Here is a 72,089-nt window from a genome sequence, read left to right as displayed (position 1 = left end):
TTGAATAAAACAGTTCTTCAAAAACCTATAAAAAGCACTTCCAATATATATTTCTTCAATCCCAAACTCCAATAACAGTTCAACACAATAAATTTCTCAACTCAAATCAACATCAATTTTTTAGTGTTTCCAAAAGCTGAGATAAAAGAAATATATCACAATATTTTTACAAGCTAAAATAATTTATAATTTTAGTTTACAACTGCTCAAGACCAAGTACAATATATACATACAGTGTACATACAATACAACAAAAACTACAAAATATGGTATACTTAATATACCCAGCAAAATCTCAAAATATAGCACAAGCAGCCTACTCTGCTGCTCTATTCGTCTGTCTACTTGCGACAGTAATGAAAAAGCTATCGCTGAGCCAATGTCTCAGTGGTGCACAACATTAAGAAAAATATAATTTAAAACCATAAACCATAAATCATATAAACTATGTATACTTAAAATCATAGTTGAATTCAAAAGACAGTGAATGTCATAAAGAATTAAACTCCATTTCACAATATCACAATAAATATCAATAAATCGCACACACAGCTTAATCATGATTCCATAGTTTAATTCCTCTCAAAAGCCAATGGCTAATGAGGAATAATATAGCTAGCTAGCAAATAAATGAGTACTCAACCTATTCGTCCTCAACTCACACACACCTCAACACTTCAGTCAGAGAGGGAATTCAAAGTCAATTCGTCCCACTAGACAAGCTAGCGAGGAATTCAATCAAATATATATGATAGTTGTGGTTTCAAACTATTTACAATATTTTTCAAGCAATAAGTATCCATAAAATATCTATTCAAATAATTTTTCACAATTTAAAATAATAACATACAAATAGTCATAATTTATTTCAATTGAAAATTCAAAAGAAATAACTGTTGTGCACAAACCTCTGAAGTGTAACCTCTTGGCCCTAACTCAGTGTTTCCTTCCTCTTCCCTGAGTCTTTGCAAACTGAAACACACAATTTGAAGTGTTTTAGAACTCTTTTAAATTATTTACAACAATAAAGTTCAATAATTAATTTTATTTAATACTATTTCTTTCCTTAGTCAACTTATAATGTTGACCCTTAATGCACTCTAGGTGAATTAATTTTAATGTTACCAATATGTCACATTTTATAGTCCTTTAGTGTTGGCATAAGTTACCAATTCTATTTTTAAGTGTATTGCATTTTATTGCAATTTATCAGATTTCGGTATGCTATTTTGACCTAGCCGGATGACCTAGTTTCCTCGGTTTTCGATTTATAGTCCAACTTACAAACTTGTAGGTCCATGTCTTAGTGAACTTTTGCCACAAATTTTAGGTTATTTGGAGTTTACTAGACCAAGTTATGGTCATTTTACTATTGCTAGTCAAATTGCACTAAAATGGCAAACTTAGGTCATTTTTAGGTCATTTCTGGTTCTAGCAGTTTTTATACCCAAACTTGTGCAAGTATTTTGACTTGCTTATGGTCATTTTTGGGTTTTGGTGTCTTCATAAGAGTTGTAGCTCTATGTATAATCTATCCATGGTAAACATTTTAGGTCATTTGGACCTGTTTTGAGTGAGTTATGGCTAAAACACTAACTGCTGTCCAAATGGTCAATTTTCAGGTTTGCAAAGTCATAATCCGGATTTGGTCAATTCTTACATCACTTTCTAGATAGAATTTAGGTAGGCTTTCTTCATGAAAGTTGGCACATTTTGTGCCTAGTTTCACCTCCAATTGGCCTCATACCAATTGGAGTCACACACTTAGGGTTATAGGCTCATTTGTACACTGCCCTCTACATGCCTCTTAAACACCAAATCAAACACATATTTACCAATTACATCTTCCCTTCTCCATACCATTCTGCATTTGGCACTAACCATAACCATTCAATTCTTTACATTATAGGTCAACTTGGACAGAATATAACAATTTCACAATGCACCAATTGCACTCATAATTCACAAAGTTCAAACCCAACCATATATACACATAAATACTTCTAATTATTACACATACTTCCATCATCAAATTATATGCCTTATCACTACTATTCCACATACACATGCTGCCATTTTTAGTACAATACTTCAACAACATTTGACGAACTTAAGCATTATCCATTTCCATTATGAGGCTGCCCAAGTAACACATTCACATCAAACTTTTATTTTCACTTTTCAAGCTCACCATTCAAACTTTATACATGGGAATCAACTTCAATACATATAAACACTTAATTTAACATCTCAAACTACCATTTACATGCAAAAAAAAGCTATACATGATGAACTCCCATGGCTGCCGAAATGGAGTAGCACCCTAACTCATCAAAACTCAAAACTTCTTCCATAAATCCATTCACCACAACACCCACACAAGCTTTAAAGAAGAAAGGATGAAGAAATGAACATGTATCTCAAGTGGAGCTTATCGAAACTCCTTCAAATCTCTCCCTTCTTGCTCCCAAACTACTACCCAAGAGGTGTACTCTAACTTTAGTTGTCACACCTTACCCCTCTGTAAGGCATAACATGATCCCGTAGAATACCTAATGAACTACCGAACTCCACCTACCGATAACTCATTAGGTACCCTACAAGGGATTCTAAATAATTTTCTTACTTTTGACAAGTGGTGAGCATTTTCTAATAGGTATTTAAAACATTTGATTAAAAGTAAATCTAGTTAATATTTTTGGTCCATTTTAGTTTTTTGCAAATTTTATAAAAATTTGGACAGAGTTCTGTATGTATTTTGAGAAACCAGTTCTTCAAATACCTCTAAAAAGCACTTCTAAAATTTTTTTTTTCAACAACTACTTCAATTTCACAATCAAACTCAATCCATTTCAACAACTTCACAATCATTTCAATCAATTTCTTATGTTCAAAATTCAATAATCCTCAAAATACTAGCAATTCATTTCATTCAAATTAAATAAAATAGTTCCACTCATATTTCATTAGAGACAAAATAATTTATATTCATCATACTAGAAATTTACATTAAGAAAATCCAAACTAAAATTTATTACAACTTTATACAAACTTTGTACAAGCTGCTCAAGACTGATTTTACATGTCCATACAATTACGTGCAATACATATATCAAAATAAATATTTACAGTCAGGGTATAAATTATACCCGATAACTTCTAGTAGGTAGCTCCCTTATCCTCAGTAGCTCAATCTGCTGCTTCTCTAGTCCTATATCTGCGACAGCATACAAAGCTATCGCTGAGTGGTGAACTCAGTGGTGCACAAACTAATAATTTAAAACTTAATACAAATTATGCTTAACAATTCATAACAAATAGAATTTTAAAATTTCTAAATTCTTCAAAAACCATGACCTTCAGAAATCAACATTTTCATTCATGCAAATTATTCATTTGAATAACATTTTGATCAAATAGTACTATTTAGTTACATTTCTTTTAAATTCCGAAACAATACAAAAAATTTTTGAACCACTGACAAATTATTTATTTCAATCACAATTTATCAAATCATGCATAATTTAAAAGGCGTTGCCAACAATACACACAGTCGAACCCATGACCCAAAATTCAAATAGATGCCGTGTTGTACACCACGACATTTCACATTCTCCCAATAACCGAGGCTAAAAGGGACAAACAAAGACTAGCTAGTATATATATGAGTACTCATTCACATCATTCCCCAACTGGCAAGCCAGAGAGGAAGAAACTCGCCCCATCAAGTGGAGGAGTTATCTCACTAGACAAGCTAATGAGAATTCACAACATATTTTGTCATGTCAACTGTGGTTTCAAATCATATTCAAAACAATTTCTATTTACAAAGTGTTTACAAATTATTAACATATTTAATCATCATAAATTCATGCTCAAGGTTGGCAACACATCAAACTTAAAATTTACAATCCTCAAAACAATGCAATAAATCCTTAAATGCATAAAAAAATTTATATTCAAATTATACAATTTCATTCAATAAGTTAAAATTCTCAACACAACAAAAATCATATAATAAATTTATTTCAAATCAATTTGGAATTGAAAAATAACAAAAGAGTTAGTTGTGCACAAACCTCAAGCGAGTCGCCTCTTGGCCTTGACTGATTTCCTCGGGTTCTTTCCCGGTATTTTTTTCAACTGAAACACATAATTTTACAGTGTTTCAGTACTAGAACTTAAAATAAATACAACATAAATTTAACTTCACTATTACCTAGCTCTAACGCGCTTAACTCGACGTTCTTGAAATTTTATGTTTCGGGTTACTATTCACTACACTATTCAAGTCAAATTGTTGACTTTCTAAGGCTTAATAGGTATGGGAACTCCAACTTCACCCACATGCCACATTTTGGTCACTAAATTTGTTAGTTTTGGTCATTTTCTCAAAACTTAGGTCTTTTAGGCAAAATTACCAATTTTCAGTTTTGGAGTCTTAAGTTGCACTGTTTCATTGGTCCTTTTACTGTTAGAATTTGGCAAAACTTTCTTCATAGAAAATGTTCTCTATTATCTTAAGTTTATTCTACTTTTTGAATCACTCCAATTGGAGTTTTGTAGCTCAAGTTATAGTCAAAATACAGTTACTGTTCATGCTACAGAATTTATTTCTGGAAGATTTATTGATCCAACTTCGTTCAGCAATTTGGTCAAGTTAAGTCCATAATTCAGTCTAATTTTATTCATATGAAATGTTCTACTATGTCTTAGGTTTCCATCGGTTCAAAAATCACCTAAATCGGAGTTTTCTAGAGAGAGTTATAGCCATTGAAACTTTACTGTTCATGTGGTAAATCTGCAGTTTTACAGATTTAGTGAGTCAATTTTGCTCACTAATTTGATTGGGTTAATGGCATAATTTGGGTTGGTGTTCTTCATGAAAGTTTTAGGTCTATATCTCACCACTGGTAAAATTTCAGGTCATTTAGATCTTCCTAGCTCAAGTTATGACCCAAACACGATTACTGTTCATGTGTACTATTCATACTGCAGATTTTCAAGTTTGGTCAGTTTGTTCACTAGGTTTTGGTTACTTTTTGGGCATGCTTCCTGAATGAAAATTGTGTCATTTAGTGCCTATTGTCAGTCCCAATTGGTCCCATACCAATTGGACTTGTAAAATTTCATTTTTGGCCCCTCAAAGTTGACTTTTGGTCATGCTTCATACCCAATCCGAATTTGGCTTTGATTTAAACACTTCTAACACACTTAATTAGGTCACAAATGACCATTTCTTCCCTTAAACTATGTCAAAGACATCATTTAGCACTTCTTCACTTTTTTTGTCTCTAAACCCTAATGTTCAAAACCCTAATTAATGTCATTTGTTGCATTTAGCTAATTAAACACTTATAACCATGCTCCCTTAACTCAATTAAGCTTCCTAATATGTTTAGCTCAAATAAATTTATACTTTGTCCAACCAAACCCTAGCTGTCCAAAATTCTATATAGTCCCTCTATAAATTTTCTTTCCATTTTAAGTTTATTTACAAGCTTAATAAGTTAGAAATGTAAGAATCAAATTCAAATTATCAAATTTGATTACTAACCTTTTATGTAGAATTTCTTTTTCTTCAAAACTTCTTCCTTTCTTTTTCTTTTTGTTTTCAAGCTCCTTCCCAAGTGACTAGAACAAGTTTTTGTGAAGCAAGTATGAGAGAAGATGAGGTTTAGTGAGGGTTTCAAAGCTTGAAGACAACATTAATGGAGGAATTTCCATGGAGATGAGAGGGAGAGGGAAAGTGACGTTTTGAAGAAGACCTTTATCTCTTTTTTTTTTATGTTTTGAAGAAGACCTTTATCTCTTTTTTTTTTCTTTCTTTTTGTTTTGTTTTTATCCTTATGGAAGACCCAAAAATCCCAATTAGATAAATATATTAAGTATTGTTTTTATGGCATCATGCATGAGGTCATGCATGATGTCATCACCTTTTGACTTTTCCATTTTCTTTTTTTTATTTATTTATTTTTCTATTAGTTCTTTAATTTAATTCTCAATTTCGAAATTTTCTTTTCTCTGATTTTATTTGACAGTTAGGTCAGGAGTCAGCTCTCAGGGTAAATTGACCAAATTGCCCCTCGCCGGTTCATCCCGATTTGCAAATAATTCAATATTTCTTCCAGCTCCCTGACCTAATTATTTGACTGACTTAACAGTCCTTTTTCGTGATTTTCTCTTTTCCACTGTGTTTATAAGGGTCCTAAGGACCGCAGCGTCACATTTTACGGTTTGAAATTTGAGTTTAAATCGACTTCGCAGTCGTTCTCGAGACGGTCACCCATCGTTGTGACTTTCGGCTCGTTTAACTTCCTATGTTCAGTTTTTCTTGTTTATGCTTAACTAATTGGACATTACTAATTATTTGTGTTTATGGTTTATCTAGTTGTCTTAAGTATGGTTCTAATCCCCTTAATTGTCCTGACCGATACCGGTCACCGGAACAGTGAAATATACCAGGCTATACAAATATGGGTGTTACATTAGTGAAGACAACTTGAGGATTGGGTGGCTTGATCATGGTGAATTGGCCCTTGCATGGTGGGCGCCCATGGATGAGAGCTTGTGAGAGTTTGGTTCAGCAATGAAGAAGAAAGGATGAGGGAGAAGGTTGTTTAGTGGAGGTGGCTGTCCAAAGCTTGGATATGTGTCAATTATCATATGTTAGTGGAGCACTAAGTTATTAAAAAATCTAATTTAATGTTAAACTTTCATTTATTCAACATTATACCCATAATTTTCCTTATTTATACAACACATAATATTTCACTTTTTTCATAGCATTTTCAAACTTTATTACTATTTATTTTTAATGGACATTTAGGTCAAAAGGCAACTCGGGGTGTCAAATGATCATAATGCCCCTATTCGGGTTGTATTCTTGATTTTTCAGTAACACCGATTTTTATCGATTTATCGATTTCTCGTTTTTCTTTATACTAATTAATTAATTTTTCTTTGACATTTCTAATATCACTTATACTTCAACAAGTCTTTAATTTTGTCTCGAAACTAAATTCTGCGGGTTCCCTATAGTCCAGGGGTCGGCTATTGCCTGCGCCGTAACTTCCCCGTGCGGTCACCCATCGCTGCGGTGCTGGCTCGTTTAACTTAGTTTCATTCCATTGCTATTATTTTTCCTTTATTTTTATTATATTTTCCTTTCTTGTATTTAATTATTTTATGTCTCCTCACTAACATCTAAGTGTAGTTCCAAGCATTCTCGCTGTCCGGACAGACACTGGTCACCGGAACAGCAGAACGCACTACCGAACATAGGGGTGTTACAATTCTCCCCCCCTTAAAATAAATTTTGTCTCGAAATTTTACTTGGCATCAGTCTTTGAACAGTTGTGGGTGCTGTCTCCTCATGTCCTTTTTACGTTTCTAAGTAGCTTCCTAGCCTGTATGATGATTCCACAGTACTTTAACCTGGTGTATCTGTTTATTCCTCAGCTGCTTCACCTCATATGCCAAAATTTCTATGGGTTCTTCCTTATATGAGAGGTCTGAATTTACCTCAATCTCTTCAACTGATATAATATGAGATGGGTCAGATCTGTACCTCCTTAACATGGACACATGGAAGACACTGTGTATCCTTTCTAGCCACCACATTTGCCAATCGATATACCAAAGGACCCACTCTTTCCAGAACCTCATATGGTCCGATGAAACGAGGACCTTGTTTCCTCTTTCTGCCAAATCTCATAATTCTCTTCCAAGGAGAAACTTTGAGGAATACCTTATCACCCACTGCATACTCAATATCTCTTCTCTTTAGATCAATATAGGACTTCTAACGGTCTGATGCAGCCTTGAGTCGATCTCTGATCAATATGATCTTTTTCTTTGTATGCTGAACAATTTCTGGCCCAATCATCTTCCTTTCACCCTCTTCATCCCAACATAGGAGAGTTCTGCACTTCCTGCCATACAAAGCTTCATATGGAGACATCCCAATGCTTGATTGGTAGCTGTTGTTATAAGCAAACTCAATCAAAGGCAAGTGTATATCCTAACTACCTTCAAACTCAATCACACAAGCCCGTAGCATATCCTCCAATATCTGAATTACCATCTCAGACTGGCCATCTGTCTGTGGGTGGAATGTTGTGCTAAAGTTCAATCTAGTTCCTAGGGCTCTCTGAAAACTACCCCAGAATCTAGAAGTGAACCTAGGATCTCTGTCTGATACAATCGATACTGGCCATGTAGTTTAACAATCTTATTTATGTATAATCTGGCCAATCTCTCCAAACTATAGTCTATCCGGACTGGCAAAAAGTGAGCAGACTTGGTCAGTCTTTCAACTATAACCCATACTACATCATGACTATTTTGTGTTCTCGAAAGTCCCATCACAAAATCCATAGTTATCCATTCCCATTTCCACTCTGGTACTGGCAATGGATGCAACAAACCTGCTTGTACTTGATGTTTTGCCTTCACTTGCTGACAAGTTTGGCATTTGGAGACAAAATCAGCTACATCCCTTTTCATACCCATCCACCAGTAATGCTCTTTCAGCCCTCTGTACATTTTAGTTCCACTAGGGTGCATAGCAAAAAGAGACTCATGTGCTTCCTTCATAATGATCTATCTCAAGTCAACATCATTAGGAATGCACATTTTGCCTTGATGTAGTAGCAAACTATCATCTCTCATAAAGAATTTAGGCTTCTTGCCCTGCTGGACTTCTTTCAGTAGCTTCTGACATTTTTTATCATTCTGAGCAGCCATTCTGATCTGATCAATCAACACTGGCTGTACATGCCATGCAATTACTGTCTGTCCCTCACCATGAATCTCCAAAATGGCATGCCATGCTTTCAAATCATTTACCATGGTTGGAGAAACTCTGAGACTTGCCATAGTCTTGCGACTTAAGGCGTCAGCCACCACATTTGCTTTCTCTGGCTGATAGTCTATAAAGCAATCATAGTCTTTAATCAGTTCTAACCATCTCCTCTGCCTCAAATTCAATTCCTTCTGGGTTCCCAAGTACTTCGAGCTCTTGTGATCTGTGTAAATGTAGCATTTCTCCCCATATAAATAGTGTCTCCAGACCTTCAGAGCAAAAACAATAGCTGCAAGCTCCAAATCATGTGTTGGGTAGTTCCTCTCATGCGATTTCAGCTGGCGTGATGCATAAGCAATGACATTCCGATCTTGCATCAGTATATAGCCTAACCCATTGTGAGAAGTGTCACACCCTACTCCTCTGTAAGATGTAACATGATCCCGTAGTACACCTAATGAATTACCGTACTTCGCCTACCGATAACCCATTAGATATACTACAAGGGATTTTAAAACAATTTCGTGCAATTTAAATCATCGATTAAAATCTGGTGTTATAAAATTTTTTTCAAAATTTCGGCAAAGTGCCGGCTGTATTTTGAGAAAACAGTTCTTCAATCCTGCAAAAGAAAAATGCTCCCAATATGTTTTCTCAAATACAACTTCAGTAACTTCAATTCAATTCACAATTCAATTCTCAATACACAATCAATTCATTTTCGAACTAATCCCATCATAAAGAAATATCTCATTCATTTCAAGACTCAAAATTTATATTACAAACTATTCAGATAATTGAAATTCCAAATTTACATTTACAATAATTTACATTTGATTACATACCAAAATATTTTACAAGAGTTTTATATACAACTGCTCAAATAATTTACATACATATTATTACATGCTTACATCAAAACCTATGTACATGGGTATACCTATGATATACCCGAGCTTATCCGAATATATCTTCAACGAAATTTACTTACTGCTCTATGCTCTTCTTACCTGCGACAGCATACAAAGCTATCGCTGAGTGGTGAACTCAGTGGTGCACAACTATAATTTAAAACATAGTACAATATACATTGACAAATTTTACAGTAAATAATTTGAGAATCTGAATACTGATCAAATTTCACAACTCAAAATATTCATTGCCAATAATGTAAATCATTTGTATAAATAACTTGGAGCACAAAATTCAATTTATCAAATCTTGACTATCCATTTAAGTAATTCCAACAAAATCAATTACACACAAACCATAATTGAAATCTCCATTCCTTACTATTCAAAAGCCATTCTCAGATCTCAAAATCATTTTGTATCTCAAAATCATCAGTATCTCAAAAGTCATTATGCATCTCAAAACCATGTTGTATCTCAAAAATCAATCTTTATCTCACTAACTATGCAAGACTAATCCGAAAGGGCCATATTCGATGTGATTCTAACTCCCTATGGTCGGGAGGTCGACCGATTCTAACTCCCTATGGTCGGGAGGTCGAATCATCGTGCACAGTACCATCACAATAATGAATCTTCCGCAAGGGCCATAACGATAAAATAAACTTAGATCTAACCTCAAATCAGAGGAAAATCTAAGCCTGTGCACGTACCATGGTAATCAAAACACAACTCACTCCATTGTCTTCTCAACAAATGAGAGAGACGGGTAATAACCTAGTCAAGCATCTATAGTGAGATATAAAACAATATCACAATCCTTTTAGTGAGCATAAATCACAATATAATTCGATTCAAATTCAATTCCAATATCCAATAATTTTTATGCTCATCACAATTCAAATCATAAATTTGCATTTTTCCATGAAAATTACAATCACAATTCAAAACATGTTCTAGCACAATTTTCCAAAACATAATTTATTCAATCCATAACAATGCTTAATACTTGTGGAAATACCATTTCACAAAACCAAATTCATACATACTATAACAATTTTCAATAATCATTGAATTAAATCCAATGCTTGTTAAACATAATTCATAAGAAAAATATGTCATTTAATCATATGAAATATTCAAACAAAATCAGTTAAAAACTAGTTGTGCACAAACACAATTTAAAACAATAATGTACAATAGTCATAATTCATTTCAATTGAAAAATTCAAAAGAAATAGCCGTTGTGCACAAACCTCTGATGACTGTCTCCCTGATCTGGACTCAGTGTTTCCTTCCCTTTTGCTGAGTCCTTGTTAACTGAGAAACACAATTTGAAGTGTTTCAGTGCTAAATTAAACTGTCTCTATCGATGGTGTTTGGTAAATAATGCACTGAACTCAGTTATTCACTTAATCACCTAATATACCGACCCTCATTGCGTTTTAGGTAAATTAGGTTTTAGTGTCGTTAATATGTCACATTCGATAGGGTTTTAGGTTTGGTACGTTTTACCAAAGTCATTTCCTTGTTTAGTGCATTTTAATGCAAATTGCTGGATTCCGGAACACTGGTTTGACCTAAACCGACGATCTAGTTCCTCGGTTTTCGGGTCTCGATCGAAACTACAAACTTGTAGATCTAGGTCTTATTGCACGCGGTGCAAAATTTCAGGTCAATCCGAGTTAAGTAGACCAAGTTATGGTCATTACACTATTGCTGGTCAAGTGGTACCATTTTAGGTCAATTTTAGGTCAAATTGGTCAATTCTGGTTCGGCCAGTTTTTGGACCCGAACTTGTGCAAGTTGTTTGACTTGCTTATGGTCATTTCTGGGCTTTGGTGTCTTCATAAGACTTGTAGGTATGGGTCTTAACTATTCTTGGTCAAAATTTCAGGTCAATTGGACCTGGTTTGAGTGAGTTATGGCCTAAACACTCACTGCTGCCCAATTGGTCATTTTTCAGGTCCTAATTGCACCTAATCCGAATTGGTCATTTTTTTAGGTCACCTTGCAAGCAGAATTTTGGTATGGTTTCTCAATGAAAGTTGGCACATTTTGTGCCTAGTTTCACCTCAAATTGGTCTCATACCAATTGAGGTTACACATTTAAGGTTATAGGCTAAAATGTACACTGCCCTTGATTACTTTGCTTAACACACATCAACTACACACATTTACTTTGCAATTTGTTTACTTCCCTACCAATCTGTTTTGGTACATTAACCACAGTATAATCTACTTTACATTGACATTATTTTGGGCAGATTACCATTACCCTCAACACACCAAATATAATTCACATTTACAATATCTCAATACCATTACATACACACCTAAACACCACTAATTCTCACATACACTTTACATAATAATTTCATACACATATCCTTCATTCCTTAATGCCACAATTCTGCCAACACTCCCATGAATATACACATTTATTCAAGTGTCCCCAAGGCTGCCGAAATTGTCCTTCAACACCACATTGCCCTACAATCCATCAATTCTCATCCAAGTGCCAAAATCACCATGTATATGTGAAACAATTCATTAGGATATTAATTTACCATGATCAACATTATTTCTCATCAATTATATGCATAATAAATCATCAAATGTGTGACCCCATGGCTGTCTAAAATTGGCTATCTTAATAACTATTTAAACTTCAAAATTTCCTTCACAAAACTAACACCCATAACATAAACATAAAGTTTAACAAGAAAATCCTCAAAAATGCAAACTTATCTTTAATTGTAACTTGCTAAACCTTCACCAAACTTCTCAAAATTGGTATCAATATCTTCCTTGTGATGTGTAGACCATTTTTTGTGAAGGAACTTAAAGGATTGGAGTTGAAATGGAGAGTTAAGAAAGCTTGCATGAAAAATGGCTATGGAGTTTCCTCTCACCTCATTCACGGCAATGTTGAATGCAAATGAGGAAGATGAATTATTCAGCTGCATTTTAAGTGTACACATGTCCCACTATGTGTTTAATTAATTCCCTTAGTGGTCCACTAAAAAATTAAATCATTTTATAAGTTAAACTTTCACTTAATCCCACATTAACCCATGATTTTAGCTATTTACTTTAGGTACCACCAAATTAATTTTTCATTTCATTTTCTAAGTGTAATATTATTTATTTTTAATGGACATTTAGGTCAAAAGAAAATTCGGGATGTCAAATGACCATAATGCCCCTGTTCGGGTTGCATTCCCGATTTTTCGGTAATACCGGGTTTTGTCTGTTTTTCGATTTCTCACTTTTCTTTGTACTAATTATTTAATTTTTCTTTGATCTTTCTAATGATATTTATTCTTCAATAAATATTTATTTGAGTCCTAAAAATATTTTCCAGGGTTCCCCGCAGTCCAGAGCTAGTCAACGGTCCACGCCGTGGCTTCCCGGTGCGGTCACCCATCGCTAGCTTTCCCGGCTCGCTTAACTTGATCACATTTCTTTGCTATTATTTTTCCTTTGTTTTTCTTGTATTTTCTTTTCTTGTATTTCATTATTTTATATCTCCTCCCTCATGTCAAAGTGTAGTTCTAGGCATCCTAGCTGTCCGGACAACACTGGTCACCGGAGCAGTAGAACGCACTACCGAACTTTGGGGTGTTACAATTCTCTCCCCCTTAAAATAAATTTCGTCTCGAAATTTTACCTGGCATTAGTCTCTGAACAGCTGTGGATGCTGTCTCCTCATATCCTCTTCATGTTCCCAAGTAGCTTTCTGACCTGAATGATGGTTCCACAGCACTTTAACCAGGTGTATCTGTTTGTTTCTCAGCTGCTTCACCTCATAAGCCAGAATTTTTATGGGTTCTTCCTCATATGAGAGGTCTGGATTTACCTCAATCTCTTCAACTGATAGTACATGAGATGGGTCTCATCTGTACCTCCTTAACATGGACACATGGAAGACATTGTGTATCCTTGCTAACTCTGGAGGTAATGCCAACCGATATGCCAAAGAACCCACTCTTTCCAGAACTTCATATGGTCTGATGAAACAAGGACTCAGTTTCCCCTTTCTGCCAAATCTCATAATCCTCTTCCAAGGAGAAACTTTGAGGACTACCTTATCACCCATTGCATACTCAATATCTCTTCTCTTCAGATCAACATAGGACTTCTGACGGTCTGACGCAGCCTTGAGTCTATCTCTAATCAATCTAATCTTTTCCTCTATCTGCTGAACAATTTCAGACCCAATCATCTTCCTTTCACCTACTTCATCCCAACATAAAGGAGTTCTGCACTTTCTGCCATACAAAGCTTCATATGGAGGCATCCCAATGCTTGATTGGTAGCTGTTGTTATAAGCAAACTCAATCAAAGGCAAGTGTGTATCCCAACTACCTTCAAATTCAATCACACAAGCCCGTAGCATATCCTCCAAAATTTGAATAACCCTTTGAGGTTGGCCATCTGTCTATGGATGGAATGCTGTGCTGAAGTTCAATCTAGTTCTTAGGGCTCTCTGAAGACTACCCCAGAATCTAGAAGTGAACCTAGGATCTCTGTCAGACACAATTGATACTGGCATTCCATGCAGTTTTACAATCTCATATACGTATAATCTGGCTAATCTTTCCAGGCTATAGTCCATCCGAACTGGCAAAATGTGAGCGGACTTGGTTAGTCTATCAACTATAATATACTGTATCATGACTATTCTATGTCCTCGGAAATCTCGTCACAAAATCCATAGTTATCTATTCCCTTACAATGTTTCATAGGGTGCCACTTGTATGCTAGCTTGACACTTATTAATGTATACAAATTCTATTAGTGGAATGTATCTGTCCCATCTCCCCACGATTCAATGACGAAGTTCTCGATATTCTCGAGGGTTTATTACATTTCTGAGTTATTATTATCATTTCATTTCATTATTTACGTAAATCCAATGAGTTTCAAAATTTACGAATCACTTGTTTATTTGTCCATCCATCTGAGGATAATAAGTCGTAGTGATATCTCTAAGCTTATAGCAATTACTGTGGTACAGGTAATTCACACTAATGTAACTGAGTCACTGACTCTAGCTACCTTACAAGTGTAGTCGTTTGATAGGCTAGTTCAAGTTTTAAATTTCGACTAAAATTTCCACATTTATTTCGATAATAGTACTCTATTCGTGCAATCAGATCAATTTATAGATTACTTACAAATATTCTTACTTATTGTACCATGAGGAAACACGTAGCTCTACACAATAATCCCGTGTCGGTACTGTAATCTGCAACTTACAATACAAACATTGAGAACATTACATAGTCACTACGTTATAACCTCATGGACTAGGTTTTCTAACATCGTATCCTTCTCGAATCCACTAATATCCCAAACTGATTCTGATTACAATTTCCTTTGACAATTACTAATAGTAACATTTTTGCCCTCATCTAGAGCAATTCTATTACTGTAACTTACTTTTAGGTCCTCTTGCCTTACATTAGTAGGCTCGCCAATTAGCTTTATAATTTACGGTATGTTAGAAAATACTTTTAGCTAAAATTCTTCCAAAATTAATGTCAATCATACTTGTTATTACAATTATTATCCTAAAAGACTAGTCACTAATACATCAAAATTCATTCCCATGTAAAGGAATAACAACAGGACATATAGTTCTGACACTAACACACAATTAAGTAGTGCTGGGATCAAATAATAACTAATTGTTTCTTTCAAAAATTAAGAACTTACCAGCAGCTACATTTGAAGTTTCTGCTCTTTCTCCTTGGCGCATAGTGGACGCTCTGACTGGTGTGCTACCATATTCGGGTTGATTCACTGTGTTATAGTGGTGAGGAGTACCAACTCTATTTCTATCTTGACTCTGACTGACGGTCTGTGAAATCCAGAGAGTAGATCGAGGTGGTTTAGTACAATCTTTAGCAAAGTGTCCAAGTTTTCCATAATTGTAGCAGGCTCCAGACGCCTTATAGCATAACCCACCATGATATCTTCTACAAGTTTCACATTGGCGGGAAGGGTAGGAACTTCTAGTTGTTCGACGACTGGACCTTGGTGGTCTCTGTCTTAATGATCCACCTCTATCGTATCCCTGAGCTCGGGGTTCCTCAAATTCTTTTCTCTTTCTCAAATTACTGTTCGAGCTCTGACCCATAGGTTTCTCCCTCTTTTCCATTTCACACTGCCCTTGTGGGGGTTGGGTCTGTACTTGGGCTTGGGCTGACAGATTATCAGCCATTTGTTGGAAGAAAGTGGCCATTTGCTGGGCCATTTGTGCAGTAATTTGTACTGGTAAAACTGGTACAGTCGGGCCTTCAACACTTTGTGGAGCTGGGGCCTCAACTTGTACTTCTGCCATCATGGACTGTTCTACGGTCTCATTTTTCTCTTCCATATCTTTCCACAAGATTCTCTATTCCTGTACAACCAACATAAGGAGATTCCTCTCCATTAGTTCATATTTATGATGTAAATGTACTATATGTATCAAACATTTGAGCAGTTGTAGTTACTGACAAAAAGATTTCAAATTCACAGTTCAAAATTCACTTTAAAACCATTGCTCTGATACCACTAAAACATGTCACACCCTACTCCTCTGTAAGATGTAACATGATCCCGTAGTACACCTAATGAATTACCATACTTCGCCTACCGATAACCCATTAGATATACTACAAGGGATTTTAAAATAATTTCGTGCAATTTAAATCATCGATTAAAATCTGGTATTATAAAATTTTTTTCAAAATTTCGGCAAAGTGCCGGCTGTATTTTGAGAAAACAGTTCTTCAATCCTGCAAAAGAAAAATGCTCCCAATATGTTTTCTCAAATACAACTTCAGTAACTTCAATTCAATTCACTTTTCAATTCTCAATACACAATCAATTCATTTTCGAACTAATCCCATCATAAAGAAATATCTCATTCATTTCAAGACTCAAAATTTATATTACAAACTATTCAGATAATTGAAATTCCAAATTTACATTTACAATAATTTACATTTGATTACATACCAAAATATTTTACAAGAGTTTTATATACAACTGCTCAAATAATTTACATACATATTATTACATGCTTACATCAAAACCTATGTACATGGGTATACCTATGATATACCTGGAGCTTATCCGAATATATCTTCAACGAAATTTACTTATCGCTCTATGCTCTTCTTACTCGCGACATACAAAGCTATCATTGAGTGGTGAACTCTGGTGCACAACTATAATTTAAAACATAGTACAATATACATTGACAAATTTTACAGTAAATAATTTGAGAATCTGAATACTGATCAAATTTCACAACTCAAAATATTCATTGCCAATAATGTAAATCATTTGTATAAATAACTTGGAGCACAAAATTCAATTTATCAAATCTTGACTATCCATTTAAGTAATTCCAACAAAATCAATTACACACAAACCATAATTGAAATCACCATTCCTTACCCTTCAAAAGCCATTCTCAGATCTCAAAATCATTTTGTATCTCAAAATCATCAGTATCTCAAAAGTCATTATGCATCTCAAAAACCATGTTGTATCTCAAAATCAATCTTTATCTCACTAACTATGCAAGACTAATCCGAAGGGCCATATTCGATGTGATTCTAACTCCCTATGGTCGGGAGGTCGACCGATTCTAACTCCCTATGGTCGGGAGGTCGAATCATCGTGCACGCACCATCACAATAATGAATCTTCCGCAAGGGCCATAACGATAAAATAAACTTAGATCTAACCTCAAATCAGAGGAAAATCTAAGCTGTGCACGTACCATGGTAATCAAAACACAACTCACTCCATTGTCTTCTCAACAAATGAGAGAGACGGGTAATAACCTAGTCAAGCATCTATAGTGAGATATAAAACAATATCACAATCCTTTTAGTGAGCATAAATCACAATATAATTCGATTCAAATTCAATTCCAATATCCAATAATTTTTATGCTCATCACAATTCAAATCATAAATTTGCATTTTTCCATGAAAATTACAATCACAATTCAAAACATGTTCTAGCACAATTTTCCAAAACATAATTTATTCAATCCATAACAATGCTTAATACTTGTGGAAATACCATTTCACAAAACCAAATTCATACATACTATAACAATTTTCAATAATCATTGAATTAAATCCAATGCTTGTTAAACATAATTCATAAGAAAAATATGTCATTTAATCATAAAAAATATTCAAACAAAATCAGTTAAAAACTAGTTGTGCACAAACACAATTTAAAACAATAATGTACAATAGTCATAATTCATTTCAATTGAAAAATTCAAAAGAAATAGCCGTTGTGCACAAACCTCTGATGACTGTCTCCCTGATCTGGACTCGTTTCCTTCCTTTTGCCGAGTCCTTGTTAATCGAGAAACACAATTTGAAGTGTTTCAAGCTAAATTAAACTGTCTCTATCGATGGTGTTTGGTAAATAATGCACTGAACTCAGTTATTCACTTAATCACCTAATATACCGACCCTCATTGCGTTTTAGGTAAATTAGGTTTTAGTGTCGTTAATATGTCACATTCGATAGGGTTTTAGGTTTGGTACGTTTTACCAAAGTCATTTCCTTGTTTAGTGCATTTTAATGCAAATTGCTGGATTCCGGAACACTGGTTTGACCTAACCGGACGATCTAGTTCCCTCGGTTTTCGGGTCTCGGTCGAAACTACAAACTTGTAGATCTAGGTCTTATTGCACGCGGTGCAAAATTTCAGGTCAATCCGAGTTAAGTAGACCAAGTTATGGTCATTACACTATTGCTGGTCAAGTGGTACCATTTTAGGTCAATTTTAGGTCAAATTGGTCAATTCTGGTTCGGCCAGTTTTTGGACCCGAACTTGTGCAAGTTGTTTGACTTGCTTATGGTCATTTCTGGGCTTTGGTGTCTTCATAAGACTTGTAGGTATGGGTCTTAACTATTCTTGGTCAAAATTTCAGGTCAATTGGACCTGGTTTGAGTGAGTTATGGCTAAACACTCACTGCTGCCCAATTGGTCATTTTTCAGGTCCTAATTGCACCTAATCCGAATTGGTCATTTTTTTAGGTCACCTTGCAAGCAGAATTTTGGTATGGTTTCTCAATGAAAGTTGGCACATTTTGTGCCTAGTTTCACCTCAAATTGGTCTCATACCAATTGAGGTTACACATTTAAGGTTATAGGCTAAAATGTACACTGCCCTTGATTACTTTGCTTAACACACATCAACTACACACATTTACTTTGCAATTTGTTTACTTCCCTACCAATCTGTTTTGGTACATTAACCACAGTATAATCTACTTTACATTGACATTATTTTGGGCAGATTACCATTACCCTCAACACACCAAATATAATTCACATTTATAATATCTCAATACCATTACATACACACCTAAACACCACTAATTCTCACATACACTTTACACAATAATTTCATACACATATCTTTCATTCCTTAATGCCACAATTCTGCCAACACTCCCATGAATATACACATTTATTCAAGTGTCCCCAAGGCTGCCGAAATTGTCCTTCAACACCACATTGCCCTACAATCCATCAATTCTCATCCAAGTGCCAAAATCACCATGTATATGTGAAACAATTCATTAGGATATTAATTTACCATGATCAACATTATTTCTCATCAATTATATGCATAATAAATCATCAAATGTGTGACCCCATGGCTGTCTAAAATTGGCTATCTTAATAACTATTTAAACTTCAAAATTTCCTTCACAAAACTAACACCCATAACATAAACATAAAGTTTAACAAGAAAATCCTCAAAAATGCAAACTTACCTTTAATTGTAACTTGCTAAACCTTCACCAAACTTCTCAAAATTGGTATCAATATCTTCCTTGTGATGTGTAGACCATTTTTTGTGAAGGAACTTAAAGGATTGGAGTTGAAATGGAGAGTTAAGAAAGCTTGCATGAAAATGGCTATGGAGTTTCCTCTCACCTCATTCACGGCAATGTTGAATGCAAATGAGGAAGATGAATTATTCAGCTGCATTTTAAGTGTACACATGTCCCACTATGTGTTTAATTAATTCCCTTAGTGGTCCACTAAAAAATTAAATCATTTTATAAGTTAAACTTTCACTTAATCCCACATTAACCCATGATTTTAGCTATTTACTTTAGGTACCACCAAATTAATTTTTCATTTCATTTTCTAAGTGTAATATTATTTATTTTTAATGGACATTTAGGTCAAAAGAAAATTCAGGATGTCAAATGACCATAATGCCCCTGTTCGGGTTGCATTCCCGATTTTTCGGTAATACCGGGTTTTGTCTGTTTTTCGATTTCTCACTTTTCTTTGTACTAATTATTTAATTTTTCTTTGATCTTTCTAATGATATTTATTCTTCAATAAATATTTATTTGAGTCCTAAAAATATTTTCCAGGGTTCCCCGCAGTCCAGGGCTAGTCAACGGTCCACGCCGTGGCTTTCCTGGTCACCCATCGCTAGGTTTCCCGGCTCGCTTAACTTGATCACATTTCTTTGCTATTATTTTTCCTTTGTTTTTCTTGTATTTTCTTTTCTTGTATTTCATTATTTTATGTCTCCTCCCTCATGTCAGTGTAGTTCTAGGCATCCTAGCTGTCCGGACAACACTGGTCACCGGAGCAGTAGAACGCACTACCGAACTTTGGGGTGTTACAAGAAGCATCACTAAAAACTGTGTATTCTTTACCCGGAGTAGGTAATGTAAGGATTGAAGCTTCTCTTCAACTCATCAAACACCTCTTCAACTCATCAAAACTCTGATGGCATTTATCAGTCCACTGAAATTTTACATCTTTCCGAAGCAGCTTAGTCAGTGGAGAAGCTAACATAGAAAACCCTTTCACAAATTGACGATAATATCCAGCTAAACCCAGAAAAGTGCGAATTTCTGTGATATTCCTAGGTGGGTTCTAATTAAGGATAGCTTCTACCTTGCTAGAATATACCTTGATCCCTTTAGTTGACACAACATGTACCAAGAAAGAGATTTCTTTCAACCAAAATTCACATTTTGACAATTTGGCATATAGCTGTTTCTCCCTCAAAGTCTACAGTACAATCTGCAGATGTCTGTCATGCTCCTCTGCATTTCTCGAATATATCAAAATATCGTCAATAAACACTACCACAAATTGGTCAAGATATGGTCTGAAGATAGTGTTCATCAGATCCATAAAAGCAGCTGGAACATTGGTTAACCCGAATGGCATTACCAGAAACTCATAATGGCCATATCGATTTCTAAAAGCAGTTTTTAGAATACTCTGCTCTTGCACTTTCAACTAATAATAACTAGATCACAAATCAATTTTGGAGAATACAGCTACACCCTTCAACTGATCAAATAGATCATCAATGCGAGGCAATGGATATCTGTTTTTTATTGTCACCTTATTCAACTGCCGGTAGTCAATACATAAGCGGAGAGTGCTATCTTTCTTCTTAATAAACAATACTGGCACTCCCCAAGTTGACACATTAGGGCGGATGAAGCCCTTTTCAAGTAGTTCTTGCAACTGTAACTTCAACTCCTTTAATTCTGCTGGTGCCATTCTGTATGGTGTTATAGAGATTGGATCCACACCAGGCATAACATTAATCTCAAACTGCACCTCTCTTTCTGGAGGTAATCCTGGCAATTCATCAGGAAACACATTTGGAAAGTCATATACTATAGGGATGTCCCTCAGTGCTAGACTCCCCACTTGGGTGTCTACCACATGTGCCAAGTATGCTTTACACCCCTTTTTGATTATTTTCTTGGCTAGTACAGCCAAAATGATGTTTGATAGTAATAGTTGCCTCTCCCCATGTATTACCACATCACTGTACTGAGGGAGACCAAAAGTGACTATCTTTAGTCTATAGTCAATCATGGCATGATGCCTGGCTAACCAATCCATGCCCAAGATGATATCATAATCTCTTAAGGGCATTTCAATGAGATCAGATAGAAAAGTATGTCCTCGGATCACCAAAGGACAATCCCTATACATTATATTGACCCTGACCTCCTGTCCTAGTGGACTTGTTACTAGCACCTCAAAATCCATTTTTACACATGGAACAACAATGCAATCAATGATACTAGTACTCACATAGGAATGGGTAGAACCCGGATCAAATAATACAAACACATCTTGATTAATAGTTAAGAAGGTACTAGCCAAAATGTCAGATGTCTCAGCCTCTTCTCTCTATCTCATTGCGTAGACTCTGATTAGAGCACTGCCTTGCTCTGATTGATTCACTGTGCCTTGGCTGCCTGCTAGACTACCTCTACCCCTGCCTCTACCTCTGCTAGGTGATTGTGAACCTCTGGTGACAGGATTCTGAACTAACCCTTCTGCAGTGGTGGGAGGTGGCCCATGTCTACGGGCACTGGTGCAGTCCTTGGGAAAGTGTCCTGTGCCTCCATAGTTATAACAGCCTCCTGTGGCCTTATAGCATACCCCACCATGATTTCTTCCACAAGCTTCACATTGGTGGGGAGGATAGGAACTTCTGGTAGTTTGCTGACCAGATGGAGGAGGTCTCTGTTCTGAAAATCTTCCCCTACCGAACTTTTTACCACCCCTGCTATGTCCCCCAAAGTTCTTTCTCTTCCTAGTAGGATCATTGGAACTCTGATCTACTGACTTCCCCTCCTTCTCTTTTTCTGTCTTCTCTGATTTCTTTTTCTCTGGGGCCGCTTCTGACTCAATTCTTTCTAATTCCAGTGCTTGAGAAATGAGCTCAGAGAAGTTAGTATGTTTGAATCCGACCACCTGTAATATGATACTAGGCTTCAAACCGGTTTCAAACCTCTTACATCTTTCCCTACTGGTAGAAAGGAGACTTCCAACATAGTGGCTCAGGAGGAAAAATTCTCTTTCATATTCTGCCACTGACCTACTTCCCTATTTCAGACTTAAGAACTCCTGTAGCTTCTGGTCCACATAGGCATCTGGGACATATTTTTGTCTGAACTCCCGCAGAAAGTCATCCCAGGCTAGTACTGGAAGTTCCACCAAACTATGAGGAATGGTTTTCTACCAGTCATATGCATCTCCCTGTAGTAGTGACACTGAATACTCAAATCTTAGTTCTTCTGTCCAGTGCAGTTTTTTGAACACCCTATCCATTCTCTCTAACCATTGTTCTGCCTCTAGAGGATCTACTGTCCCCTTGAACTCAGTAGCCCCATATTTAATCAGCTTGTCATACTGCCTAGCTAAAGACTGTGGTTGTACCACTGGTGTCTGTAGTGGGACTTGAGTAGGCATATTTCCAGCCATCTGTTGGAATATTGCAGCCATCTGCTGTGCAAACTGAGCAGGGAACTGCGGTACTAAGGGGGCTGGTGTGGCTGATCCACTCATATTGTGAAGGCCTGGGGCTTCCCCTTATACGTCAACCTCTATTGATTGATCGATTGAATGATCCCCTTCTTCCATAGTCAATTTGAGGATCTTAGACCTCATGAACAAATAACATAAGGAGATTTCCTCTCATTAGTGCATATTTATAATGTAATGTACTATATGTATCAAACAACGACATTGAGTAGTTGTACTATGAAGAAAAAAAAATTTTAAATTGCAGGTCAAAACAGAATTTAAAAACTAGCTATGATAACACTAAAACATGTCACACCCTATCCCTCTGTAAGGCATAACATGATCCTGTAGTATACCTAATGAATTACCAAACTTCGCCTACTGATAACCCATTAAATACACTACAAGGGATTTAAAACCTTTTCTTATTTCTTTTTACAGTGGTGAGCACTTTTGACAGGTGTAAAAATTTTTTTCTTTTACTGAAGTAAAACCAAATAACAAATCTGAGTATCAATAATTTTTACAAAAATTTTGGCAGAGTACCATCTATATTTTGAATAAAACAATTCTTCAAAAACCTGTAACATGTACTTCCAATATATATTTCTTCAATCCCAAACTCCAATAATAGTTCAACACAATAAATTTCTCAACTCAATTCAACATCAATTTTTCAGTGTTTCCAAAAGCTGAGATAAAAGAAATATGTCACAATATTTTTACAAGCCAAAATAATTTACAATTTTAGTTTACAACTGCTCAAGACCAAGTACAATATATACATACAGTATACATACAATACAACAAAAACCACAAAATATGGTATAATCAATATACCCGGCAAAATCTCAAAATGTAGCACAAGCAGCCTACTCTGCTGCTTTGTCTGTCTGTTTACCTGCGACAGCAATGAAAAAGCTATAGCTGAGCCAATGTCTCAGTGGTGCACAACATTAAGAAAATACAATTTAAAACCATAAACCATAAATCATATAAACTATGGATACTTAAAATCATAGTTGAATTCAAAAGACAGTGAATGTCATAAAGAATTAAACTCTATTTCACAATATCACAACAAATATCAATAAATCACACATACAGTTTAATCATGATTCCATAGTCCAATTCATCCCAAAAGCCGATGGCTAATGAGGAATAACATAGCTAGCTAGCAAATAAATGAGTACTCAACCTATTCGTCCTCAACTGACACACACCTCAACACTTCAGTTAGAGAGGGAATTCAAAGTCAATTCATCCCACTTGACAAGCTAGCAAGGAATTCAATCAAATATACATGATAGTTGTGGTTTCAAACTATTTACAATATTTTTCAAGCAATAAGTATCCATCAAATTTCCATTCAAATAATTTTCACAATTTAAAACAATAACATACAAATAGTCATAATTTATTTCAATTGAAAATTCAAAAGAAATAACGGTTGTGCACAAACCTTTGAAGTGTAACCTCTTGGCCCTGACTCAGTGTTTCCTTCCCCTTCCCTGAGTCTTTGCAAACTAAAACACACAATTTGAAGTGTTTCAGAACTCTTTTAAATTATTTACAATAATAAAGTTCAATAATTAATTTTATTTAATACTATTGCTTTCCTTAGTCAACTTATAATGTTGACTCTTAATGCACTCTAGGTGAATTAATTTTAATGTTACCGATATGTCACATTTTATAGTCCTTTAGTGTTGGTATAAGTTACCAATTCCATTTTAAGTGTATTGCATTTTATTGCAATTTATCAGATTTCGGTATGCTATTTTGACCTAGCTAGATGACTTAGTTTCCTCGGTTTTCGATTTCTGGTCCGACTTACAAACTTGTAGGTCTATGTCTTAGTGAACTTTTGCCACAAATTTTAGGTCATTTAGAGTTTACTAGACCAAGTTATGGTCATTTTACTATTGTTGGTCAGATTGCACTAAAATGGCAAACTTAGGTCATTTTTAGGTCATTTCTGGTTCTGGCAGTTTTTATACCTGAACTTGTGCAAGCATTTTGACTTGCTTATGGTCATTTTTGGGTTTTAGTGTCCTCATAAGAGTTATAGCTCTATGTCTAATCTATCCATGGTAAACATTTTAGGTCATTTGGACTTGTTTTGAGTGAGTTATGGCCAAAATACTAACTGCTGTCCAAATGGTCAATTTTCAGGTTTGCAAAGTCATAATCTGGATTTTATCAATTCTCATATCACTTTCTGGATAGAATTTAGGTAGGTTTTCTTCATAAAAGTTGGCACATTTTGTGCCTAGTTTCACCTCCAATTGGCCTCATACCAATTGGAGTCACACACTTAGGGTTATAGGCTCATTTGCACACTACCCTCTACATGCCTCTTAAACACCAAATCAAGCACATATTTACCAATTACATCTTCCCTTCTCCATACCATTCTGCATTTGGCACTAACCATAACCATTTAATTCTTTACATTATAGGTCAACTTGGACAGAATATAACAATTTCACAATGCACCAATTGCACTCATAATTCACAAAGTTCAAACCCAACCATATATACACATAAATACTTCTAATTATTACACATACTTCCATCATCAAATTACATGCCTTATCACTACTATTCCACATACACATGTTGCCATTTTTTGTACAATACTTCAACAACATTTTATGAACTTAAACATTACCCATTTCCATTATGAGGCTGCCTAAGTAACACATTCACATCAAACTTTTATTTTCACTTTTCAAGCTCACCATTCAAACTTTATACATGGGAATCAACTTCAATACATATAAACACTTAATTTAACATCTCAAACTACCATTTACATGCAAAAACAAGCTATACATGATGAACTCCCATGGCTGCTAAAATGGAGTAGCACCCTAACTCATCAAAACTCAAAACTTCTTCCATAAATCCATTCACCACAACACCCACACAAGCTTTAATGGAGAAAGGATGAAGAAATGAACATGTACCTCAAGTGAAGCTTGTCAAAACTCCTTCAAATCTCTCCCTTCTTGCTCCCAAACTGCTGCCCAAGAGGTGTACGCTAACTTTAGTGAAGACAACTTAAGGATTGGGTGGCTTGATCATGGTGAATTGGCCCTTGCATGGTGGACGGCCATGGATAAGAGCTTGGGAGAGTTTGGTTCGGCAATGAAGAAGAAAGGATGAGGAAGAAGGTTGTTTAATGGAGGTGGCTGTCCAAGGCTTGGATATGTGTCAATTATCATATGTTAGTGGAGCACTAAGTGATTAAAAAATCTAATTTAATGTTAAACTTTCATTTATTCAACATTATACCCATAATTTTTCTTATTTATACAACACATAATATTTCATTTTTTTTTCATGGAATTTTAAAACTTTATTACTATTTATTTTTAATGGACATTTAGGTCAAAAGGCAACTCGAGGTGTCAAATGACCACAATGCCCCTATTCGGGTTGTATTCCTGATTTTTCGATAACACCAATTTTTATCGGTTTCTCTATTTCTCCTTTTTCTTTGTACTAATTAATTAATTTTTTTTGACATTTCTAATGTCACTAATACTTCAATAAGTCTTTAATTATATCTCGAAACTAAATTTCGAGGGTTTTCTGCAATCCTGGGGTCGGCTATTGCCTGCACCGTAACTTTCCCGTGAGGTCACCCATTGCTGCGGTGCTGGCTCATTTAACTTTTCATTTCATTACTATTATTTTTTCTTTATTTTTCTTGTATTTTTCTTTCTTGTGTTTTATTATTTTATGTCTCCTCACTAACATTTAAGTGTAGTTCCAAGCATTCTAGCTGTCCAGACAGACACTGGTCACCGGAACAATAGAACGCACTACCGAACATAGGGGTGTTACATTGCCATTTTGTGATATTATGGCCTATGGACATTTTGCTATGATTGATACACTTGGCATTATGCCTGATGTCTGATATGGCTTGTTAGCCATTTTGTTGCACACCTGGCAGACACTTTGTGATCGATGGTGTGTCGGTCTGAGGTACTTGGTACCTAGTGCCAGTTTCCTATTTATCCACTCTAGTCAATAAGTATAGGTTACTTGGGCAACTCAAACAAATCTTAATAATTTATAACCAAATAATGAATATAAAAAGTATTAAAATTAATAATATTACGATTAATTACCAAAAATCTAGTTTGCATGAAATAACAACATAATTTTTGTATATTTATTTATTTTAGTTTATTTTTATTTTATATTGGCACCACTAAGCTGTATTTCACTTTTTGCCATGCGTAGGTACTGGTGAGACAAATAGAGAGCCCAGCAAACCTTAGACTATGTAAGTGTCTCGATCTGCATCGTGTTCCAGTGTCACCACATCTGCTGTGTATTTTGGGTAGGACATTAGGCTATATCATGTATGTTGTATTTTGTATTTTGTATTTTATGTTAGATATTTATTTTGTCATGTAAATTATGGAAATATGTAATTATTTGTCATTATGTACATTAATGAAATGTAGTATTTCATTTATGAACGAGTACCAAATTTATTTGTCTATGTATGAATGAAAATCGAGAAATTACGATAAATGATATGAAATATTAGGATATGAGAAAAATTTATGCTTTGAGATGATATTGTTGAAAATTTTAACAGGTGGAAAAATCGTCAAAATGCTAATAAATTAGGGGAAACTTCGTCAGTTTCTCCAGTTAATAAATTAACCGCAAATAAAGAAAATAAAAATGTGAGTAATAAGAAATGCAATAAAATAAGTTAAGGTGTTCCGGCACTGAGTGTGACATGCTTTGCTCGGTTACACAGTAGACGGGTAAGGGGGTGTCACACAGAATGTCTGGAACCACACTTAAATTAGAGTGAAGAGTTATAATTAAATTAAATAAGATCAATTAAGGTTAAAGAAAAATAAAATAAGTGGAGTACAAATTGATTAAATGAGCACAAAGTCTCGGCGATGAGTAACCCTACTGGGAAGCGACTGTGGATTCAGTTGCTACTCCAAACTCATGCAGGACATTGTAAGACCCTTAATTAAAATATAAATGAGATATTATTATGAATTACTAAGTCAAGAAAATGAAAAAAAAAAAAGCAAAAATAAGCAGATTAAAAGTTAAGGTGAAAAATTAAATTAAGGACTTATCGGGTATTATGGAAAAGATGAACATAAACCCAATAAGAGAACAATTTGGTCAATTAAATTTAAGAGCTCAAAATTGACCAAAAGTGAGATAAATTAAGATAATGAAGTTGGATTAGCTAAATTAATCAAGATTAGTGAAAGTAAACATAATTAACCAAAAAGTCAAATTATAATGATTAAAGATTTCAAATTAATTATAACTTTGCCATTCCCCTTAATTATAAAAATGCCATTATATCTTAAATTAATATAAATACCCATCTATCTATCTATATATATATATATATATATATATATATATAGATAAAGAGATCAGCCCATCATCTTCTCCAAGTTGCCATCTAAACACACACACTCTCTCATTTTCTTTTTCACTTCCACCATTGTTACCCAAATCCAAGCTTGAAAACCCTCATTATTTTTCATATTTTCCTTAGGAAATCAAGAGTAAACCCTAAATTAAGCTCTAAGTTGAAGAAAGCACACAATAATTTCAAAGATTTTGGAAGATTGGTGAAGACGAGCTGTGACACCCCTTACCCGTGTACAGTATACCCGAGTAAGTAATGCCACCTGGTGTACCGGCACACTCTAATATTCCTCAATTAATTTAGACAATGCTTTTGCATATAATTTATGAAATACAATTTATTTAAACCATTCATCAAAAGTATCATTCATTTAAGGTTCCGAAAATTTTAAAGAAAATCCTACAGTGATCTGCTAAAAATGGAGAAACCGTTCTTCTAACTGTTAAAAAAACACTTCCAATAGACAAATTCATTCATTCTCAACTTCAATATCATCACAAAACTCAATATCAAGGTTTCAACAATTTTTCAGTTTCAGGTTTCAACAACCTTTTCATTTCTCAACATCCATTTCTCATATACAAGCAATAAATACATGCTCAAATCTTGCATTCATAGTCATAACTTTCATTATTTACATAAACATCAAAATATATTACATGAGTTCAAATACATATGAGAAAATACAAATCTGCTACAAAATATCAAAATGATAAAATGACACCTAGTGCCCTACCGATGCACTGCAGGTAGTGAGGTGACACATAATCGAGCAGAATCGCCGATGGACTCACCCGATGCGTGGTCTACCGGGCTCACGATCGGGATCTCCGACCTACGCGTGGCAAAAGCAACGCGCTAAGCAATAATGCTTAGTGGTGCAATAATATAATAGAAGAAAATAGCAAGAAAATAAATGTGTATGCAAAGTGTATGCTTTCTTTGTTTGATTTTGGTATATTCATTAATTCATTAACTTTGTTCACTTTTATTCATTTGGTTGCCCCAAGTAACCTACACTAGACGACTGGACTAGATAACGGGTAAACTGGCACTGGGTACCTAGTACCTCGGGCCGTCACACCATCGGTCACATATGCATCTCCCGGTGTGCAACAAGCCTAACAAGTCAGAATAATATCAGGCACAAGGCCAAGTCTCAATGCAAAGTCAGAATGGCTAAAAGCCATGAAATCACAGAATGGCATTTTTGCCATGTGCAGTACTGCTAACGGAACCCTATTGGCATGCCAAACTATCCAAACCAATCTTGTTAGGTATACTAGGGCATTTGAAACTCTTAAATTCGTCAATTTGTGAATTTCAATTTTTTTTTTGGTGTTACTATTCATCATTGGTCAACAAAAATGTTGACTTTTAGAATAAAAATGCGTACATCAACTTTGGCACTCCCAACATACCACATTTGGTGTTTAAAACTTTTTGGCATTAAGTGTTTTTGCCATTCCAAAGTGTAACTCAACACAAACAGATTTTTCAATTTTGGTGAGTCAACTTCACTGTTCCATTGGACACTGTTACTGTTGGAATTTGAGGAAATGTAAAACATGAAAGTTGTTCCTTATTTTGTCTAGTTGAATTTCCTTTTTTGAATCACTCCATTTGGAGTTTTGTAGCTCCAGATATGGCTCAAAAACCCAGGCTGTCCGGATGTGCAGTCTGCAGAATTTTACCATATCTACAGTGCATGAATAGTGACTTGAGTCACTTGGTTGAATGGGTTCTACCCATAATTTGGGGTAGGTTCCTTCATGAAAGTTGTTTGTATATGTCTTAACGTGTTGCTGTAAAAATTTCAGACCAATTGACCAAATCTACAGTGACTTATGGCCAAATGAACAGTTACTGTTCATTTGGTCAAATTCTGCAGAGGCAGTTTCAGGGTTCCGGATTGTGGCTGAGTTTTGACCCTTTTGCTTTGGTCTTTTGGGCATGGTTTCTTCAGCAAAAATGTGCCATTATAAGCCTAGTTTCATTTCCAATTGGCCAAACATCAATTGGACAAGCACAGCCCACGTTATGGCAGTGCAAAGGGACTGAAATTTCAGTCCCTATGCTGCTGTCCATAGGGCAGATTTCACCTCACTTTGCCATAGCATTTTTCAGTCCCATTTATGGTCAACATATCTAAAATGGTCACTAATTGACCATTAAAATGTGCCCTAACAATTTCCTAAACCAAGTTTACATTTTGCTCACAAAACCCTAATTCAAGTTCATGTTTTACACAACTTACCTTTGTTAACTTTTAATCCATTATTCTTGTGTTTATCAACTTCTAATATAATTCTAGATCACTTCAAGCTCATAAAAACACTCCCTCCTATTCCATAGCTAGGGCAGCCAAAATTCAAGAGCTCATACACTTAGGTTTTTGTTCATTTAAATCACAATTCTCACTAAGTTTCAAGTCCTAAACCATGAAAATAATGAGTTTTTAAGTTATAGTTGCACTAACCTTGTGTGGCAGATTTTTCCAACCTCTAAACCTCAATTTCCTTCCTCTTGTTGGCTGCCAAGAGTTTGTTTAAGATGTGGGATTAATTTTTAATGAAGGGACTTATGGGTTTTAGTGAGTGGATGAAGAGAAAATCAAGTTCAAAGCTTGATAAAAATGGTGGAGGGAGAGGGAAACGGCTGAAATGGGGAAGGCATGGCTGCTCACGTTTTTGGTCTTCTTTTGGTCTTTATTTAGCCTTATTTATCTCTTTTATTTGTTGGTTAAATGGGTGCTTAAGTGTGATTGGTTGGAAATTACAAATGACATCACATTGATGTCATAAATTGCATTTTATTGCATTTTTCTTTTCTTTCCTCCACTACTCATTTTCAATTTAATTTTTAGCAATGTTTCTTCATATTTTATGTTATATTAATTATTTACTCAACTGGACAAGTCCGCCAAAAATCACTTCGGAAGGCGAAATGACCAAAATGCCCTCCGTTTGGCTTAACGGGTCAAATTTGTCTGTACTGATTGAAAAATTTTTCTAGGTATTTTCTTGGCATTCTAATGCCATAGGAACCTCAATAACCCTTCTCTGGAGTTCTAAAAATTATTTTATAATTTTTCCCCCGGGTCTAGGGCTCCTCGTTGCGAGAACCGCAACTTCCCTCCGGTTACCCATCGCTTGGGCACCTACTGCTTTACTTTTTTGTATATTATTTATAAAATTTTTACTAAATTTTTCTTATTAATATTTGAGTTAATTAGGGTTCCTGACTTTAGTTTAATTATTTTTCCGGACGTTCTAGCTGTCCGGACCGACACCGGTCACCGGAACAGTAGGATGTACGGAGTGGTTATCGGGAGGGTGTTACAACTCTTCCCCTCTAATTTAAATTTCGTCCTCAAAATTTACCTGATGCAAACAGTTGAGGGAACTGTTGCCTCATCGTTTCTTCACTTTCCCAAGTTGCCTCCTCGGTGTTGTGGTGCCTCCAAAGCACTTTCACCAGTGGAATCTGTTTGTTCCTCAACTCTTTCACTTCCCGAGCCAAGATTCGTAGAGGTTCTTCTTCATATGTCAAATCCGGTTGTATTTCAATTTCTTCTCTGGAGATGACATGTGAAGGGTCTGAGCGGTATCTTCTGAGCATGGATACATGGAATACATTGTGGATCTTGTCCAGCTCTGGTGGTAAAGCTAGCCTATAGGCCACTGGACCCACACGTTCAATGACTTCATATGGGCCAATGAACCTAGGGCTTAACTTACCTTTCCTTCCAAACCTCAATACCTTCTTCCATGGTGACACCTTGAGGAACACTTTGTCGCCAACCACATATTCTATTTCTTTTCTCTTCAGGTCGGCATAAGATTTCTGTCTGTCTGAGGCAACCTTCAAGTTGGCTTTGATTATTTTCACTTTTTCCTCAGCCTGTTTCACCAGGTCTGGCCCTACCAGTTTGTCTTCTCCCAATTCAGTCCAGCACACTGGAGTTCTACATTTTCTCCCATACAGTGCTTCATACGGGGCCATTTGAATACTAGCTTGGTAGCTATTGTTGTATGCAAATTCTGCGCTGGGAGGTATCTATCCCAGACTTCCTCAAACTCAATGACACAACTCCTCGGATATCCTCAAGGACGACAAGTATTTCACGTTATTGTTATCATTTCAATTCAATATTTGTATCAATTTCATGGGTTTCAATTGTTTACCTGGATTACTCTTTCTGATTGCCCATCCGTCTGAGGATGGAAAGCTGTGCTGAAATGGAGTTGTGTACCCAAGGATTCATGCAATTTCTTCCAAAATCTCGATGTAAACCTTGGGTCTCGATAAGATATGATGGAAAGTGGGATTCCATGCAGTCTAACTATCTCACTGATATACAATTCTGCTAACCTCTCTAGTGAGTAGTCACCCTAATCGAGAAAGTGTCCGACTTTGTCAATATATCCACTATTACCCATGCTGCATCATGTTTCCTCTGGGTGAGAGGCAGACCACTTACAAAATCCATGGTGACCCAATCCCATTTCCATTCAGGTATGCATATAGGCTGTAGCAAACCCGATGGAACTTGATGTTCTGCCTTGACTTGCTGACATGTCAAGCATCTAGTCACATAGTCAGCTCTGTCTTTCTTCATACCAGCCACCAATATCAAGCTTCGTGTCATGATACATCTTTGTACTTCCAGGTGCATAGCATATACACCGGTGTGTGCCTCTTTGAATCATGGCCTTCAATTCCCCATTATCTGGTACACACAGTCTTCCTTTGAAATACAGACACCCATCTGCCTTTGCCTCATAGTCAGTTGCTTTTCCCTCTGAGATCTTGCTCATAATAGCCATTAACTTCTTATCTGCCTTTTGCCCATCTAATATCTGCTGTAGCAGGTTTGGCCTCACTTGCAACTCAGCCAAAATAGCTCCATCTTGAACCAAGGATAGACGGGCATTCAATGATCTCAAAGCTGTGATGGACTTTCTACTCAAAGCATCAGCAACTACATTTGCCTTCCCAGGATGGTAGTCAATTACACAGTCATAATCCTTCAGGAACTCAATCCATCGCCTCTGTCTAAGGTTGAGCTCCTTCTGGGTTGGCAAATATTTCAGGCTTTTGTGGTCTGTGTAAATGTAGCACTTTTCGCCGTACAAGTAATGCCTCCATATCTTTAGTGCGAAGATAATTGCTGCAAGCTCTAGATCATGGGTAGGGTAGTTCTGCTCATGTGGCCTTAGTCACTGGAAGCATAGGCGACCACCTTCCCCTCTTGCATCAATACACACCCTAGTCCATTATGTGAGGCATCACTATAGACCACAAAGTCCTTTCCGGACACTGACTGTGTTAACACTGGTGCCTCTGTCAACATAGCCTTCAATTTCTCAAAACTGGTCTGACACTTGTCATTCCAGTCAAATCGACATTCTTGTGTAACAACTTGGTCATTGGAGCGGCTATTAGGAAAATCCTTCACAAATCTTCTGTAATACCCAAATAGCCCCAAGAAGCTTCGACCTCGGTTGTATTTCTCGGGAGGCTTCCATTCCATCATCGCTTCTATTTTCTTGGGATCCACCTAATCCCATCACCGACACTATGTGTCCAAGGAATGCAATTTCACTCACCAAAAGTCACACTTGGACAACTTAGCATACGACTTCTTTTCCCGCAGGTTTGCGAACAATCCTCAAATGTTCATCATGTTCTTCCCTGGTCTTGGAGTACACCAGAATGTCATCAATAAAAACCACTACGAACCGATCTAGGTATGGATGGAAGATACGGTTCATAAGGTCCATGAACGCCGCTGGTGCATTTGTTAGGCCAAAGGGCATCACCAGAAACTCATAATGCCCATACCGGGTCCTGAATGCAGTCTTGGGCACATCTACATCTTTCACCCTCAGCTGATGATACCCTGATCTGAGATCAATCTTGGAAAATACTCCTGCTCCCTTCAACTGATCAAACAGATCATCAATTCTAGGCAACGGATATTTATTCTTTACTGTCACTTTATTCAACTGCCGGTAATCAATACATAGCCTCAAAGTCCCATCTTTCTTCTTTACAAACGACCTCGAGCTCCCCATGGTGACACATCAGGCGTATGAACCCCTTATCCAGAACTCTTGTAATTGAGTTTTCAACTCCTCAATTCTGGGTGCCATCCTATAAGGAGCAATGGAAATGGGTCTTTGTGCAGTTGTCTCAATAGCAAACTCGACTTCCCTTTCTGGTGGCAAACCATGCAACTATTCATGGAATACCTCTGGGAAGTCTCTCACTGTGGGTATGTCTCTCAGGTTTGGCTTAGCTCGCTAGTATCCACCACATGTGCTAGGTAGGCTTCACGACCTTTTCTCATCATTCTTCTTGCAATCGTGGTGAGATGACATTGGACAAGAAATCATCCTTTCCCCACAATCGTGATCTCATTACCCTCAAGTTTTTAGAGAAATTCTCTTCAATTTGCAATCAACTATTGCTGATGACGTGACAACCACCCATTCCCAAAATCACGTCAAACTCATGGAAGGGTAACTCAATCAAGTCCGCCAAGAATTCATACCTGAATCCTTAAAGGGCAACCCTTGTATACCTTGTTCACTACCACATTGTGACCCAATGGATTAGTGACTGAATGTCTTGGTCACTCTCCCCTACCAGTATCCCCCTTTCTACGGGTAGATTGATGCAGATGTATGAATGGGTGGATCCTGGATCCACCAATGCATGCACAGGTGTAGTGTAGAGGGAGAACGTACCCCTGATAACGTCCGGGGCATCTTGCTCCTCCTGAGCTCTCAGGGCATAATTTCGGCGGTGGTGCATTATCTGGCCTCTCTGCTGGCTCAGATGTAGGCCTCTGAGATGGTCCCACAGCTTCGGATTTACCCGACCTTCTACCCCTTGGTGGTGCAGGAGCAGGTCTGTCTACTTGTGTCGGAGCAGCTGTAGTAGTTCTGCGTGGGCAGTTCCTCAGTTGATGTTCTGTCGACCCACATCTCAAGCAAGCACCAGTTACTCTCCAACATTCCCCCTTGTGCCATTTCTGACAGTGTGGACACGCAGAAGATGCTGGGGCTGGTCCCCTGAACCCCATCCCTGGAGAGCTGCCCACTGATGGTGTGGACTGACCTCTCCTAGGGGTGAACTGTGGCCCGGCCCCGAGACCGACCACGACCACGTGGCTGACCGAACTCGTGCGGGAGGACCCTTAAACTTCTTCCCAAATCCGGGGTGGAACTAGACCGACTGGTCCCCTCTTCTCGTCTCTCCTTCCGGTCCGCTCATTGATTCTCACTTTTTCAACCCTTATTGCAGCTTCCACTAGCTTGCTAAATTCGTGATTCCCAAGGCGGTGAGTGTATCTTGATATTGTCATTCACCCTCTTCAAATCTCTTGCACCTTCACCGTTAGGGACTATTTCCCGTCCCGAGCGGCTTAACCGAACAAACTCCTTCTCATACTCGGCCACTGACAACTGTCTCTGCCTCAGGTTAATGAAGTCCCTTCTTCTCTCTTCCAGGTATACAATGCCCACGTATTTCTTCTTGAACTCGAGAGGAAGAAGTCCCAAGTTACTGACTTCGGCTGCACTTCACTGGACACACGATGTCCCACCATCCGTAGGCATCGTTTTGTAACAAGGATATAGCGACTTCTAAGTTACGCTGCGGGTGCGATGGAGTTGTTTTAAGACTCGCCTGCCTGCTCAACCAATTCTCTACCGCAGTCATCTTCTCTCTTGCCATAGAAGTCCACACTCCAAACTTCCTTAGCCTTTCCAGTGTGATTTACTGTGGAGCCGGTGGTGGTGGTGGTGGTGGTGGCATTACCCGGCCATTTGTCTAAAGAAGTCGGCCATTTGTGAAACATGGCCTGTGGAGGCCGAGCAGCTCGCTTGAGCGGGAGCAGATCCTCTCATGCCCCCGCCTCACCGCAGTGGAGCATGACTCTCCACTTCCTCCTCAACGACTCTCCGAGATGAAGGGTCCATATCCTATTCAAAATAAGAAAGATAAACAGATCTGCGTTAGTGTCACCTCGACTCTTACAAATGCAATGCATGGTATGGACTCAATCTAGGCCCAGAACGCCTAAACCGTGCTCGATACCACTAAATGTGACACCCCTTACCCGTACAGATATACAGTAAGTAATGCCACCGTGTACCGCACACTCTAATATTCCTCAATTAATTTAGACAATGCTTTTGCATATAATTTATGAAATACAATTTATTTAAACCATTCATCAAAAGTATCATTCATTTAAGGTTCAAAATTTTAAAGAAAATCCATGAGTACCTGGCTAAAAATGGAGAAAACTGTTCTTGAACATGTTAAAATCACTTTCAATAGAAAAATTCATTCATTCTCATCTTATATATCATCACAAAACTCAATATCAAGGTTTCAACAATTTTTCTGTTTCAGGTTTCAACAACCTTTTCATTTCTCAACATACATTTCTCATATACAAGCAATAAATACATGATCAAATCTTGAATTAATAGACAAAACTTTCATTATTTAAATAAACATCAAAATAAATTACATGAGATCAATTACATATGAGAAAATACAAATCGCTACAAAATATCAAAATGATAAAATGACACCTAGTGCCCTACCGATGCAATCGCAGTAGTGAGGTGACACGCATAATCGAGCGTAATCGGATGGACTCACCTGCGTGGTCTACTGGGCTCACGATCGGGATCTCCAGTACCTACGCTGCGTGGCAAAGCAACGCGCTAAGCAATAATGCTTAGTGGTGCAATAATATAATAGAAGAAAATAGCAAGAAAATAAATGTGTATGCAAAGTGTATGCTTTCTTTGTTTGATTTTGGTATATTCATTAATTCATTAACTTTGTTCACTTTTATTCATTTGGTTGCCCCAAGTAACCTACACTAGATGACTGTACTGGATAACGGGTAAACTGGCACTGGGTACCTAGTACCTCGGGCCGACACACCATCGGTCACATATGCATCTCCGGTGTGCAATGTAACAACTAACAAGTCAGAATAATATCAGGCACAAGGCCAAGTCTCAATGCAAAGTCAGAATGGCTAAAAGCCATGAAATCACAGAATGACATTTTTGCCATGTGCAGTACTGCTAACGGAACCCTATTGGCATGCCAAACTATCCAAACCAATCTTGTTAGGTATACTAGGGCATTTGAAACTCTTAAATTCGTCAATTTGTGAATTTCAATTTTTTTTTTGGTGTTACTATTCATCATTGGTCAACAAAAATGTTGACTTTTAGAATAAAAATGTGTACATCAACTTTGGCACTCCCAACATACCACATTTGGTGTTTAAAACTTGTTGGCATTAAGTGTTTTTGCCATTCCAAAGTGTAACTCAACACAAACAGATTTTTCAATTTTGGTGAGTCAACTTCACTGTTCCATTGGACACTGTTACTGTTGGAATTTGAGGAAATGTAAAACATGAAAGTTGTTCCTTATTTTGTCTAGTTGAATTTCCTTTTTTGAATCACTCCATTTGGAGTTTTGTAGCTCCAGATATGGCTCAAAAACCCAGGCTGTCCGGATGTGCAGTCTGCAGAATTTTACCATATCTACAGTGCATGAACAGTGACTTGAGTCACTTGGTTGAATGGGTTCTACCCATAATTTGGGGTAGGTTCCTTCATGAAAGTTGTTTGTCTATGTCTTAACTTGTTGCTGTAAACATTTCAGACCAATTGACCAAATCTACAGTGACTTATGGCCAAATGAACAGTTACTGTTCATTTGGTCAAATTCTGCAGAGGCAGTTTCAGGGTTCCGGATTGTGGCTGAGTTTTGACCCTTTTGCTTTGGTCTTTTGGGCATGGTTTCTTCAGCAAAAATGTGCCATTATAAGCCTAGTTTCATGTCCAATTGGCCAAACATCAATTGGACAAGCACAGCCCACGTTATGGCAGTGCAAAGGGACTGAAATTTCAGTCCCTATGCTGCTGTCCATAGGGCAGATTTCACCTCACTTTGCCATAGCATTTTTCAGTCCCATTTATGGTCAACATATCTAAAATGGTCACTAATTGACCATTAAAATGTGCTCTAACAATTTCCTAAACCAAGTTTACATTTTGCTCACAAAACCCTAATTCAAGTTCATGTTTTACACAACTTACCTTTGTTAACTTTTAATCCATTATTCTTGTGTTTATCAACTTCTAATATAATTCTAGATCACTTCAAGCTCATAAAAACACTCCCTCCTATTCCATAGCTAGGGCAGCCAAAATTCAAGAGCTCATACACTTAGGTTTTTGTTCATTTAAATCACAATTCTCACTAAGTTTCAAGTCCTAAACCATGAAAATAATGAGTTTTTAAGTTATAGTTGCACTAACCTTGTGTGGCAGATTTTTCCAACCTCTAAACCTCAATTTCCTTCCTCTTGTTGGCTGCCAAGAGTTTGTTTAAGATGTGGGATTAATTTTTAATGAAGGGACTTATGGGTTTTAGTGAGTGGATGAAGAGAAAATCAAGTTCAAAGCTTGATAAAAATGGTGGAGGGAGAGGGAAACGGCTGAAATGGGGAAGGCATGGCTGCTCACGTTTTTGGTCTTCTTTTGGTCTTTATTTAGTCTTATTTATCTCTTTTATTTGTTGGTTAAATGGATGCTTAAGTGTGATTGGTTAGAAATTACAAATGACATCACATTGATGTCATAAATTGCATTTTATTGCATTTTTCTTTTCTTTCCTCCACTACTCATTTTCAATTTAATTTTTAGCAATGTTTCTTCATATTTTATGTTATATTAATTATTTACTCAACTGGACAAGTCGGCCAAAAATCACTTCGGAAGGCAAAATGACCAAAATGCCCTCCGTTTGGCTTAACGGGTCAAAATTGTCTGTACTGATTGAAAAATTTTTCTAGGTATTTTCTTGGCATTCTAATGCCATAGGAACCTCAATAACCCTTCTCTGGAGTTCCAAAAATTATTTTATAATTTTTCCCCCGGGTCTAGGGCTCCTCGTTGCGAGAACCGCAACTTCCCTCCGGTTACCCATCGCTTGGGCACCGGCTCGTTTTACTTGATTGTATTTTATTTTTAAAATTTTTACTAAATTTTTCTTATTAATATTTGAGTTAATTAGGGTTCCTGACTTTAGTTTAATTATTTTTCCGGACGTTCTAGCTGTCCGGACCGACACCGGTCATCGGAACAGTAGGATGTACGGAGTGGTTATCGGGAGGGTGTTACACGAGCTATTGACCAAATCAAGGTAAGTTGTGTTCTAAGCTTTGATTATGGTGAATTCAGGAAATTTAAGCTTGATTGTGGGATTTTCTTTAAAAATTGATTAGAATTTTGGGTGTTTTGAAGAAGGGGAATTCGATCAAAAGGGGAAACAAGAAGGAAGACCAAGTTTTGGTCAAATTAAAAGCAAATTGAAAGTTGATTGGAGTTGTTTAAAGCTTGTATACAAAGGTTAGTGCTATGAAACCCTTTGAAAGTTGAAGTTATAGTAAATTGAATTAGGGTTTAATGAAATTAGGGTTTTTAACTCTTGTGACCTACTTGATGTATTTATGCCTAAATTAAGACTATTAAGTATGTAATTGTTGTGAAATGTTGATGATATGGCAAACAAATTGAGTGAATGTAGTGTTGTGCCTTAGAACTGGTTCTAGACAGCTTGAGTATAGTAAGTTCAAATGTTCATAACTTGGGTTACACAACTCCAATTGTTGTGAAACTAAAGCCAAATTAAAGTTGAAATCCATTCTTATAACTTTTGGGTTTTGACCCAGACCAAATTCCTTGGGTAACTAAGTTGAATCTCTAGAGTAATTCAGAAATGCTGAATTTGGAATTTCCTGCAATTTCAGTAAATTGCCCTATGACCCCCGTGTAGTAATCAGGGCATAACTCCCATTGTATAAATTCAATTGAGGTGATTCATAATAATCTGGAAACCTAAGATATAAACCTACAACTTTTTTTTAGAGACATTTTCCAAATTCTGGATGTAAGACACTTGAATGTTGAATGCAAAACTAAGGTGAAAATCTGGAAACCTGGAAATCATAGGATACTGCATTTGTGAACCAGGATTAGAAATTTAGCCATAACTCACACTACAAAATCTCAAATTGAGTAATTCTTGAACCTGTGTAACCCTGAGACACAGGGGAACAATTCATATGAAGAACATGATGCCAAGTTATGACTGCAACTTATCCAAAATAGCTTGATAAAAGGGGTCCAGAATCTGCCTGAATTTTGGAATGCCCTAAAACGAAAAATTGGTCACTTGACCAGTTTTGATAAAATGACTATAACTTGAGCTACACATATGCAAATTGAGTGATTCCAAAGCCAAAATAAGCCTAAACATAGATCTACAAATCTCATGAAGGTATGGCCTAATTCCAACTATACTTATAACGCTCTCACTTTAGGTAGTTTTGTATATTCTATTGTTCCGATGACTAACGTCTGTTCGGATAGCCAGAATGTTTGGAACTATACTTAAAGTAAAGTGAGGAGACATAAATTGATTGAATAAACACCAAGTAAAATTAAGAAAAAATAAAAGAAATGAAATGCTAATAGGTTAAAGGAGCCGAGGTTCCGGCAATGGGTAACCCTATCGGGAAGCGACTGTGAATACAGTTGTCAACCCCAGACTCATAAGGAAAACCTATAAGATAAACATTTAGGACTTAATTGAAGGATTTATGTGGTTTAAATGACAATGAAAATGTCAAGAAAATATAAAAAAATTTATGCCAATCGGTAAAGATAAAATCACAACTCGATGAAGGGCATTTTTTACATGAAGAGTTGATTTTTGACCAAAATGTCAATTAAATTAAGTGAAATTAATAAAATAAATTATGAAAGAATTTTTAATGAAAATTTAAATTGAAATAAGTGATGGAAAGAAGAAAAATAAAAGAAATAAGAAATTAAGTTTAATTATGACATAAGCATGATGTCATAATGACCTAAATTATGACCAATTATAATTAGATAACTGAATATAAATAGAGACAAATTTAATGAAGAATCAAAGTCATCTTTTTCTTCCTTGGAACTATCTTGGCCGAACCACCATAGCTCTTCCTCCACCATTTTTTTTCAAGCTTCCAAGCTTGATTTTCTCATGCTTCTCATCCTAAAACCTATACTTCCTGTGACACTCCTTACTCGTCTATAGTGTAACCGAGCAAGGCATACCGCACAATGTGCCGGAGCATCATATCTTATCTTATTTCAATTTATAGTTCTTAATTTGTTGATTAAAAGGCTTTTGAGTAAAATTCATAACATTTATGTCATTTGTTGAAATATTGATTAATTTAGAAATTACAAAAATTTTACAAAAAATCTGACAGAGTGTCGGCTATAAATTGGAAAAACAATTCTTCGAAACCTGTTAAAAATACTCCCAATATGTTCATCATATTCTCAACTCCAATAACCATTAATAAAATTTCAACAATTCTCAATGGCTTAACACAATTTCATATATCCCATTCATATCATAATCAAACTCAATTTCATGGTTAAATACTCAAAATGTTATTTATTAACATAATTTACAACTAATTACATCAGTCTATAAGTACATGAGTTTATAATGTACATGGCAAAATGATAATCTAATTACAAAATCCAAAATACAAAATATCTAATGAAGCCTAGTGGCCCTACCAAAATGCACAGTAGTAGAGGCGACTCTGGACTTGATGCAGATTTGAATGCTCACCCAGTCTGAGGTCTGCTGGGCTCCCGCTCGGTATCTCCAGTACCTACGCGTGGGAAAAAGTGACGCACTAAGCAATACAGCTTAGTGGTGCCAATTTAAAATAAAAATAAACTAAAATAATTGAATATGTAGAGATTGTGGTATTATTTTATACAGACTGAATTCTTAGTAATTAATTGTAATATTATTCATTTAGTACTTTTTATGTTCATTATTTGCTTATAATTTATTAAGACTTATTTTTGGTTGCCCAAGTAACCTGTACTAGTGACTAGACTAGATAAACTGGTAAACTGGCACTGGATACCAAGTGCCTCGGGCCGTCACACCATCAATCACAAAGTGTCTACCAGGTGTGCAACAGAATGGCTAACAAGCCATAACAAGCATCGGGCACAAGGCCAAGTGTGTTAAGCATAGCAAAATGGCCATAGGCCATAATATCATAAAATGACATAAAATACCACAAATCATGGAATGGCATAAAGCCATATGCAGTACTACTATCAGAACCCTATTGGCATGCCAACCTATCCAAACCAATTATTCTAGGCATACTAGGGCATATTACAAAATTAATTGTTTAATTCTTTGCACTTAATGTTTGGTAGTTACTATTTACCTTACTATTCATGCATAATTGTTGACCTTTTCATACATAATAGATATGTTAACTCTAATTACACCAAAATCCCACATTTTGGATTTTACACTTGTTGGCATTGATTGCCAATCTCAATTCAAAGTTCATTAAAAGTTATTTCAAATTTTTAGATTTCATGGCCAATGTTTATTGTTCCATTAGACCAATCTACAGTGGGATTTTGGATAAACTTCCTTCATCAAAGTTGTTCCTTAATGTGTCTTCTTTGATTCCTATTTTGAATCACTCCATTTAGAGTTTTTTAACTCAAGTTATGATCTTTTTACCATAACTGGCCAGATTGGTTCATTCCCAGATTTTCTGGGTAGAATTTGGTTATGGTAGTTTTAGTGTGTAACACCCCTAAGTTCGGTAGTGCGTTCTGCTGCTCCAGTGACCAGTGTTGTCCGGACAGCTAGGATGCCTAGAACCACACTTCAATGAGAGTGAGGAGACATAAAATAATGAAATAAAAGAAAAGAAAGTACAAGAAAAACAAAGGAAAAATGATTGCAAAGAAATGTGATCAAGTTAAACGAGGGAAACCTAACGATGGGTGACAGCTCTGGGAAGTCACGGCGTGGACCGTTGATCGCCTCGGATCTGGGAACCCCTGGAAAACATTTTTGGGACATAAATAGACCTTTGTTGAAGAATAAATATCATTAGAAATATCAAAGAAAAATTAAATAATTAGTACAAAGAAAAGTGAGAAATCGAAAAACAGACAAAACCCGGTAATACCAAAAAATCAGGAATGCCACCCGAACAGGGGCATTATGGTCATTTGACATCCCGAAGTGTCTTTTGACCTAAATGTCCATTAAAAATAAATAGTATTACACTTAGAAAATAAAATGAAAAATTAAATTGGTGGTACCTAAAATAAATAGTGGAAATTATGGGTTAAATGTGGAATAAATGAATAATTACTTTATTATATGATTAAGTGACTAAGTGGACCACTAAGGGGATTAATTAAATACATAGTGGGACATGTGTACACTTAAAATGCAGCTGAATAAGTCATCTTCCTCATTTGCATTCAAATTGCCGAATTGAAGAGTGAAGGAAACTCCATAGCCATTTTTCATGCAAGCTTTCTTAACTCTCCATTTTCAACTCCAACCTCTTAGTGTTCTTCATTAAACTTTGTCTACACATCACAAGGAAGATATTGATACTAATTTTGAGAAGTTTGATGAAGGTTTAGCAAGTTACAATTAAAGGTAAGTTTGCATTTTTGAGAATTTCTTTGTTAAAGTTTATGTTCATGTTATGGGTGTTAGTTTGGTGAAAGAAAATTTTGAGTTTGAAGGGTTATTACTGTTTCCATTTTCGACAGCCATGGGGTCACGTTTTTGATGATTTAATATGCACATAATTGATGAGAAATAATGTTGATCATGGTGATTTAGTAACCTAGTGATTTACTTCATGTTTATATGGTGATTTATGCACTTGGATGGGAAATTGTATATTGGTACGGCAATGGGATGTTGAAGAATGGTTTGTGGCAGCTTGTGGACACTTGAGTGATGGTGTATATTGAAGGAAGTGTGGGCAGAATATTGACCTAGAAGGATTGATGATATGTATGTAAATTAAAGTTGTAAAGTGTATGTAAGGTTTGTAATGTTTAGGTGTGTTTGTAATGGTAATTAGAAATTGTAATTGTGAATGATATTTGGTGTGTTGAGGGTGATTGGAATCTGCCCAAAATAATGTTAATGTAAAGTAGAAAGTGGTTTTGGTAATGTACCAAAACTGATTTGGTAGGGTATGGAAGTAAACTTTGCAAGGTAAATATGTGTTTTGAATGGGGTGTGAAAAGCATATTGAGGGCAGTACACATTTTAGCCTATAACCTTAAATGTGTAACCTCAATTGGTATGAGACCAATTTGAGGTGAAACTAGGCACAAAATGTGCCAACTTTCATTGAGAAACCATGCCAAAATTCTGCTTGCAAGGTGACCTAAAAAAATGACCAATTCGGATTAGGTGCAATTAGGACCTGAAAAATGACCAATTGGGCAGCAGTGAGTGTTTAGGCCATAACTCACTCAAACCAGGTCCAATTGACCTGAAATTTTAACCAAGAATAGTTAAGACCCATACCTACAAGTCTTATGAAGACACCAAAGCCCAGAAATGACCATAAGCAAGTCAAACAACTTGCACAAGTTCGGGTCCAAAACTGGCCGAACCAGAATTGACCAATTTGACCTAAAATTGACCTAAAATGGTACCATTTGACCAGCAAGAGTGTAATGACCATAACTCGGTCTACTTAACTCGGATTGACCTGAAATTTTGCACCGCGGTCCATAAGACCTAAATCTACAAGTTTGTAGTTTCGACCGAGACCCAAAAACCGAGGGAACTAGATCGTCCGGTTAGGTCAAACCAGTGTCCCGGAATCCAGCAATTTGCATTAAAATGCACTAAGCAAGGAAATGACTTTGGTAAAACATACCAAACCTAAAACCCTATCAAATGTGACATATTAACGACACTAAAACCTAATTTACCTAAAACGCAACGAGGGTCGGTATATTAGGTGATTAAGTGAATAATTGAGTTCAGTGCATTATTTACCAAACACCATCGATAGAGACAGTTTAAATTAGTACTGAAACACTTCAAATTGTGTTTCTCGATTACAAAGACTCAGAAAAGGGAAGGAAACACCGAGTCCGGATCGTGGGGACAGTCATCAGAGGTTTGTGCACAACGGCTATTTCTTTTGAATTATTTTCAATTGAAATAAATATTGACTATTTGTATATTATTGTTTTAAATTGTGTTTGTGCACAACGGCTATTTCTTTTGAATTATTTTCAATTGAAATAAATATTGACTATTTGTATATTATTGTTTTAAATTGTGTTTGTGCACAACAACTGTTTCTTTTGAATTATTTTCAATGGAAATAAATATTGACTATTTGCATATCATTGTTTTAAATTGTGAAAATGTGTTTGGTGGACACTTATTGATTGAAAAACATTGTGAATGGTTTGAAATCGTGAAAAATTGTTTGAATGGTATTTGATGGATACTTATTGATTGAAAAGCACGTAAATGGTTTTTGTGGAAATTGAAGTGAATTACGAATTGTGTTGCCATTTTGTGAATGAAATTATAACTTTGGAAATTTATTGGATTATTACGGATCATTTGAATAAAATGTTTGGAATTGTTTTGACTCACAATTGGCATGACACTGATAATATGTTCCTCCTCCATTAATGGGGTGAGTGTGATTATTCCTCCCTCTTTGACTTATTAGTCTGGGGTGAGTATGATTATGTTCCTCCCTCTTTGACTTCCCAGTCTGAGGTGAGTATGGATGAGTTCTCATTATATAGCTAGCTTCCTCCCTCATTGATTTCGATTATTGGGGTGAGCATGTCTTGTCGTGGTGTACAACACGGCATATATGGAAAAATTGTGTCATGGCCTAAATTGTGTTATAGATTGGCAACACTGTATTCTTCAGTTATTTGATCGAATTGTGTTATTATGTATTGTGAGATTGTGAAATTGATTTAAACTCTTATTGACATATACTGTTTATTGAATTCAACCATGATCTGACTTATTGAAAATTATTGTGATATTAACAAATGGAGTTTAAATTCTTGTTGACATTTATTGTCTTGAATTTAACTATGGTTTTAAGTATCCACTATTGATATGATTTATGAATTGTGATTTAAAATTTGTATTTGGTAAATGTTGTGCACCATCGAGACATTGTCTCAAATGATAGCTTTATTGCCGCAGTAGAGAGACAGATGAGGCAAGAAAGTTAGGTCGCTAGTATCGCCAATGAGAGATTTTTGGGTATAGTGAGTATACCACATGTGGCATTTTGTAATCAGTAATGTATATTCACCGTATGTATATTTTGTTCTTGGTTTTGAGCAGTTGTAAATTTAAGTTGTACAAGAAAGTTGTAAAATAATTATGAGTTATTTGGCTTGTAAAAATTGTGTTATATCTTTGTATCTTAGTCTTTGAAAATCACCGTGGATTTGACTTGAGAAATGTGTTGTGTTGATAAAAATGTTGGAGTTGAGATTTGAAAATATATTGAAGTGCTTTTTACAGTTTTTCAAGAACTGCTTTGTCCAAAATACAAATGGCACCTTGCCAAAATTTTCTGATATTCCAAATAAATCAAATGAGTTAGTTGTTTCACTTGATTCACCAAAGTCTTTCACACTTGTAAATAGTGCTCACCATCGTAAAAGAAGTAAGAAAAGTTTTTAAAATCCCTTGTAGTGTATTTAATGGATTATCGAGACGGAGTTGGTAATTCATTAGGTATACTACGGATCATGTTATGCCTTACAGAGGGGTAGGGTGTGACATGTTTTAGTGGTATCGAGCAATGGTTTTAAAGTGAATTTGAATCGTGAATTTGAAATCTTTTTGTCAGTAACTACAATCGCTCAAATGTTTGATACATACAAGTACATTACATTATAAATATGCACTAACGGGAGGAAATCTCCTTGTATTATTGTACAGAGGTCGTGGAAATAAATTTTGATGCATTAGTGACTAGTCCTTTAGGATAAGCATTGTGATAACAAGTGAAATTATTTTAGTAAGAGATTATCGTCGAAAATAATTAGCAGACACAACATAAAAGTATAAGATAATTTGCGAGCCTAAATAATGTAAGTCAAGAGGACGTAAATGTAAGATGCAGAATGGAATTGCTCTAGATGAGGGCAAGGAGGTTATCGTTAGAAATTGCTAATGGATATTGTAATCGAATAAGATTCGAATATCATTGAATTCAAAAAGAATAAAAGATAACACAGTTTGATCTATTTTGATGTATCGTAGTAACTATGCAATGTTCTTGATGTTTATACTGTAAGCTGCAGATTACAGTAATGACTTGAGATTATTGTGTAGAGCTACGCATCACCCGATAGTACACCTAGATAAGAATAGTTGCCAACGGCATCTGCTTTGGTATAGTTATGCCATGACAGAATTTAATTGTTAGAAATAAGTTTGAAAATCCTAGTTAGGGATCTAAAACTCAATAGTTAAAATATCGAAAGGTTATAGTTCAGTATAAAAGGAAGTAAGTTATAGAACATTGACAGTTAAAAAGAGTTATGGAAGTAGAGACTTGAGCAGTTGATTCATATGTAACAAAGAAATATTCAATGTGAGGAAGACTATGGACTAGAATGGTCGAGGACCAATGCACGATGAATGATTCTAATATGACCTCAAGGGTCATTCAAGAAGGAACGTGAGCTGAAATATTAGACAACATAATAGTAAGAGGAGATTGGTGTTATCCAAACAAAGTAAACATTGTATTAGATTGTTAAAAGTCTTACGATCAAATAGAAAGGAGAAAATAAACTTATGACTATTGTAAGATGATTACTGTGTAAAATTTCTTGGACGAAATTTATTTAAGTTGTGGAGAATTGTAACACCCCTAAGTTCTAGAGTGCGCTCATTGCTCCAGTGACCAGTGTTGTCCTGACAGCTAGGATGCCTAGAACCACACTTCAATGAGAGTGAGGAGACATAAAATAATGAAATAAAAGAAAAGAAAGTACAAGAAAAACAAAGGAAAAATGATTGCAAAGAAATGTGATCAAGTTAAACGAGCTGAAACCTAACGATGGGTGATCAGACCGAAAGTCACGCGTGGACCGTTGGATCGCCTCGGATCATGGGAACCCTGGAAAACATTTTTGGGACATAAATAGACCTTTGTTGAAGAATAAATATCATTAGAAATATCAAAGAAAAATTAAATAATTAGTACAAAGAAAAGTGAGAAATCGAAAATGCAGACAAACCCAGGTAATATCAAAAATCAGAATGCCACCCGAACAGGCATTATGGTCATTTGACATCCCAAGTGTCTTTTGACCTAAATGTCCATTAAAAATAAATAGTATTACACTTAGAAAATAAAATGAAAAATTAAATTGGTGGTACCTAAAATAAATAGTGGAAATTATGGGTTAAATGTGGAATAAATGAATAATTACTTTATTATATGATTAAGTGACTAAGTGGACCACTAAGGGGATTAATTAAATACATAGTGGGACATGTGTACACTTAAAATGCAGCTGAATAAGTCATCTTCCTCATTTGCATTCAAATTGCCGAATTGAAGAGTGAAGGAAACTCCATAGCCATTTTTCATGCAAGCTTTCTTAACTCTCCATTTTCAACTCCAACCTCTTAGTGTTCTTCATTAAACTTTGTCTACACATCACAAGGAAGATATTGATACTAATTTTGAGAAGTTTGATGAAGGTTTAGCAAGTTACAATTAAAGGTAAGTTTGCATTTTTGAGAATTTCTTTGTTAAAGTTTATGTTCATGTTATGGGTGTTAGTTTGGTGAAAGAAAATTTTGAGTTTGAAGGGTTATTACTGTTTCCATTTTGGACAGCCATGGGGTCACGTTTTTGATGATTTAATATGCACATAATTGATGAGAAATAATGTTGATCATGGTGATTTAGTAACCTAGTGATTTACTTCATGTTTATATGGTGATTTATGCACTTGGATGGGAAATTGTATATTGGTACGGCAATGGGATGTTGAAGAATGGTTTGTGGCAGCTTGTGGACACTTGAGTGATGGTGTATATTGAAGGAAGTGTGGGCAGAATATTGACCTAGAAGGATTGATGATATGTATGTAAATTAAAGTTGTAAAGTGTATGTAAGGTTTGTAATGTTTAGGTGTGTTTGTAATGGTAATTAGAAATTGTAATTGTGAATGATATTTGGTGTGTTGAGGGTGATTGGAATCTGCCCAAAATAATGTTAATGTAAAGTAGAAAGTGGTTTTGGTAATGTACCAAAACTGATTTGGTAGGGTATGGAAGTAAACTTTGCAAGGTAAATATGTGTTTTGAATGGGGTGTGAAAAGCATATTGAGGGCAGTACACATTTTAGCCTATAACCTTAAATGTGTAACCTCAATTGGTATGAGACGAATTTGAGGTGAAACTAGGCACAAAATGTGCCAACTTTCATTGAGAAACCATGCCAAAATTCTGCTTGCAAGGTGACCTAAAAAAATGACCAATTCGGATTAGGTGCAATTAGGACCTGAAAAATGACCAATTGGGCAGCAGTGAGTGTTTAGGCCATAACTCACTCAAACCAGGTCCAATTGACCTGAAATTTTAACCAAGAATAGTTAAGACCCATACCTACAAGTCTTATGAAGACACCAAAGCCCAGAAATGACCATAAGCAAGTCAAACAACTTGCACAAGTTCGGGTCCAAAAACTGGCCGAACCAGAATTGACCAATTTGACCTAAAATTGACCTAAAATGGTACCATTTGACCAGCAAGAGTGTAATGACCATAACTCGGTCTACTTAACTCGGATTGACCTGAAATTTTGCACCGCGGTCCATAAGACCTAAATCTACAAGTTTGTAGTTTCGACCGAGAACAAATAACCGATGTAACTTTATCTTCCGGTTAGGTCAAAACAGTGTCCCTGATTCATGCAATTTGCATTAAAATGCACTAAGCAAGGAAATGACTTTGGTAAAACATACCAAACCTAAAACCCTATCAAATGTGACATATTAACGACACTAAAACCTAATTTACCTAAAACGCAACGAGGGTCGGTATATTAGGTGATTAAGTGAATAATTGAGTTCAGAGCAAAATTTAACAAACACCATCGATAGAGACAGTTTAAATTAGTACTGAAACACTTCAAATTGTGTTTCTCAGTTACCAAAGACTCAGGAAAAGGGAAGGAAACACTGAGTCCAGATCAGGGGGACAGTCATCAGAGGTTTGTGCACAACGGCTATTTCTTTTGAATTATTTTCAATTGAAATAAATATTGACTATTTGTATATTATTGTTTTAAATTGTGTTTGTGCACAACGGCTATTTCTTTTGAATTATTTTCAATTGAAATAAATATTGACTATTTGTATATTATTGTTTTAAATTGTGTTTGTGCACAACAACTGTTTCTTTTGAATTATTTTCAATGGAAATAAATATTGACTATTTGCATATCATTGTTTTAAATTGTGAAAATGTGTTTGGTGGACACTTATTGATTGAAAAACATTGTGAATGGTTTGAAACTGTGAAAAATTGTTTGAATGGTATTTGATGGATACTTATTGATTGAAAAGCACTGTAAATGGTTTTTGTGGAAATTGAAGTGAATTACGAATTGTGTTGCCATTTTGTGAATGAAATTATAACTTTGGAAATTTATTGGATTATTACGGATCATTTGAATAAAATGTTTGGAATTGTTTTGACTCACAATTGGCATGACATCGATAATATGTTCCTCCTCCATTAATGGGGTGAGTGTGATTATTCCTCCTCTTTGACTTATTAGTCCGGTGAGTATGATTATGTTCCTCCTCTTTGACTTCCCACCGAGGTGAGTATGGATGAGTTCTCATTATATAGCTAGCTTCCTCCATCATTGATTTCGATTATTGGGGTGAGCATGTCTTGTCGTGGTGTACAACACGGCATATATGGAAAAATTGTGTCATGGCCTAAATTGTGTTATAGATTGGCAACACTGTATTCTTCAGTTATTTGATCGAATTGTGTTATTATGTATTGTGAGATTGTGAAATTGATTTAAACTCTTATTGACATATACTGTCTATTGAATTCAACCATGATCTGACTTATTGAAAATTATTGTGATATTAACAAATGGAGTTTAAATTCTTGTTGACATTTATTGTCTTGAATTTAACTATGGTTTTAAGTATCCACTATTGATATGATTTATGAATTGTGATTTAAAATTTGTATTTGGTAAATGTTGTGCACCATCGAGACATTGTCTCAAAGATAGCTTTTATTGCCGCCGCAGTAGAGAGACAGGCAAAGCAGCTAGGTCGCTATTATCGCCAGCGAGAGATTTTGGGTATAGTGAGTATACCACATGTGGCATTTTGTACTGTAATGTATATTCACTGTATGTATATTTTGTTCTTGGTTTTGAGCAGTTGTAAATTTAAGTTGTACAGTAAAGTTGTAAAATAATTATGAGTTATTTGGCTTGTAAAAATTGTGTTATATCTTTGTATCTTAGTCTTTGAAAATCACTGTGGATTTGACTTGAGAAATGTGTTGTGTTGATAAAAATGTTGGAGTTGAGATTTGAAAATATATTGAAGTGCTTTTTACAGGTTTTCTGAAGAACTGTTTTGTCCAAAATACAAATGGCACCTTGCCAAAATTTTTACAGATATTCCAAATAAATCAAATGAGTTAGTTGTTTCACTTCAGTTCACCAAAGTCTTTCACACTTGTAAATAGTGCTCACCACTGTAAAAGAAGTAAGAAAAGTTTTTAAAATCCCTTGTAGTGTATTTAATGGATTATCAGTAGACGGAGTTGGTAATTCATTAGGTATACTACGGGATCATGTTATGCCTTACAGAGGGGTAGGGTGTGACATAGTGTCCTGATTTTGGCTAGTAATTTGAATTAGTTATGGTCAGAATTAGAGTTTATGTTCTCCATGAAAGTTGTTATAAATTGTCTAAGCTTTCCATTTCCTTAAAAATCAGGTTATTTGGACCTTTCTACACTAAGTTATGACCATTTGAACAAATACTATTCATTTGATCATTTTCCAGATCCAACATGTTGGTCACCTGGATTGAGGCAGAATTTAGGTCATTCTAAGTTAGTTTTCTGGGCAGGGTTTCTTTATAAAAAATGTGAAATTATGCACATAATTTCACCTCCAATTGTCCTTGTACCAATTGAAGCCACACATGTCAAGTTAGGGCTGCTCAAACCTACTAGACTCAAGGTCCAGAATTTCTAACATATGGGTAGCCTAACCAATTCATTATCCTATGCCACAATTGGTCTCAATTTAAGGTCAATTAATCTCAAATGGCCACTAATTGACCATTACAATACCAGTTCACCATTAATTCAACAAACTCTAATTTTTACTCCAACCCTAATTCTCAAAGTTTATAATTTTCACCATACAGGAATAATCAAGCTCTCATCATTATATTCTCATCAAGGGCAACTAATATACTAATTTAATTAAAAAAAAAATCATCAAAACCCTAACAATTTCATGGCTACTAAAAACTTAGGAGTGCCCTAACATACATATTTCCTTGTAATTTCTTCAAATTCTAACTTAATTCAAGGTCCTAATCAAGAATATAAGGAGAGAGGTAAGGGATTTGGCGCTAACCTTAAATTGAAGCACTTTCATTCTTGCCTAATCTTCAATTTCTTAGCTTTTCTTGGTAGCCAAACACCTTCCCAAGAGGAGTTGATAAGTTTTTGTGAAGAGGGTTATGGATTTTATGGTGATTTAAGGTGGGAAATGAAGCTTTTATTAAGCAAGAATGGTGGAACTCTCTCTCTCTCTCTCTCTCTCTCTCTCTCTCTCTTTATTGTTCAGCCTTAAGGAGAAGAAGATGGCAGATTATTCTTTCCAATTTTTGACTTCTTTTCTTCTTTTTAATAAGGTTTAAGTGTGCTTGTTGAGTTTTAATTGGCTAAAAAATTTTATTGCATCATGCTTGCATATGCATGATATCATAATTAGGCATTTACTTTTATTTTCTTTTTTTTTCTTTTATACTCATTTTTAATTATATTTTATATCATATAATTCACTTACTTAAATGGACAAGTTGGTTAAAAATTATCTTTGAAGACAAAATGATCAAAATGCCCTTCATTTAGCTTATCGAGCCAAAATCGTCTATACCGATTGATAAAATTTTCTTAGCATTTTCTTGGCATTCTTTTATTATCTAAACCTCAATAACTCTTCACTGGAGTCTCAAAAATTATTTTACAGGGTTTCCCTTTGGTCTAGGGTTGCTAACTATCTTTATAGCCACTTCTTGTTAGGTCACCCATTGCCGGAGCACAGGCTCATTTAACCTTGGTGTATTTTATTTCTAAAATTTTTTCTTAATTCTTCTTATCATTATTTGGATTATTTATGACTCCTCACTCTAGTTTAAATATAGTTCCATACATTTTAGCTATCCGGACTGACATTAGTCATCGAAACAGTAGAATTTATGAATTAGCTAAAGTGAGGGTGTTACAACTCTTCCCCTCTAATTAAAATTTCATCCTCGAAATTTACCTGATGCAAACAGTTAAGGGAACTGTTGCCTCATCGTCCCTTCACTTTCTCAGGTTGCCTCCTCAGTGTTGTGGTGCCTCCAAAGCACTTTCACCAATGGAATCTGCTTGTTCCTTAATTCCTTTACTTCCTGAGCTAGGATCCTTATGGGTTCCTCTTTGTAATACCCTCACTGTAGCAATTTTATACATTCTACTATTCTGGTGACCAGTGTCTGTCCGGATAGCTAGAACATTTAGAAAAATATTTAAACTAAATTGAGGAGCCATAATTAACTCAAATATTAATAAGAAAAATTTAGGAAAAAATTTAGAAATAAAATACAACCAAGTTAAATGAGCCGGTACCTTAGTGATGGGTAATCCAGTGGAAAGTTGCGGTTCTCGCAACTAGGAGCCCTAGACCCAGGAGAAAATTCATAAAATAATTTTTAGCACTCCAGAGAAAGGTCATTGAGGTTCCTATGGCATTAGAATTCCAAGAAAATGTTTAGGAAAAATTTTCAATCGATACAGACGATTTTAGCTCAATAAGCCAAACGGAGGGCATTTTGGTCAATTCGTCTTCAGAGATGATTTTTTGCTGACTTATCTAGTTAAGAAAATAATTATTATGAAATAAAATGTGAATAAATATTAATAAAAATTAAATTGAAAATGAGTAGAAAAGAAAAGAAAAAAAATGAATTAAATGGGAATTTATAACATCACATGATGTCATTAGTGTGCCTCTACCCAATCACATGGTGATTGTCACACCCTACTCCTCTGTAAGATGTAACATGATCCCGTAGTACACCTAATGAATTACCGTACTTCACCTACCGATAACCCATTAGATATACTACAAGGGATTTTAAAACAATTTTCTTGAAATTTAAATCATCGCTTAAAATCTGGTGTTATAAAAATTTTTCAAAATTTCGGCAAGGTGCCGTCTGTGTTTTGAGAAAACAGTTCTTCAAACCTGAAAAGGAAAACACTCCCAATATATTTTCTCAAATACAACTCCAATAACTTCATTTCAACTCACAATCCAAATCTCAATAATCAAATCAATTCATTTTCAAACCAATCTCATCATAAAGAACATTTCATTGATTACAAGACTCAACATTTATATCACAATAATTTACATTTAATTACATACCAAAATATTTTACAAGAGTTTTTATACAACTGCTCAAATAATTTACATACATATTATTACATGCATACATCAAAACCTATGTACATGGATATACCTATGATATACCTGGAGCTGATTTTAATGTGTCTTCAAAGAAGCTTACTCAACTGCTCTATGCTCTTTTCACCTGTGACAGCATACAAAGCTATCGCTGAGTGGTAAACTCAGTAGTGCACAACTATAATTTAAAACATAGTACAATATACCTTAATAAAAATTACAGCAAATAATTTGAAAATCTGGATACTCATCAAATTTCAAAACTCAAAATATTCATTGCCAATAATATAAATCATTTGTATAAAATGACTTTGATCACAGAATTCAATTTATCAAATCATAACTAACCATTTAAGGTAATTCCAACAAAATCAATTATACATAAATCATAACTAAAATCACAATTCTTTACTATTCAAAAGCCACTCTTTATCCCGAAAACCATTCTTTATCTCAAAAACCATTCTTTATCTCAAAAGCCATTCTTTATCTCACTAGCTATGCAAGACTAATCCGAACGAGCCATCTTCGGGGTGATTCTAACTCTCGATGGTCGGGGAGGTCGAATCGGATTCTAACTCCCTATGGTCGGGGAGGTCGAATCATCGTGCACGGTACACACCACAATAATGAATCTTCCGATAGGACCATAACATAAAAAACTTAGATCTGACCTCTAATAAGAGGAGAATCTAAGCCTGTGCAAGTACCATGGTAATCAACACAACTAACTCCATTGTCTTCTCAACAAATGAGAGAGACGGGTAATAACCTAGTCAAGCATCTATAGTGAGATATAAAACAATATCACAATCCTTTTAGTGAGCATAAATCACAATACAATTCGATTCAAAGTCAATTCCAATATCCAATAATTTTTATGCTTATCACAATTCAAATCATAAATTTACATTTTTTCCCATGCAAATTGCCCTTCACAATTCAAAACATGTTCTATCAAAATTTTCCAAAACATAATTTATTCAATCCACAACAATGCTTAATACTTGTGGAAATACCATTTCACAAAGCTAAATTCATACATACTATAACAATTTCAATAATCATTGAATTAAATCCAATGTTTGTTAAACATAATACATAAGGAAAATATGTCATTTAATCATATGAAATATTCAAAACAAAATCAGTCAAAGACTAATTATGCACAAACCTGATTTGAGTCGCTCCTAGGCCTTGACTCAATGTTCCTTATGCTTCCCAATATCCTCTTCAACTAAAACACACAATTTAAAGTGTTTCCGTACTCAGTTAAATTGTTTCTAACAATAAAATCCAATATCTAATTTTTTTTGGTACTATTCCCTTAAATTCATTTCATTAGTCAACTTATAATGTTTACCCTTGATGCACTCTAAGTGAGTCAATTCCAATGTTACCAATATGTCACATTTTATAGTCCTTTTGTGTTGGTATATGTTACCAAAATCATTTTCAAGTGTATTGCATTTTATTGCAATTTACTGGATTTTGGTACACAATTTTGACCTAGCCGGACGACCTAGTTCCCCTGGTTTTCGGGTTTTTGTCCAAACTACAAACTTGTAGGTCTATGTCTTATTGCACGCGGGACAAAATTTCAGGTCATTCTGAGTTGTGTAGAACAAGATATGGTCAATTTACCAATGCTAGATAGAATGCACTAAAATGGTAGGCTTAGGTCATTTTCACTTCGGCCAGTTTTGGTACCCGAACTTGTGCAAGCTATTTGGCTTGGTTCTGGCCATTTCTGGGCTTTGGTGTCTTCACAAGAATTGTAGATCTATGTCTCATGATAAAAATTTCAGGTCATTTGGACCTATTTTGAGTAAGTTATGGTCAAAACACTAACTGCTGCCCAAATGGTCAATTTTCAGGCTTTCAAGTCACTAATCTGGATTTGGTCATTTTTCAAGTCATCTTCTAGACAGAATTTAGGTAAGCTTCCTTCATGAAAGTTGGCACATTTTGTGCCTAGTTTCACCTCCAATTGGTCTCATACCAATTGGAGTCACACACTTAAGGTTCTAAGCTAAAGTGTACACTGCCCTGTTACATATTATTGAACACTTACCAATTACACATTCAATACTTACCAAGTTCACCTTTCATGCCAATTCTGATTTGGTACCATAACATTAACACACTTTACATCACATTTTGGTCATTTTGGGCAGCTTGTAACCACTCTCAATATATACATTATAACTCAGAATTTTCAAAGTCCAATTACAATAATTTAACCACATGAACATACACCATTTACATGTCCAAATCCAAACAATTATTCACATACACATGCTGCCACCATAAGCAACATAATTCAACAATATTTCATGAACTTAAACACTTCAATCTTCTTCATGAGGCTGCCATAAGTTTACACATACCCATCAACTTCCATTTTCACTTTTCAAGCTTACAAATCAAACTTTACACATGGAATTTAACTTCAATACAATTAAACATTTAAATCAACATCCAAACAACCATTTACATGCAAGGGCAAGCTGTTCATGGTTAGGTTTCATGGCTGCCAAATTGCTCCATCACCAATAATTCATCAAACCTCAAATTTCTTCCATAATTCAACTCACCCAAAGCTCAAAACAAGATCTAATGAAAGAAAATGGGGAGACTAAGCACTAACCTTTTTTGCGCTTGACTAAACCTCACCAAACTTCCTTATTTTTGCTCCCAATATTCTGTACAAGATGTGTACATCACTTTTAATGAAGACACTTATAGGAGTCATGACTTGATCATGGAGGAGAGGAAGTTTGCATGTGGGGTGGCCATGGAGGACAATGGGAGAGCTTGAATTCGGGAAGGTTTTAAAATGGGAAGAAGATGAAGTTTTAATGCAGATTTTATGGTCCATATGTGGCTTATATAGTCCACTTAGTGCTCCACTAACCTTATTGAATTAATTAAATAATTCAAATTCTCCATAATTGCACTAATGCCCTCTTTTTCCTTAAACTACATTTTATACTTAATTTCATTTTTTATTAAATTTTTACAATTTAATACTACTTATTTTTAATGGAAATTTAGGTCAAAAGTCCATTCTAGATGTCAAATGACCAAAATGCCCCTCTTCGGGTTAAATTTAAACTTTTTCGGTGCTACCGATTTACTCCTTGTACCGCCGATTCCTTAAATTTTCATTTTTGTTTATATTGACTTACTAAATTTTCTTTGATATTTTCAATGTCAATTACACCTCAGTAGACCTTTAATTATGTCCCAAAAATATTTTCTCGGGTTCCTCGTGGTCCAGGGCTAGTCAACGGTCATTGCCGTAACTTTCCACTGCGGTCACCCATCACTATGGGTTATGCTCGTTTAACTTAGTTTCATTTCATTGCTATTATTTTTCTTTCGTCTTTCTTATATTTCATTATTGTATGTCTCCACAGTAATATTTAAATATAATTCCAAGCATCCTAGCTATCCGAACAGACACTATCACCGGAATAGTAGAACGCACTACCGAACATAGGGGTGTTACAATTCTCCCTCCCTAAAAATAAATTTCGTCCGTGAAATTTTACCCAGTAGCCGTCTTACAATATTCACATGTTTATTTCCTCCTTTCTATATGATCTTATAATCTTCTTTCCTCTGAATTTGTGTAAGATTTTTAACAATCTAATATAGCATTTACTTTATTTATATAGTACTAATCTTTTCTTACTATCGTTCCGTCGAATATTTCGATTCATATTCCCTTTTTGAAAGACCATTGAGGTCATGTTAAAATTACTTATCTAATCATGGGTCCTTTGACCATTCTAGTCAGCTATCTTACTCACATTCGTAACATTTCTTTGTTATAGCTGAACCAACTATTCAAATTTTTACTTCCACAACTCTTTTTATCTATTAATATTCTATAACTTACTTCCTTTTGTACTAAACTATAACCTTTCGATATTCTAACTTTTGAGTTTTAAATCCCTAAATAGGATTTCCAAAACTCATTTCCAACAATAAAATTCTTTCCTGGCATAATTATACCAATACAGATGCCGTTGGCAACTATTCTCGTCTTGGTGTACTATCGAGTAGTACGTAGCTCTACACAATAATCTCAAGTCAGTACTGTAATCTACAGCTTACAGTATAAACATCAAGAACATTGCATATTTACTATGATACATTCCAATAAATCAAACTTTCCTATATTTTATCCTTTTCAAATTTACTGATATTCGAATCTTTTTCTGATTACAATATCCACTGACAATTACTAACTGTAACATCTTTGCCCTCATCTAGAGTAATTCTATTATTGCAATTTACTTTTAAATTCTCTTGCCTTAAATTAAGTAGGCTTGCCATTTAGCTTTATAATTTATGGTGTGTTAGAAAATACCTTTCGCCAATAAACTCTTCCAAAATTAATTTCACTTATTATCACAATCCTTATCTTAAAGGACTAATCACTAATGCATCAAAATTTTTTCTCCTGTAAAGGAATAACAACAGAATATATAGTTCTAACACTAACATACAACTAAGTAGTGCTGGGATCAAACAAAAATAATTAATTGTTTCTTTCAAAAATTAAGAACTTACCAGCAGCGACATCCAAAGTTTTTGTTCTTTCCCATTGGCGCATAGTGGACGCTCTAACTAATGCGCTACTATGTTCGGGTTGATTCACTATGTTATGGTTGTGAGGAGTACCAACTCTATTTCTATCTCGACCTTTACTGACTGTCTGTGAACTTTGGAGAGTAGATGGAGGTGCTCTAGTACAATTTCTAAAAACTGTCTAAGCTTTCCACAATTGTAGCAGGCTCCAGAGGCCTTACGATAAATACCTATATGTAGTTTACCACAAACATGGCAAAAATGGGCAGAATAGGAACTTATGATTGTTCGATGACTAGATCTTGATGTTCTCCGCCCTGATGATCCAACTCTGTCATATCCCTGAGCTCAAGGTTCCTTAAATTCTTTTCTCTTCCCCAAATTACTGTTCGAGCTCTGACCCATAGGTCTCTCCCTCTTCTCTATTTCACACTGCCCTTGTGGAGGTTGGGTTTGTGTTTGAGCTTGAGCTGATAGTGTATTAGCCATTTGTTAAAAGAAAATGGCCATTTGCTTGGCCATTTGTGTAGTAATTTGTACCGGTAAAACTGGTACAGTTGGGCCTTCGACACTTTGTGGAGCTGGGGCCTCAACTTGTACTTCTGCCATCACAGACTGTTCTATTGTCTCATTCTTCTCTTCCATATCTTTTCATAGGATTTTTTATTCCTGTACATCCAACACAAGGAGATTTCTCTCCATTAGTTCATATTTATGATGTAAATGTACTATATGTATCAAACATTTGAGCAGATGTAGTTACCGACAAAAAGATTTCAAATTCACAGTTCGAAATTTACTTTAAAACCATTGCTCTGATACCACAAAACATGTCACACCCTACTCCTCTGTAAGATGTAACATGATCCCGTAGTACACCTAATGAATTACCGTACTTCACCTATCGATAACCCATTAGATATACTACAAGGGAATTTAAAATAATTTTCTTGAAATTTAAATCATCACTTAAAATCCGGTGTTATAAAAATTTTTCAAAATTTCGACAAGGTGCCGGCTGTGTTTTGAGAAAACAGTTCTTTAAACCTGAAAAGGAAAACACTCCCAATATATTTTCTCAAATACAACTCCAATAACTTCATTTCAACTCACAATCCAAATCTCAATAATCAAATTAATTCATTTTCAAACCAATCTCATCATAAAGAACATTTCATTGATTATAAAACTCAACATTTATATCACAAATTTAATAACATACCAAAATATTTTACAAGAGTTTTTATACAACTGCTCAAATAATTTATATACATATTATTACATGCATACATCAAAACCTATGTACATGGGTATACCTATGATATACCTGGAGCTGATTTGAATGTGTCTTCAAAGAAGCTTACTCAACTACTCTATGCTCTTTTCACCTGTGACAGCATACAAAGCTATCGCTGAGTGGTGAACTCAGTGGTGCACAACTATAATTTAAAACATAGTACAATATATCTTAACAAAAATTACAGCAAATAATTTGAAATTTTGGATACTCATCAAATTTCAAAACTGAAAATATTCATTGCCAATAATATAAATCATTTGTATAAAATGAATTTGATCACGGAATTCAATTTATCAAATCATAACTAACCATTTAAGGTAATTTCAACAAAATCAATTATATATAAATCATAATTAAAATCACAATTCTTTACTATTCAAAAACCATTCTTTATCTCGAAAACCATTCTTTATCTTAAAAACCATTCTTTATCTCAAAAGCCATTCTTTATCTCACTAACTATGCAAGACTAATCCAAATGAGCCATCTTTGGGGTGATTCTAACTCCCTATGGTCGGGGAGGTCGAATCAGATTCTAACTCCCTATGGTCGGGGATGTCGAATCATCGTGCACAGTACACACCACAATAATGAATCTTTCGAAAGGGCCATAACATAAAAAACTTAGATCTAACTTCTAATAAGAGGAGAATATAAGCCTGTGCACGTACCATGTTAATCAAAACACAACTAACTCCATTGTCTTCTCAACAAATGAGAGAGATGGGTAATAACCTAGTCAAGCATCTATAGTGAGATATAAAACAATATCACAATCCTTTTAGTGAGCATAAATCACAATACAATTCTATTCGAAGTCAATTCCAATATCCAATAATTTTTATTCTCATCACAATTCAAATCATAAATTTACATTTTTTTCCATGCAAATTGCCCATCACAATTCAAAACATATTCTATCACAATTTTCCAAAACATAATTTATTCAATCCACAACAATGCTTAATACTTGTGGAAATACCATTTCACAAAGCTAAATTCACACATACTATAACAATTTCAATAATCATTGAATTAAATCCAATGTTTTTTAAACATAGTACATAAGAAAATTATATCATTTAATCATATGAAATATTCAGAACAAAATCAGTTAAGAACTAGTTGTGCACAAACCTGATTTGAGTCGCTCCTAGGCCTTGACTCAATGTTCCTTATGCTTCCCAATATCCTTTTCAACTGAAACACACAATTTAAAGTGTTTCAGTACTCAATTAAATTGTTTCTAACAATAAAATCCAATATCTAAATTTTCATGGTACTATTCCCTTCAATTCATTTCATTAGTCAACTTATAATGTTGACACTTGATGCACTCTGTCACACCCTACTCCTCTGTAAGATGTAACATGATCCCGTAGTACACCTAATGAATTACCATACTTCGCCTACCGATAACCCATTAGATATACTACAAGGGATTTTAAAACAATTTTTGTGAAATTTAAATCATCGATTAAAATCTGGTGTTATAAAATTTTTTTCAAAATTTCAGCAAAGTGTCGGCTGTATTTTGAGAAAACAGTTCTTCAATCCTGTAAAAGGAAATACTCCCAATATGTTTTCTCAAATACAACTCCAATAACTTCATTTCAACTCACAATTCAAATCTCAATAAACAATCAATTCATTTTCAAACCAATCTCATCATAAAGAAACATTTCATTGATTGCAAGACTCAAAATTTATATTGCAAAACTATTCAAATAAATGAAATCTCAAATTTACATTTACAATAATTTACATTTAATTACATACCAAAATATTTTACAAGGGTTTTTATACAACTGTTCAAATAATTTAGATACATATTATTACATGCATACATCAAAACCTATGTACATGGGTAAACCTAGAGCTGATCTGAATGTCTCTTTTAAGGAGCTTACTCAATTGCTCTATGCTCTTTTCACCTGCGACAGCATACAAAGCTATTGCTGAGTGGTGAACTCAGTGGTTCACAACTATAATTTAAAACATAATACAATAGACTTTAACAAAATTACAGCAAATAATTTGGAAATCTGGATACTCATCAAATTCCAAAACTCAAAATATTCATTGCCAATAATATAAATCATTTGTATAAAATGACTTTGATCATGAAATTCAATTTATCAAATCATAACTAACCATTTAAGGTAATTCTAACAAAATCAATTATACATAAATCATAATTGAAATCACAATTCTTTATCTCAAAAACCATTCTAGATCTCAAAAGCCATTCTTTATCTCAAAAACCATTCTTTATCTCAAAAATCATTCTTTATCTCAAAAACCACTCTTTATCTCAAAAACCATTCTTATCTCACTAACTATGCAAGACTAATCCGAAAGGGCCATCTTCGGGGTGACTCTAACTCCCTATGGTCGGAGAGGTCGAATTGGATTCTAACTCCATATGGTCGGGGGAGGGGGGGGTCGAATCATCATGCACAGTACACACCACAATAATGAATCTTCCACAAGGGCCATAACATAAAACTTAGATCTAACCTCTAATAAGAGGAGAATCTAAGCCTATGCACATACCATGATAACCAAAACACAACTAACTCCAGTGTCTTCTCAACAAATGAGAGAGACGGGTAATAACCTAGTCAAGCATCTATAGTGAGATATAAAACAATATCACAATCCTTTTAGTGAGTATAAATCACAATACAATTCGATTCAAAGTCAATTCCAATATCCAATCATTTTTATGCTCATCACAATTCAAATCATAAATTTGCATTTTTCCATGCAAATTGCCCATCACAATTCAAAACATGTTCTATCAAAATTTTCCAAAACATAATATATTCAATCCACAACAATGCTTAGTACTTGTGGAAATACCATTTCACAAAGCTAAATTCATACATACTATAACAATTTCAATAATCATTGAATTAAATCCAATGCTTGTTAAACATAATACATAATAAAAATATGTCATTTAATCATATGAAATATTCAGAACAAAATCAGTTAAAAACTAGTTGTGCACAAACCTCTGATAACTTTCTCTTGGCCCTGACTCAGTGTTTCCTTCCCTTTCCCTGAGTCTTTGCTAACTGAGAAATACAATTTGAAGTGCTTCAGTACTTATGTAAACCGTCTCTCACAATAAGGCTTAATAATTAATTTATTGAATTCTATTATTTTCTTAGTCAACCTAAGATGTTGACCCTCGATGCATTCTAGGTGAATTAGGTATTAATGTTACCAAAATATCACATTTTATGGCCTTTTAGTGTTGGTACATGTTAACTAATTCATTTTCATGTATAGTGCATTTTATTGCAATTTGTCGGATTTCGGTATATTAATTTGACCTAGCGAGATGACCTAGTTCCCTCTGTTTTCGGGTTTCGATCAAAACTACAAACTTGTAAATCTATGTCTTATTGCACGCAGGGCAAAATTTTAGGTCATTCTGAGTTGTGTAGACCATGTTATGGTCAATTAACCAATGCTAGATAGAATGCATCAAAATGGTCACTTTTGGTTCGGCCAGTTTTTGGACCTGAACTTGTGCAAGCTTTTTGAGTTGGTTATGGTCATTTCTATGTGATGGTGTCTTCATATGTCTTAACTATTCATGGCAAAAATTTTAGGTCAATTGGACCTGTTTTGAGTGAGTTATGGCCAAAACACTAACTATTGCCTAAATGGTCAATTTTCAGGTTTTCAAAGCATTAATCCGAATTTGGTCATTTTTCAAGTTACCTTCCAAGCAGAATTTTAGTAAGCTTCCTTCATGAAAGTTGGCACATTTTGTGCCTAGTTTTACCTGCAATTGGTCTCATACCAATTGGAGTCATACACTTAAGGTTTCTAGCCAAAACATACACTGCCCTATACACACTCTTCATCACATACCAAAGGGCACATTCAACACTTACCAAGTCACTTCCTTCATGCCATTTCTATTTTGTACCATAACATAAACACTATTTACTTCACATTGTTGATCACCTTGGCAGCTTGTAACCACACTCAATATGCACATTATAGTACAAAATTTTCCAAGTTTAAATTACAAACAATTTAACCACATGACAAGCTCATTTATATGTTCAAACTCAAACCTTTATATACATATAAAAGCTGCCATAACAAGCACCATAATTCAATAATATAATTCCATAAACCAAACCATGAAATAACATATTTTGGTCCACACTTCAAGTTTCCCGAATTGTACATCCCTTTCAATTAACTTCTAAGCTACCAAAATCAAGTGTACTATCATATACATCTAGTATACATTATCCAATTTATTCCTACAAACATAAATACTTACATCAACACTTTAATCTACCATTTACATGTAAGGATAAACTGCTCTCATTGAAGTTCCATGGCTGCCAAAAATGTACCTCTCCCCTAACTCATCAAACTTCAAAAATCCTTTCACAATTCAACTACCCATAACATACCTTCAAGGTTTAATGAAACAATAACTAAAAATACATACTTACCACTTTTGAAACTCTTCAAAACCTCACCAAAAGTTGATTTTCTTGCTACCTATCTACTGCCCAAGTTGTGTAGAACAACTTTAGTGAAGGAAAGTGTAAGGAAATTGGCTTGGAGATGAAGGATTGAAACTTGCATGAAGCTTGCATGAAGCTTGTGAAGTGCGGCCATAGAGGTTTCCTTTCAAGAGCATTTCGGCTGGCTTTGGAAAGGTTGAAGAAGGTGAGTAATCTATCCAAAATATGCTGATTGCATGTCCACTTAAGTGAAGTTAGTGGACCACTAACTTAGATTAAGTATTTAATATTCTAAAGTTTTCATATTCCCACATTTAACTCCTATCTTTTGCCATTTAAATTAGGTACCACCAATTTAATTTTTCATGACATTTTCCAAGTGTAACATCATTTATTTTTAATGGACATTAGGTCAAAAGAGAACTCGAGGTGTCAAATGACCACAATGCCCCTGTTCGGGTTGCATTCTCGATTTTTCGGTAACACCGAGTTTTGTCATTTTCTCAATTTCTCGTCTTTCTTTGTACTAATTAATTATTTTTTCTTTGATATTTCTAATGACATTTATACTTCAATAGATGTTCATTTAAGTCTTAAAAATATTTTCCAGGGTACCCCGCGGTCCAGGGCTAGTCAACGGTCCATGCCGTAACTTCCCGGTGCGGTCACCCATCACTAGGGTTTTCGGCTCATTTAACTTGGTTACATTTCATTGCTATTATTTTTTCTTTATTTCTCTTATTTTGTTTCTTGTATTTCATTATTTTATGTCTCCTCATCAATATTTAAGTGTAGTTCTAGGCATTCTAGCTGTCCGGATAGACCCTGGTCACCGGAACAGTAGAACGCACTACCGAACATAGGGGTGTTATAATTCCCCCCCCCCCCCACCCCCTAAAATAAATTTCGTCTCGAAATTTTTCCTCGCATCAGTTTCCGAACAGCTGTGGGTATGGTCTCTTCATGTCCTCTTCCAAGGAGAAACTTTAAGGAATACCTTACTACCCACTGCATATTCAATATCTCTTCTCTTCAGATCAACATAGGACTTCTGACGATCTGATGCAGCCTTGAGTCGATCTCTAATCAAGCTGATCTTTTCCTCTTTCTGTTGAACAATTTCTAGCCCAATCATCTTCCTTTCACCTACTTCATCCCAACATAGGGGAGTTCTGCACTTCCTGCCATACACAGCTTCATATGGAGGCATCCCAATGCTTGATTGGTAACTGTTATTATAAGCAAACTCAATCAAAGGCAAGTGTGTATCCTAACTACCTTCAAACTCAATCACACAAGCCCGTAGCATATCCTCCAATATCTGAATTACCCTTTCAGACTGGCCATTTGTCTATAGGGGGAATGCCATGCTGAAGTTCAATCTAGTTCCAAGGGCTCTCTGAAGACTACCCCAGAATCTAGAAGTGAACCTAGGATCTCTGTCTAATACAATCGATACTGGTACTCCATGCAGTTTTACAATCTCATTTATATACAATCTGGCCAATCTCTCTAACTATAGTCCATCCGAACTGGCAAAAAGTGAGCAGACTTGGTTAGTCTATCAACTATGACCCAAACTGCATCATGACTATTCTGTGTCCTCGAAAGTCTCATCACAAAATCCATAGTTATTCATTCCCTTACAATGTTTTATAGGGTGCCGTTTGTATGCTAGCTTGACACTTATTATTGTATACAAATTCTGTTAGTGGGATGTATCTGTCCCATCTCCCCTCAGATTCAAGGACACAAGTTCTCAGTATTTTTTTTCGAGGGTTTATTACATTTTACGGGTTATTATTATCATTTCATTTCATTATTTACAGAAACTCAATGAGTTTCAGAATTTACCTGAATTACTCATTTCGACTGTCCATCCGTCTAAGGATGATAAGTCGTACTGATATCTCTAAGCTTATAGCAATTACTGTGGTATAGGTAGTTCACATTATTGTAACCGAGTTACTGACTCCAGCTACCTTACAAGTGTAGTCTTTCGACGGGCTAGTTCTGAAGTTTTAAATTTTTGACTAAAATTTTCACATTTATTTTCAATAATAGCACTCTATTCGGGCGTAACTGTATCAATTTATAGATTACTTATAAATATTCTTATTTTATTGTACCATGAGGAAGCACGTAGCTCTACACTATAATCCCGTGTCAGTATTGTAATCTGTAGCTTACAATACAAACATCGAGAACATTACTTAGTCACTACGTTATAACCTCATGGGCTAGGTTTTCTAACATCTTATCTTTCTCGAATCCACTAATATCCTAAATAGATTCTGATTACAATATCCCTTGATAATTACTAACAGTAACATCTTTGCCCTCATATAGAGCATGTGACACCCCTTACCCATCTACAGTATATCCGGGTAAGATATGTCACACGGTATACCGGCACACTCTATTTTTTTTCTTAATTAATTTTTTTGTCATAGTTTTGAATATAGTTTATGGAATATAATTTATTTAAGCCATTTATCAAAATTATTATTTATTTGAGGTTCCGAAAATTTTAAAGAAAATCCGGCGGAGTACCAGCTAAAAATGGAGAAAACAGTTCTTCGGAACCTATGAAAAACACTTCCAATATTTATATCTCATCACTCTCAAACTCCAATATCGAATCTCAACATTTTTCAATTTCATTTCTCAATCATTCATCTCATAATTCACATCTCATTTATATAACTCAATTCCATAATCATTTCCATACATTTCCATTCGTACTCAATTCATATGTAAACATTCTCAATTTACATAAGCAAAATTTTCAAATTTCCTTAATTTACATAATTTACAAAATAATTACAAAATTTCATAATTTACATGATATACAAATTAATTACAATTTGCTAAGTTATATTACAATATAAGAAATAATTAACATACACAAAATATATGATATGCTTAATGTGAGCCCTATCTACATGCATTGCTGAGGAGGTGACAACCTTTGACACTCTGCAGATCTGAACTCTCAAAATTTCCAGTCAAACGTCTAGTGGGTTCTAGCTTCAGTACCTGCGCGAGGAAACAATTCCATCGCGCTAAGCATTGCTGCTTAGTGGTGTAATAATATAACAAGGAAATAATATACAAATAAAGATAGTAATAAAACATCATTCAAATAATTAAGATCTATTTATATTTCACATGCAGTTTCTAAAATTTAATATGTTTTATCCTAATTTAGTCTTCTTTGGAAGCGTTTATTTCGCCAATGTACAGTAATAATGTACAAGAAAAAAAATGATCTGAAAATAATAAATTTATGCTTATATTATTATATAAGTCTCATTTGCAATATTTATTTGTTTTATAATTTTCTTTGCTAATCTTTTAGCATTTTCCCAATACTTGCTAGGTTGTCTCAGATTATCTCATAATAAGTAAATTTTAATATCTGTCTAGTTCATTTCGATTCTTTCTAATAAATAACTATTCTAATTTATTTTAGGTCATTTACTCATTTATTTTATTTAATTTCTAATATTTTAAATTGCTAATATTCTTAACTTATCTCAATAAATTTCACTGCCCAAGTAACCTATGACAGGCTGACTAAATTGGATAACGGATCGTTGGCACTGGACACCTTGGTGCCTCGAGCCGTCATACCATGGGACGCAGAACGTCAACCACGTATGCAGTCAATATGGCTAGAAAGCCATGATAACACATAATCGGGCGTAGAAGCCATGAATGTTGGCATAATGCCATGAATGCGGGCATAAAGCCATGAATACGGGCATAAAGCCATGAATACGGGCATAAAGCCTTTCGCAGTACTGATAAAACAATACCCTATTGGCATGCCAAACTATCCAATCTGACACACATGTCTAGGCAATAAAAGGGCACATAATATCATTAAACATTACTATATTGTGTTTTATGACTTCATTATTTCATAATAAATTTCAATTATAATTCATACATTCATTTGATCATTTATATGATCACAATTCACATCAATTATCCTTTTTATACCATTGTACTCAAAATACTTCTCCTTTCTACAATAATGAGAACTAATGTCTCATTCATACATTAATATGGTTCATTTATTCATTCTTTATGTTATTCATATTAATCACAATTCTAAACAATGGTTCACATGTACCATTGTATTCAAAACATTTTTCCATTTCTCATTTATACATTCAAGAATCTACTTATGTAATTGCAAATTTTATATTTCAAGTTGAGTTATTAATATTTTATGAATTCCATTTGTGATGGGCATATAAGCCCTAACTATCTATTCATATCAATTAGGTGACTTATTTTTCATGTTTCAAGTAATCCATAAATATTTCATGGATTTCAAATTTATGGCCTTAATTTCTTTTTAACAATTTTGACTAGGATGCATAGTCCACATTTGTCATACAATTCTAAGCATTTAATCTTAGAATTGGTTCTAGGTCTTCATCTTAATTTACTAATCATTTTGATTACTATTCACCTTACTAGTCAACCAAAATGTTGACTTTTTCATACTTAAGGGATATGTTAATTCTAATTACACCAAGATCCCACATTTTGAGTTTTACATTTGCTAGTATTAATTGCCAATTGCAATTTAAAGTCCCCTAGATGCATTTCTAATTTCAAATTTTGAATTTCAAGTTTTGGTGTCACTATTCACCTCATTGGTCAACAAAAATGTTGACTTTTGGATAGAAAATAGGTATATTGGTTTTGACACTCCCAACATACCACATTTTGCATTTAAAATTTGTTGGAATTAACTCCTAAATCCATTTCTAAACCTAAAACCTAGAGAGCAGAATTTTCAGTTTTTGTGACCCAACTTTACTATTCCATTGGACCATGTTGCAGTGGGAATTTGAGGAAATGGTAAACATGAAAGTTGTTCCTTATTTTGTCTAGTTGAATTTTCTTTTTTGAATCACTCCATTTGGAGTTTTGTAGCTCCAGATATGGTCCAAAAACCACAGCTGGCCGGATTGCAAAAACTGCAGAATTACCAAATCTACAGTAATATGAACAGTGACTGGAATCACTTTGTTGGATGGGTTCTGGCCATAATTTGGGGTAGGTTTCTTCATGAAAGTTGTTTGTCTAGGTCCTAACTTGTTGCTGTAAAACTTTCAGGTCAAGTGACCATATCTACAGTGAGTTTTGGCCAAATGAACAGTTACAATTCATTTGGTCATTTCTGTAGGTGCTGTTGCAGGGTATCCGGATTGGGGCCAACTTTTGGTCCTCTTGCTTTGGTCTTTTAGGCATGGTTTCTTCAGCAAAAATGTGCCATTATAAGCCTAGTTTCATGTTCAATTGGCCAAACACCAATTGAACCTACACAGCCAAATATATGGCAGTCCAAGTGGGCTGGACTCACAGCCACCCTACTGGTTACCCTAGGCAGCCTACTAAATCAGTTTGCAATGCCATAATTCACTTCAAATTATGGCCAACTTACCTCAAATGGTCACTAATTGACCATTAAAATGTTCATTCACCATTACCTAAGCAAGGTCCAAGTTTCTCTCCCAAAACCCTAATTCTAATTGACCAAGCCTCCAATTCATGCATCCCACTCCTAATTTGCTATACTAATCATATAATTTATAAGAGGGGCAGAAATATGTCACTTTAAACCAAAGATTTCTCCTAACCCTAACTCATGTCAAGGCTTCCAAAACTTCATGGAATATAACCATGCTTCATTAATTGAATTTTTGTCAAATTTTTAACTTAACTTAGCTCAAATTCATGATTAAAAAGATCTAAAAGCAAAGGTTATGGCACTAACCTCTTTGGTGATTTTCTAAGCTTGTTCACACCTCACTTTCTTCCAATTTCTTTTTTTTTCTTGGCTGCCAAATACTTCTCCTTGGTGTGGGTATAATTTTTAATGAAGGGAGGATAAGCTTTTAAGGGGAATTGAAGTGGGAAATGAAGCTTAAGGGAGCTTTAATGGTGGAACCTCTTCTCTCTCTCTCTCTCAACGTTTTTTAGGCTGCCCAAGGTTGAAGATGCAGATTGGTTTTTCATATTTTTGGTCTCTTTTATCTCTTTTAATGAGTTTAACAAATTGTGATTGGTGGAGGAAATTTAAATGACATCATATGATGTCATAATTAGCATTTTCTTTCATTTTCTTTTCTTCTCTTCTCTACTCATTTTCAATTTAATTTTTAGCAATATTTATTCATATTTTAGATCATAATAATTATTTACTTAATTGGACAAGTCAGCCAAAAATCGTCTCTGAAGGCAAAATGACCAAAATGCCCTCCGTTTGGCTTAACGGGTCAAAATTGTCTGTACCGATTGAAAAATTTTTCTAGGTATTTTCTTGGCATTCTAATGCCATGGGAACCTCAATGACCCTTCTCTGGAGTCCCAAAAATTA

Source organism: Hevea brasiliensis, chromosome 7 (assembly GCF_030052815.1).
Source record: "Hevea brasiliensis isolate MT/VB/25A 57/8 chromosome 7, ASM3005281v1, whole genome shotgun sequence".
Classification (NCBI taxonomy): Eukaryota; Viridiplantae; Streptophyta; class Magnoliopsida; order Malpighiales; family Euphorbiaceae; genus Hevea; species Hevea brasiliensis.
This window is presented reverse-complemented; position numbering follows the sequence as displayed.